The sequence below is a fragment of the Trachurus trachurus genome (genome assembly GCF_905171665.1).
Source record: "Trachurus trachurus genome assembly, chromosome: 13".
In the NCBI taxonomy this organism is placed as follows: Eukaryota; Metazoa; Chordata; class Actinopteri; order Carangiformes; family Carangidae; genus Trachurus; species Trachurus trachurus.
Genome location: NC_139892.1, coordinates 11,765,105 through 11,831,894, shown reverse-complemented (window position 1 = coordinate 11,831,894; position 66,790 = coordinate 11,765,105). Strand labels below are relative to the sequence as shown.

Genomic DNA, 66,790 nt, shown 5'->3' with positions numbered 1-66,790 from the left:
AACATGGACACTTTGTCCTGACATGAACTCTACTGTATCGGCGACTACTTCACTGCTTTTTGCTCCTGTAATAATTGTCACAGCCACTAGATGTCGCCTAGCAACAAAATGTACTAGCCTACTATAATGTAACTACAGGTAATAAGTTGCTTTTTTTTCCTCCTTGGGCGTTGTTCTCTTCTCAACAGTAAGTAAACAGCCCAATTCACAGCTACACACTAATGTAGTCATACATCTATTTGTGTTCTGCTTTTCAGACTCCTCATATAGATATTTTGTGTTTCTTCAGTCATTTAAAGTACAGTATATTGTGGGTTTTCTGTCTCATGTGCCTTTTCCCTCCTTGTGTGATCTTTGTGGGTGTTTGCTAGTCGAGGCCCATATTCATTAATCCACCTGTCATAGGAATAAGCCAAGTACATATCATGTATCTGATTCTGGTGGGTGGAGCAATCACATTTCACATTTCAGGGCAGGATCCAGCTAGTCACTGCCTTTGTGTATTGTTTGCTGCTGTTCTGTAGTTCACAATGTGTTTATTACAGTCTTTATGTTGAAAACAGATGTTGGTGAAAATGGGTAAAGTTACTGTCTACTAAAACGAGCTGTAAATCACTATAAAGCTCTGTAAAGCTCACATGAACTTTGATTGTTGTTAATAGGCTGGTGATCATTGTTGCTACCCCTCTCGCATTTATTTTGTTTAAAGTAAATTACTAACATACATGTAACATGTTCATCCCTAGATTTCGATGCAAGCAAAGACGTGTTGTCAGATTTGGTCAACAGATGCATCTCTGCAGTTTGTAAAGAGGGGAAGTTGTCATACATGTGGTAGAGACATGAAAGAGAGAGTCATGTCAGTTATTCAACAGTTCCCATTTCCATGAATTGCCTGTATTGTGACACTTTTTACCCAAACTTTCATTTTTGTGTCTAATTAGGTGTCGTGTTTCATCATATATGGTGATCATACTATTTGGTATTGCCTTGACTGAGCATTTTAGATTCCCATCCACCAGGTGGCAGTGTTGAGCTGCTGCGCTCCTGGCGAGGACCTCTTCCTGTAAAGCATCGGCTCATTGGAGCAGATACTGGAAAATGACCTGCTGCTGCGGCTGCTGCCTCATTCCTCGCTTCAAAAGATGACAGACTCAAAATGAAACTATATTCTGCAGCACACACACAAACTGTGACATGAAATGACGCAACCAGCCACCAGCCACCAGCCAAACTCTGCTGACTGAAGCAGAATAAAAATTTCTTTTTAAAAAACACTGATGTAAGGTGAATGATGGCATAGCCTCAACTGAGAAACGCGCTTACCTAATTCACAGCTCATTTCCTGGCCTGAACAACAGAATCACATCATCACATTAGCTCCGGCAGGACCAGCCTGAGTCAGACAACACACATATTTATTTTGTGTCAGACTGAAAGGAAGGAAGGAATGTGTTCCCAAAACATACGCCACAATCTGCCAGTAACGTCAGTGTTCTTGAAATAATACAAAGTGCCTCAGGGTGTTGGTTGAGCCTCAGTAGTAAATTGAGCTTCTGGGACACACTGTGAATTGACGGCACAAAGAAAGAAAAAAAAAAACAGATCGAGCCAGTAGAGTGTCATTACTAGCACCTTGCCTACCTCCGAACTAGTATCATATGATAAAATATCTGTTTTTCATTTCCAGTGTTTCTGTTGTGATATTTTCTGCTGTCTGTCTTAATCAAAAACACACACAAAAAAGAAAGAAGGGAATCTGGGCACTAATCTGTATTTGGGTTATATGGAGAGATTAAAGTTGTTTTTTATTCGGTCTTTACATATAGATGAAGTTTTTCATTTTCTTGCTTAAGGCGGTTTGGCACATGCATTGTAATTTCCACTTCTACTGAAGTGATTTCTCATGTCTGAGGTCCTGCAGAAGGAGGCTGCTTATCTGTCCATAAACAGTCCAATGATTTATCAGGGCATTTTCATTGAGTTGGTGAATTCACAAGAATGTGTTTTCTTCTCTTCTCTTTCTTTTTTTTTTTTGCAAAAGAAAATTCAAAATCAAAGAAACAGAGGCTTCAATAGCCTGCATGACTTCAGTCCCTATCATGTAAAACCTCCCTGCCTGGAAAATCTGCATGTCTGTTTGTGGGAAAGTGTCAAGAGATAACCCAGATGATGTCATTGGGGTTATTTTTTCACACTTTTGGAAATAAAAAGTAAATATTTCACATCCTGAGTCCCTGGCTTACTCGTTCAGTTTCCCATTGACCAAGCTGCAAGTTTTAAAACTTAAATCGAAATATTTTTGTATCGTTTATCCTCACATGTATCCAGCCAACATCATATAAAACCATACTTAACTCCTGGGTTGTGGCTAGCAGATTGATATCATGGGTCAGGGAGGTGAGTCTGGCTCTCAGACGGCAAAAATGCATTTCCGAAAGAGAGTGGTTGTCCGTTAAATTATTAATTTCTCTCTTATGCTATATACATGTAAGGGAGGGACAACTGGCAGCGATCAGCTCTGTATCTGTGAAGCAATGCCCACTTTTCATCTCTGTTGTGAAATTTGATTCGGCCATAATTCATGTTTACCTGTAATTTTTCACATTACAAAGGCTAAAGATGGATTTTCTACTATTTCCCGGTGACTTTGGAACAGGTTTAGAAAGAATTAGCTCAAAATTTAGTGGTTTTAAACAACCAGTTTGCTAATTTTAGCCAAAATGAGTTTACTCATAAGTTTACTGCAGTCAGTCAAAAACATTACACCATGAGCACACGTGTTTAAGAAAACAGTTGCGCAGCCTGTTTGCTAACATTAGGCACTGTAGGTTATTAGTCAAGAGGCTGGAGCAGTCACACCCATGTGAGTATGAGCTGGGATATTTTATCACCCTGGTTTCAAAATTTTTTTGTTTTTTTCCCTTTTAAAAGTAAGTCTCACCTTAAAGAACTCCCTTTAGAACCAAAGATGACATAATCAACTGTTTCTACAAGTGAAACTATTTTCATGTTCCCTTTTAAGCTCAGTTCTGCTTTTATGTAGAATGAGAAACCAGATTTTTTTTTTCCCTCGTCCAAATCTATTATCTTACAATGGGATCTTTTAATTATAGTTCTATCTAGGCTGCAATTAGAACCAACTTAATCAAAGGACCCCTTGACAGCTCATCCATTTTCTGTATGAAATCTCTGGGCCCGTTAGTACCTCATCCCAGCCTCAGTCGGTAATTTCAGTCGGTTCTCAGCGGTGCATGGATCCAGTATCCTCCAGGTGAGTCATCCTCTGGCTTAACATATGAACTTCACACCAGGCCAGAGCTGCCCTGTGCAGGGCTCGGCTCGACTGTCTGTCTGTCTGTCTGTCTGTTGCTGCAGCAGATGAAACGGTCGGGAGCTTGGATCTGTGAGCAGCCGGGCTCCAGACAATTCTCACTCTTCTGGCTTCAGATGTCTGCCCACAACGTCAAAGTGGAAAACCACAGCTATGGCATATGGCTAACATGCAAAGGGCATTATGCACACCACACAGCATGCATGGATTACAAAGAAAATGCATTCGATCTGCCTCCCTGACTCTTGCCCTGTTTCTTCCCCGAGCACTTAACCCTTATTTAACACGGCTCTGCTGTGATCATAGGGATATTGTAAAATCACCAAAGCTATTATGCTGTTTTTCACTTCTTGGATGTGGTTGCTTTCATTGTTTCATGATCCAGGACCTGCGGGCTTAATCCTGTTATTTTTACAGGGATGATCTCTATGGGGTTAAAAGGAAAAAAAAAGAAGAGGCTGTTAGAGCAAGTATCGCTGTTCCCATCTAACTCTGAGCAAGAAGGCAAGTATGTGGTTCTCCCAAATTGTCAAAGTAGTCCTTTGATATAAGTAGAGGAAAGGTCCCCTCGACAAAATCCAATGCATCCACAAAGCACACAAGCACACTTAACTTTGGCAACTGTTTGAACCCACCGCCCACTGGTCGACTGTGAGAAACACGCACACACACAAATCAGCTACCTATGGGAGGCAAAGTGAAGGGAAGTTCAGCCAAGTCTAGACAAAGTACTCCCCTGTATTATCTAACAGGCAGAAGTCCTTGTGGTGATTCAGCGACATTGTTTGACTGTCAGTACACCATCCAATTATGGCCTGGCTCCACAACAGGTCCAGAGAGAGGAAGACCCACAGGATGAAGACGTGAAACGAGAGGACTGGGATAGAACGAGACAAGCCGAGGGAGAAAAAAAAAGGAAGGACAGAGAAAGAGAGGTAAAAGGAGGGGAGACGTTATAATGAAAGATAAGTTAAAATGCACCTTTATTGATCCCCTGTAGGGAAAATTCAATTTGACACAGCGGCACAGGGGAATGTAGTTAAGATCAAAGAAAAGAAATTTCCAAAGGCAGAGAATGAAAACATCTGATGCAAAGTGTCTGTCGGAGGACTCGGGGAGGATTCAGAGCGAGCTGGTGAGAGGCGAGCAGCCGTGGCAGCCAGGCAGCTTTTCCTCTGAAGTCAGACACACACTCATAGGCATGCTAACTCTCACAGCCTTATTCACGGACAGCAAACTGCTCTTACACAACATAAAAATCCACTGCACATACACACATACACAGTATGGGATCTGTGAGTCATTTTCAGTGGAAGCTGTCCCATTGACATCAACTTTATGGCTGTGTGAGTAACAGACATTTCACTATCTGTGGTAGTAAAACAGAAAGAGAGAGCAACACTTATCCTTATGCGTGTTGTTATGAAGACGATGCCACTCTGTTCATTACCGACATCTGGAAACAGGAGGGAACAGCTGGGCTCTGTCTGTCTAAAGGAAGAAAAATAAACCCACCTTTCAGCATCGCTGTTATATACTGAGACAATAGTTTTATTTGCACAAAAAACCCAATGTCTAAAAATGACAAGTAGTGGTTTTAAGGAAGGGCTAGACTGACTCTGTGCTGCACTCGCTTATTTCTTTGGCTGGGACCATACAGTGACTTCCTGTCTGGTGCATAACTCTCCATGAAACCACAAATTGTTGTTTTTACACTCAATGTAGGTTTTACACTTTTGTTAGGATAAAAAAAAAAAAAACTAAATATAAATGTGTTAATTAGAGGTGCTGGCAGGCGGGTTTCTCTTTTTTCTTTTTCCTCTTCAGCTGTTTCCCCCTTGTTTCCAATCTTTATGCAAGAGCTCAGCCAACGGTCTCCCCTGACTGCACTTTCATATTTTAACAGACAGACATGGGAACGTTATTGATGATGCTCTCATCTAGCTTTTGGCAGGGATTGTAAAATATGAGCATTTCCCAAAAATGTCCAACTATATTCTTTGAATGATTCACGGCAGAGGAGCAAAGACAATGTAGCGTTTCATTTCACGACAGGGTGTGTTAAACTCATCAACTTGGTTTCTTCAGCTCTCTTTGGGATTGATTTGAGGCCAGCTGCTCTGGGAGCCAATGGTCTAGTTTTCACAATGAGCCTAATTTAATCCAGGTCTGGTTGATCATGTTTAATACTGAGGTAAAACACAAACCTATAGCTACTACAGCAACGTATATAATACAACATCAAAACTATACGTACACAAATTGAATTAATGGCAGTGATTTATAACTTTAATGCTTAATGTGATAAATTAAATACACAGTGCACAGATGGTGATTATGCTCAGGATAAAACTATGTGAGGCATGAAGTGGCCTCCACCCTGCGTCAAGTTATTTTAATGGATGGAATCTAACCGGAAGTATGGCAAAGTTGCGTACAAAATAAAAGCCCGGAATTCCTCATATGTAGGAAAATTAACTTCTAGAAATCTAAGAGACGCGACAATATACGATTCTTGAGGTAGCGATTATATTATGAAAATGCACGTTTTAAAAATAAAAAAAATACATGTTATTATTATTGTTATTTGGTGTTTATTAGATCTATTTTCTTAAATCATTTCTGCGCGGATGTGGTGATGTGAAGCGTGTTGTGATTCTCAACAGCTTGACCCCAGTCACCTTTTCTTGATCCCGGCGCTGCAGCCAATCAGCGGCAGTCGGGGACACATGAACGGTGATAATATCCACGGAACAGGCTGCGGGGCTGGAGGAACAAAGAAAGCCGCCCGTTGCCTCTAAACGCCTCTCTTTTCTTTTTTTTATTGTTTTAAATTTCACTTCGTCAATGCAGATTAATGTCGACTTTGTAAAGAAAAGGAGTGCTTCGCTTCTGCCTCATCTCCCTCCGCAAGAGACGCACACAAGTCCGTGTTGGGTTTGTTTTTTTTTCTAACTGGGGAAAGAGGAAACTTGGCGTCGTGAGAGGTTTTTTTTCTCTCCTGAGGTTGCCTTTTTCTCGAAAGCTTTTACCTTTGGATAAACTGTCCACGAAGGTAAGTTTTTCTACCTTTTCTTACCTTTTTAACTCTTTCGTGTGTGTGTGTATGATACGGCGTCGAGGACAACTGTGAACGCACTGTGGATGTTTTTCTACTGTCGCGTTGTCTTTTATGTATTTATTGTTTTCAAGAAGAAGCAGGTAACTCCAGCCTGAAACTTCCCCCTGCTGTTTTCAGAGGCAACCGATGCGTTGCCTTCACAGTCCGTCCGGAGAACCGAGCCTTTCCCCCCGAAACTCCTACAGAATAATGTGTCGTTTTAGTAAACAATTCCTCCTTAACAAACAGACACCGGTTGGATAACTAGACCTAAGATATATTTTAGTTCTTCGTAACCCACTTACAAATTCGGCAATATTCTATCAAAGCAAATGTGTTGTTTTTATATATTTTATAAAAAAAACAACAACAATAAAAACTTGTTGAATTGTCCGGGCACGCACTGAACTAATCAGCTCAGGCTTGTGCTGCAGCAGTACAAGGCAGAGCCGTTCACATGAGGCAACGTCTGCTGTTGCAAACCACATAGCTCTGCCTCTGTGTTTGTGTGCGTGTGTGTGTGTTTATCTTTAAAGAAACAGTTTTATGTATCTCATTCACGATTCACGATAGTTTCAGTTCTCGTTGCATTTTGCTAAATTTGCCTGTGCAAGAGCAGGATTACGTCGTGGTAATCTCGCTGCCAGTCTCAAATACTTTGTGCACCGTACCTGTGCAGTTTTGAACTACAGTGTCTGTGTGTGTGTGTGTGCGTGTTTTTTTGTTTTTTTTCCAAGGTTTGCTTTGACTAACCAAAAGCTGACATGACTCCAGGTGAGCAAACAGCAGTCTCCCAGAAGCTGCTGCAGAGGAAGAAACTCCACTATTTGACTCCATTCAGTGCCCATTTGATGCGGAGTTTGCCTGCTATTGAAAGGCTAAATGCTTCTCTGCCTGTAGCCGCACCATCTGCTTTGCCCTCCTGGGCATTGGCAGGCTACTGTCCAGATCAAGTGTGATGAGAGATTCATGTGGGTGGGCCACAGCAGATGGTGAGATGGGAGATGCAGGACTGGCTGATCATAGATAGATAGATAGATAGATAGATAGATAGATAGATAGTTGGTATAGCTCCTGCTGACAGTTGCGATGGTTGATTTTGTTTAGTAGGCCATGGTAAGCTAAAAAAGAAATTTAATTTTCACATGTAAGCACTTTCCCCTGATGACTTCAGCATCATCATCATCATAGTGCGTATTACAAATGCCTTGAGTTCATTAACTTCTTTTTACCACTGAAAGTCAATTCATATGCATTCAACATTGAGAAACAACTGACCCCTGCACTCAATTTCTCACCGTCTGGGGTGTGACCCTGTGACCACGGTGACATGGCTTGACCTCCCACGTCACCAGTGTATGTGTGGGTGGGTGGGTGGGTGACACAGAAAGCTCCAGACGTGCCCAGGTTCACAGTAACCGTGGAGTTCATGTTTATTCCTCCCAGCATCTAGCAGGAAGCAAATAAAAGGCCACTGATTATCAGAGCTTTGACGTTATCTGACCTTTCGCATTGTTTACAGTGGCCGGCGGCGGCGGCGACCCTAACCATTGATGTGTTTTTGGTTTTTGTGCACGTGCATTGTGTGAGAGGTGTGGACATAAACTGTACTTAAGCAAAATGGGTCGACTTATGTTTCGGTTTCCTGCTGTAAATCACCCACAGTGAAGTCAGGCATTGTTCTTGTTTCTGTGCTTCCTAGGAATTAAGAACCACTTGATATTCTCATTTCTCTTTTATGTTAAGAAAATTACCCTGTAGTCCAGTTTGTTTTTTTGTGTCGCGTTGTTGGTGAAATGAACAAACAAACCCACCAGTTCAGATTTAGTGTAGCATATAGTATATTTGAGTATTGTGGTTGAAGGGACATGTTTTATGTTGATTTATGTGTCAATTTTTCGCCATATCACTGTTTACCTTCAGGAAATAGCACAGGTGGACAGCAGCAGTTTGCATTTTGAAATGTGTTTGTTATATAAAAACCCTCATAAATCAGTCCGGTTGGTGATATCAGTTGATTTATGCGCTTTAGACATATATTGGTGTCTGTAAATAAAAATTTAGGACTAGCCGAGAGGTCCATCAGAGAAAACTGACAAGTTTATTATGCAAATGTAAAACGATCCACTCGGTACATTTAAAAGGATCAATAACAAGACTGTGCAAGTGTTTTTAACTGCCAAATATCAATATCCAAATCAGCCTCTGCTATATCCAGTGTCAGTCAAGCTGTAACACTCCACTCCACTCCTACCAAGCAAAGAGGAACATTAAGAAGCTCTAAGCCCATTTCCTTTAGCATCTTCTCCACTTTTCTCTTCTTGGAAATCTTATTTCTCTTAATAGAACGTGACTGCAAGTTGTCATACAGGCTCCTCAGTAGTGTAATTGTCAGTGGGGCTGATTTAACACATCTCTTCTGCCTAAGTCCCCCCCGCCGCTGCTGCTGCTGCCGCTGCCTCATGAGACTCGACACGTGAAATACGAGCGTACGAGGCAAGAACAATAATGACTTTTACATCAGGTAGAAAATGGCCCATTGTCTTGGAGATTAACATTCATCACCCACAGGCCGGGCCGGGCCGGGCCGAGCTGGCAATGAGTCGGCTGGAGCAACCTGACGGAGTAGCAGCCATGCACGTTGTGGCAAATGGATGACGACGACTATTAGGCCGAGGACTGTCGGGTAATTTGTTGAATTCATGCTGATGAATGAGGTGGGAAACAGTCGCCGTCCCTCCTGTGTCAAGTGGCAAATCAGCTCTAATGATGACAGCCGAGGGTTACACCCAGGTAACGACGGCTCGCTCTCCTCAGGCTCCTGCTGCTCCCATTAACTCAGTCCAAAAAAACATTGATCATGAAAATAAGCTCCCAGCATGCTTTTCTGCATCTGTCGCCCAGAATGTGGCTGTGAGATTGAACATTAACAACACTTGTGTGAAGTTTTTACCACCATACAAAATTAAGATAAATAAGCTGCTCTCTGTTGATCCCAGAATCTGACTTGCACTTTAATTTAAGGCGGTCCATATTTTTCTCTTTTTGTTGTTTGCAGACTCAAAGATTCGGTTGAAGAGAGTTAACCTTTTCCCCGAGGTCGTGGCATTTCAGCGAGGACAGCTTTTCACAAACAACTTGTAGCGCTGCATCTTATTCATACAGAGAAGAACACAGGCTTTGCACTGGGGTTTGATCACATAGTTCTTTTTTTTTTTTTTTTGCCTTTGTAGCTATGAAAATATGTGATTTTTTTTTGATTTGCTGCGTCAACAGCTGCGTGACACCGGGAGATGTTCTCAACTTTAATATTACCTGTCAGGTCTGCACTCAACGGTTATCTCTGGGAATGTTAGACAATTGTCCACCTTGTCCACAGTCTGCCCAGTCACACACACAGTCTAGCACACACACACACACACACTGTCAGAGCGGAGGCTGTTTCAGCACATGGGCACTGATGCTGACTCAGGAGAATGCTAATGTTGTGAAATCCCATTAAATGCAATCCGGTGCTGAGCAGGGCCACGCCTGGGTTTTTACGGGACAGCAGGACATTTTAGAAAAAAGGCCGGTGGTGCCCTTGTGTTTTTCACTCTGTAATAGACTCTAATCAGCCGAGTGGCTCACACTAAACTGAATTGCTCTTTAAAGTGCATGGCAGCTCATGTTGTTGAGCTTGACGATCGTTTGAATGATTTTTGTGTGTGTGTGTGTGTGTGTTTGAGAGCGTTTGGCAGCTGCAGTAAATCCTGCAGAGTTTTTTCACCTCATCGCGTGCGGCACTGTTGTGTGAGGAGAAACGAAGCAAAAAAAAAATTATCTGGTTGTTATCTAATTGTTCTCCTCGCTGCCTTTTGTCTTTGATGAGGTTAATTGAACAGCGGGAACTGCATGCAAAGCAGCACCACGGCCCGTCGGGTTCCTCCGCGAGGTCACGCACGGGTCATTTTCTCCTCAGGAGGGGGGATCTCGGGGTCAGACGGTATTAACGGCCCACACTGTCAGCAGTTTGTCTGATGGCTGCGCAGTGCCACCGGCTTCAGACTGTCAGTATTGATTAGTCAGGACGAGGAAACCCTTTTCTCAGCACTAGGGTCTCTGTAACACATGGTTTCCTCCTCTCCTCCTCCTGTAGGTATGAGGAGCGGTGGTTACTGCTGGATGAGTGATGGGTGCTGAAGTGATGGGTTCTTTCTCACCCTGCTCCTCATGCAGATGACTGATGTTCCCGGTAGCAGAGTAAAGAGAGAGAGAGAGTTACAGGGATGCGCCGCAAGTTACTGCCGCTGTTTATCTCTGGTATCTGAGGAGGATGTGGTGTTAAAGCGGTCCCTCCTGGAAAAAAAAAAAGCTTCCACCCACATGCTTCTATACTGGTACACCGAGTCTCTGCATTGTGTGCTGCATTTAGCAACAACCCTCTTATGAAAGGAGTCAATGAAAGGAGTGGTTTAGAGTACTGACAATGAAGCAGTGTGATGTTAATGAGAAGTGAGGGAACACAGAGTCACATTATAAGCACATAAACGACGAGACGGATTCCTCAGTATAACATGATATTATAGCAGAACGTGCAGGGACAACAGTAGAGCTGCAATTGAGATGCCTCTCTAATGTCGACCACATGCATACGTGTCTCTGCAGCAGCAACAACACACTGCAGCGCCCTTACACTTAAAAGTTGTTTTGGCTGCGAGATGAAGCCTTCGCAGATGTGCAGACAACCTTTACACGACGACACGGATCCTCCCAGCCGTGCAGATTCCTGAAGGAAACGGTCCTGAGATAAGAGACGAAAGAGAGAGAGAGAGAGAGAGTGACTCATAACAGGAGACGCAGGGACTGAGGAGATGGGTAGAAAACGGCAGGGAGTGATCAATAGCTGGTGGAAGACGAGGGGTTGCCAGTCAACGATGTCTCTCTAATAGAGTCTCCAGCTCTCAGACGTTTGGTTAATTAATGTTTTGAGTGCTTTGTGTAACTGAAGCCGTTGTCCCGAGCTATTAACGAGCACAGATAAGATGCGTAGTCATTGGGAAAACGGCACAACGCCATTGATATCTGGTGGGAAGTCAGAAAGGTCGTCATTTGCTGTAATTTCATTTATAAAGCTGAATCATCCATCATTTGCTGTTGTGGATACTTTCCCCCCTTATTTATCCAGTTTTAATTGAACTATTTGGTTTTCTGAATTGTGTCTCCGTTCCTTTTGGAAAAACTCTTTTTGGTGTTTTTTTTTTTTTTTTTTTTTTTTTGTCCCGAGGCTCTGAAGATAATCGTTTAAAAGCTTCGGCAGTATTCAGCTGCATTTAAAAAAGGAAAGGTTAAATCTGACCTGGAAGCAGGAAGTTTCCTCTTTAATGTTTAAAACCAGACATCCTCCCCCGCTATCTCTCTCACTCTCACCCTCACCCGCCCGCCTTTTTTCCTCCTCCTCCCACGGTGTGCCCACTCCTCGTCCTCGTCTGTGTTCCTGCTGCCACGACAATGTGCCATGCAAAACAGTGTACCCGAGCCGCCGGGTCACCGCGAGGCCAGAGTCCGCACACACGACTGCAGATCATCCTTTACCTCTCGTGACCTCTTTTGCAGCGGCGTGTGTGTATGTGAGTGTGTGTGTGTTGCAGTCATACATGGCTGCTGGCTGTCATTGTTGTGAATCAGGATAACAGGAGCACAGCATGCAGTCAACAAATACACTGAAGCAGCTAGGCTCAGGAGAAGCTCGCTTTGCCTTTTGTAATACAGTAAATCATTGTTTCAGCCTCTTTTGGCTTGTATGTGATTAACTCTGTCATCGAATTCAGCGAAAAGGAACTCGTAATGTGAAAAATATTGTGGAACAGGCATAAACGCCCCGTCTGAAATTTGCTGTAGATAATAAATGCACAAAGAGTTCTTTGTCTTGCGTGCACAGAGCCTCCTGTAAACAGCCTCTGCACAGGATTAGCAGGAAGTAAAAACTGAGCAAATCCTACACTTTTTTTGTTTTTTTAAGTGGGAAACCCAGAGTGTTGAACCATCCTGATCCACACGTCTTCTAACACACACTGACGCACACACACACGCCCCAACCTCTGGTTTTCCATCGTCCCATGAGCTCAGCCGTTGTTGAGCTACGCTACACTGACATGAATAATTGAGTTGTCCTATGTACTCCAGCGAAATCCTATTGCTCCACTGACGTTCAGCGGCTTTGTTGCCCGCTGGGTTCCCGCTGTAAGATGTCAGGATCTTTGTTCACAGCGGTGGGATGTGGGATCCATCTAAAAGACCCTCACCAGCTTTCCTGTTTCTCTGTTTCTCTGTTCCTTCCCTCCCCGAGGAGTTCAAGGTCTGTCAGAGTCAGAGAGGTGGTGCGCATGTGACGTAAAAACATATACCACAATAATAATGTCTTTATTAGTTCAAGTGATGACTGGCAGGTTTATTGCGCTGAGATTGAGATAAGTTGCTGTACCTTAGCCAACCACCGCCCATGGCTCTGGGTTCTCCTGAGGTCACGACGAAGTGTCTCCGCCGTGTTTGGATGGAAGAGGTGAGATCAAAGCCACGCCAAAACAGAACCGACACTTTTCACAACACTGCACCCCGCCCTACTTCCTCTATCTCCTCTCTAAATCTTGTTTAGCTTTTTCCTTTTTAAGTGGAACCCAGTCGAGCGTTTGAGCAACGGCAACCCATTAATTACCCGAGTTCATTCACACCATGTTTGACTGTAGCTAATGAGTCATTTTCTCAGGGGTAGACGAGGCCACGAGCTCCGCCGTGGCACGTTGAGATAATTCAGCCCGCTAAAGTGACATGACACTTTTGATCAGCGAACATGCCTCGCAGTTAAGCTCCATGTCATCAGAACCGTCCTGTGGCCTACATGCAGAGGGTGTCAAGTCAGTTTTCAGCATATCCAGTTGCTGTTGAAGGAATAAATCAAGGAATGACGCATTTTCTGTCCTTTAAATGGCAGTTTTTGTTTATTTTTTGGAGGATGCAGTGAGCCGGTGATTTGGTTCTTCAAATGAAAAAAAGTTGGACTCTTAATTGGCACGGCGTCCCGGAGTTCTGGGAAGAAGAAGAAGAAGACTAACTGGAAGTCTTTTAATTTGCATCACCATAATAACCCTAATGCACTGATTTTGCATGGAAATGTGACCAGCGCTAAAGATAGGCATCGGCAGCAGCAGGGGAAGAGAGACGGATCAAGAACAAACTGACGCCACCCACCAGCTCTGTGGGATCGCACCGGGACGTTATTGACAGTTTTTATGGAAATGGCTGCTCGTCTCCCTCATCGCAGCCTTGTTTACAAGCTGTCAGCTGAAGTCTTTATTCTTCAAAATTAATGACCGCTGCTACTGCTGCCGCCACTTCAGCACATGCGCACACATATAGCGATTGGTCGCTTGAGAATGTCTTTGGATTGAAACCGGGTCGGAGGAAGAGAAAGGTAGATGAGGCAGAAAGGATCGAGGGCCGTAGTCTCCCAGGGGCCTCCTCCTGATAAATGGCTTGCCCCTTCTTCCCTCTAACCATCATTAAAAATGTCAAATCACTAAGAGCTGCAGTTGTTCATAATCCTCCCTTCCTCCATCACTGATGCTACATTTTCTGCCAGCTCAGCTCAGCCAGCCTCTTTTCTCCGTCTTGTTGAGCATGTTAAACTGCGCTCCCAAGTGCTTGCGAGCTAAATGAGCATCGTACCTCGGGTGCTGCGAGGCGATTGTCCTTTTTTTTTTTGTTATCAGCCGGTGATAAAAATGGAGGAGGACAAAGGAGAGCTGTATCGGCGGCACAGCAGACGCCAATAAACAACTGTGCACTGGTCCAAAGATGCTCGTGGAGTCGGGGTTGAGGCCCCTGAATCAGAGCAGTGTGTTCCTAGCGGGGAAAGAGAGCGCTAGGATTGAATAATGCTCCATACAATGTGTTGTCCACATCGCAGGGCAGCACTGGTTATAGCTGTTCCCACAGAGGGTGGAGGCTGATCACTGGAGAGCGATACTGTTCAACACCTCACCAACCGTCAGATACCACTCTTCCTGTTTTCAGTGCTAGTTCGGAGCCAGAGTCTGACTTGACACCCGTTATTTGCCCGTTCTTCAAAACTGGTTCCAGACAAGCACCAACTCAGATTACGCAGGGGGCGGGGTTACCTGACCAACAGGACCAGCACTTCATTTGTTTATTTGCAAGGGACTCTGAATGTTAATGAACATACAGTAAAATTGTTATAAATTCCAGATTTAGCCTAGCTCAGCAGCTAATTTCCATCTGAATATCACTTTCAATACAAATACAGTACAAACAGCAGTTTGTAATCTGATACAAAGTGCTATTATTAAAGTGCCTATTGTGAATAAAAAACTTCCCTTTATGGTTTTTACTGAACCATGTTTTTTTTTTATAAGTATATTTTTTGGCGTTTTTGCCTTTATTTGATAGCTCAGTGAGATGGACAGGAAAGGGGGAGGCAGAGAGAGGGGGAATGACATGCAGGAAAGGTCTGCCCGACGCGGGATTCGAACCGGGGACGCCTGCGTTGAGGACTGTAGCCTCTACATGGGGCGGCCGCTTTAACCACTGCGCCACGCACCGCCCCCTGCACCATGTTTTAAGCCAGGGGTTCCCAAACTTTTCCATGGTAAGGCCCGCCGAATAGCATTAGCTTCTGGCCGGGGACCCCCTTTATAAACCCACTGAGTTTTGAACAGTTAGCAGTCAGCATTTGTTCTCGTCTTCCCGCCAATTTGCTGAGGACCCCCTAGTACCGGTGGCCACCCTCACTTTGAAAACCACTGTTTTAAGCTGTCTCTTAGATGAAATGTGTGTTGTGCTCTCTCTTATTTCCATATTATATCCTTTCACTTTTATCCATATACATCAACGTTATCAATAACTTATTGTGTTTAACTGCCCTGTAATCGATGCAGGCACATTTGAAGCCAAGTAGCTGAGCTACAGGCTGTGGGTTAAATGTCTCTCAGCATTCGCTGCAAATACGATGAAGATGGCTTCCTTTTCTTTTTTGGGGGGGCTGGGTTCTGGCCGAGAATTAACGCCAATGATATGGGTCCAGGCTTCAACACCATGGGTCGGACTGGGTTTTAATTTTCAGGCCCGATGAGAATTCTAAGACAGGAGCAGCGTGGCTCTGACTCGGCTCCTTGCCAGTGGAAAACAAACTGGTTCTTTGGAGGCACGTGAGTTGAACCAGTCTCACACGGGCACCAGCACCAAACCAGCACCAGGTTCTTTTTAGTGGAAAAGGGGCATCAGTCACAGGTTGTGACGTACAGGCTGCATAGTGCTGACTTAACATGACGCATGCCGGGCCTCGAACAATGAATCCCAGTTAGAAGCGCTTCCTGACTTTGGGCACGTTGTCACATGACCCATAAACCTCACAGGAGCGAGGTGGCTGCAGTTTCATCTGGATCAGGCGCTCCTCCCCTGCAGCTGGGGATCACCTCTGTGTTGACGAAGCCTTTGCCCTAATTAGCTTAAAGCTTCAATGACACGCATGTACAGTATATTTTTCTTAAGAACTTCAGATCCGTTATCTGCTGCGGTCGTCTCAACCAGAGCGGATGCAATTTATTTTAATCTCCTCCTCCCTCTGGCAGCTCGTTTCTAACATATGGGCGCCAACACCATGGTCTTTAATTTACATTAAAGTATCTGTGAAAACAGTTTAGTCCAGGAGTTTGTCATAAAAGGCTCACTACACTAAAGCTGTAACTAACTCTGAGCTGAGATTTGCCCACTGAGTTTTGTGTTAAACGTTCTTCATGTGGGTTCTTCAAAGATAAAAAACTGTGTGATGTAATTACCTGTCTGCCTGGTTTATTTGTGGCCCATCAGATCACAGGTGAAAAACTTTAATATAACAAAACCACAGTAAATGGAAAAAGCTTTATTTCTTTTTCCTCCAAATACTCTTAAATGCTCAGATTCAGGTTGCTCAGCAACACAGTTGACTCACAGCGTGGCTCTTACTATGAACCCTGAGAATAAACCATCCTATTTACTAATCATCCTACATTAATATGGAGGAGGCTGCTCCTCCCAAAACAGATGTAGGCCACAGCAATACCTCATACTCACTCCAGCTTTAAGCCAATAAGCATTTCTGTTTTTCTCCTTTAAAAGGTAGACTCAGGTTATGAGTGGGGTGTTGCTTTTAATGGCATAATACAGTGATATAATGCACTCGCTGCCGAGAATAAGGAATGCTACAAATATATACAACCCTACATACCATATTCTGCAAAGATCTCTTAAATATTCAAACACTTGTGACAGATATGTATTGGGTGCGGAACATTTTATTGTTTAATACTAAATAACTTTTATTATTCCAGATGGCCTCAGTGCAGCAGAGCAGTAAACTCTTGGAAAAATGTAAATAAAATAAATAAAAACAACTACAAAAGGTTGAATGAATAATGGCACACTTTGTTTTCAGTCCCACAGAGCTGTGTGGAGAAAACTAATAGAAACAAGAGCGATAAACTTTATTTTTCTCCAGTGGCTCAACCAATGACAGGACGTCGTTTCTATATTAAAGGGATAGTTCAACATTTTGGCAAATTGCCCCATTGCCATAATCCCTATAGTTTTAGAAGTAGGTTCATTACCTTTAATTGTCGGTGCAAGCTATTTTTAGAACGCCGGAGCAGAGCCGCGAGCTGCCCAGAGTTACGCTACGGAGGCCAATGGGATTTGTTAGTTTCCCTCATCAAAGTCATCAAATACACAATCCAACAACTCAAAACACTCTGGTGGAAAAGTTGTGACCTGCAAATGCAGACTGCTTGCCGAAAAACTGACCCCGGTCCACCAGAACGTTTTGGAGTTGTTGAATTGTGTATTTGATGACTTTGATGAGGGGAAACCAAGAAATTCCATTAGCCTCCGAAGCGTAGCTCTGAGCAGCTCGCAGCTCTGCTCCACCATTCTAAAAATAGCTTGCACTGACAATTAAAGGTAAAGGCAATGGGCCAGTTTGCCAAAATGTTGAACTATCCCTTTAAACTCAGACAGTTTGCAGACCACCTGCAAAGTTTAAAGGCACAGATTATTTATTTTGCACAATGACACTGATATGTCTGAGAAATTAGCCACTCAATTTCAATCAATCAGTTGGGCCCCTTATAGATTATATACAGTATGTGTTGTTTAATGTAAAGGAACTTCTGTGGCTGCTTCCTCCTGTGGTCATCTGTTTGTCCGTCCTCCCGATCACCTTGACTTTAGTTTCCACGGCGTCTCAGTGCAGCAACTCGCCGCCTGTCACTGTGTGTGTGTGTGTGTGTGTGTGTGGGCAGAGTGGGAGGAAACGGGTGGCGACGGTCAGGCACTGCAGCAAAAGGCTCCTGTGTCCGACATGTAAGCCATCCTGCTGGCTCGTTAGACCACACACTATCACGGCCTAGATCAGCTGGTGCTTGCGCGTGTGTATGTGTGTGTGCGGCGCGCAAGTGTATGTATGTTTTTTTTCTAAAGAGCTGATTATTTGGTGGAAACACGTCCTGCTGCTCCCACGTCTAATTCAGTGGCTTGTTTAGTAAAAGCAGCTTCACTTGCATCTTATTTCAAAAAGCTCCTATTCTCCTCGTGGTAAAAATCTATAGTTTGTTACCACGGTAACACACTCCTCTGGGACACGCCTTTTATATGCTTGCATTAGCTTTCAAGATCAGCTTTGGGTTTTTTCCCCTCACTGATCCACTTTATGTTTTGAAGTTTTCATTAGCAGATCAATTGATGAATTGTAACTTGTTCTTCTTTTTATTACAAGGTGAAGTTTCCTAATGAACTCGATCCCTCTGGGGGAGTTTGTTCTCTTAAGAGAAGAGGAGCTGCTGCTTCGCTTCATTTAATCAGCGTGAGAATCCACAAGGCCCCATTGATTCATGCTGATTCATTTTACAACTCTGGTTCTGTCCAAACCCGCCCTTCACCAGTCCAGCTCTGCGCTCATTGCCAAACATTCCCCCATTGCTCATTTGAATGCATAATTATCAAGTCTTAGTAAATGCTGTATTGCCAAAGTGTGTGTGTGTAAAAAGGAGTGAAAGGAGGAACTTGAGGGTGGTGGTTCATATTAATCAGAGATGATGTCTCACTGACTACATTTACAGCTCAGCAAAAACAGTTAACTAATTCCTTTTTTAATCACTTGATGTGATAAAAGAAATGTGTTTTTTACACTCTCTGTCGGGGGGTTTAGGAGTAATTTAATCTCTTACATGTGTGTAACGCGGACTAATTGCTGCCGTGTCTTCAGGATCTTCACTTAATCAGGGAGGCAAGCTGCATTTTGTGGGTTTTACTAAAACAGATGGAGGTTGACGTGAGTAAAAGTAGAGCCTGGACCAGGGGGAGTAATGAAGCTGCAGTACGGCTGACCCCCATCTGTCATCCAGCTCCCATTAGGAGCCAGTAATTGATTAACATTTGCACCTTTTACTTTGAAGCCTTCATATTGCTGTGACTAAGCACCCGACTGTGCTGCCTTTTCTTCCCTTTTTTAAGAAAATGATCCGGTGCATGTACACCAGGGCCATGTGTGGTTTGAAACAGGAAGCAGACTGGAAACTCTACAGGTGGTTGGCTGCAGATGATGCTACGAGTGAAGAACAGCACCTCACCCGATTTATGATTTTAATCAATGTTTTTTTCAATTCGTAAAAACCCCGAAAGACTCATTTACAAAGGTTTAAGGCTCAGTAGCTCGACTGTCTTCAACATGTGGATGAACTCCGGCTTTGTACGGCACCACTGCATCTGTAATGTCTTTTCACCAGGACCTCTTCTTCTCATATTGAACACTATATGGGGGGAAATAACTATTATTGTAATGTTAGCTGGTAGCCAGGAGTAGCTTCATGTCTGCTGCTGCACCACAGCTGCTGTCTCTGTTTGAGATACAGGAGTAAATGATCTATTCTGTGCTGCTGCTGCTGCTTTTAGTCAGCCACACTTTTTTGATCGCGATCGGACACTAAAAACCAGATGAACCGCTTCCAGACAACGCTGATGTCTTCGCTTTTATTGGCGCATGTTGCCATGTTGATGTTTCAGCTGTGTCTGAGGAGAGAAATTTTCAGGGAAGCAGTTGTGTCAATAAACTTTAGTCGCCGTCACCGAGGTTTGAATTTCTACGTCGTTTCTAGAGGTCTAAAAAACTAAAATGTAGCCAATGAAAGACCAAGTTGAAAATGTGTGTTTGTGTGTGTGTTTATACTGTTATGTGAGTGATCGTTGTTCCAGTCATGGAGCTCAAATATTTGTCGCATGTGTGTTTACCCTCGGCACGATCGTCCGACTTCGGCTGCCAATAACGGGCACGGGACCCTGGTGGCATTTTTAATGTTTGAAGAGTGGCCGTCGCCTTAAAATTTGATGAACATTAAGATTGCAGAGTCTCATGAATATTCAGGAGAGCAGAGGTCTCCCCTCTCCTCCCAGCTTCTTCCTCTAGTTCCTCCTTATCTCATCTCCCTTTGTCACCATCTCCTCCATTTTATTTTTATTTTTTGGAGGTTCTTCATCTTGGCCTGAATTTGAACTGGACCCAAACAAACAGAGGGCTCCTCAGGAGAACGCTGCAGCGCCACTTTGCATGTATAATGCAAAACATTATGTCACAGCGTTGCCTCTAATTGTGCTGTTGGAGCTCATTAACCATCCCTGGCAGTTACTGTATATCAGTTAGATTATCAGCAGCACCTCTTCCTCGGCTGCTGGAAACAGAGAGGTGTGTAGCGACCCGTGAGGCGAATGACGTGTGTGTACGTGTGTGTGTGTGTGTGTGTGTGTGATCTGGTTTAATAATACAACGCTCTTCTCATGTGTCTCCGCCTCGGCCTGATCAAACCTCCGCTGCCTCTCTCAACAGGAAGTGACCAGGGCTTTGACGCGTGGCGACCCGTCGACCTGGCAGCGATGCTCTTTTCTCCAGACGCCTGCACTCAGATGGATTAAGAGGTGAGTTCACGCACCCAGCTGCGCCCGTCCGCCTTCATTACACACTCCAGCAGGGATGCTCTCCAGCTACGTCCAGGCTTCCTGAGCTCGTCAAAGCTGTGCATTTTGGGAAATGATATCAATGGTGATGGAAGCAAAAGAAAGTGAAGCCCCTCCTCCTCCTCCATCATTGATGTGAGGACAGACCGACTGATTTCTGATGATGTACCTCACAGGCTAAAACCCCTGTGCTGCGGAAACCCGATCGGACCGGTTTCCTGTTACCTGTAGGCGCGGGGAAACCGATCCGAGCCGGCCGCTTAATATTTCAACAGGTGCTAAAAAATAAAGCAGCTGGTATGTAGTGCAGGTTGAGGGAGTTTCAACCACCTTGAAAACTGCTGTCCAACAACCTGACCCGGGTGCAGGCCGCCACTCCACGTGTGAGAAATAAAGCTAAAGACTCAAATCATCAAAACCTAGAAACTAAATAATAATAAAAAAAAGTTGCAGAAAATATATCATAACTTTAAAACAAATGCCGTCATTAGTTCTGACTCTGGTCTCTGGCACCAGGATGATTAAAGCGTTTTTAGTTGGAGGCTAATTATCATTGTAAATAATGCAAATCACCTCAAAGCACCACACAACAAAACCACCAGACCAAAGTTGCCACGGCTTCATTTGAACCACACAGAGGTGACCGACGAGTCCCACGGCTGCAAACTGTTTGTTAGACCCAGATGAAGGTTTTTTTATTGAATTATTTTCTATAACAAGGTGATCTCAACCCAACACGTACCCAGGCGGAAACTTTGTGCTGAGAGAATAACAAAACACAACCGCCGTGACACGGAAGAGCGACTACACACACACACTACGTGTCACATGCGGCAAATCAATTCGACACAACAGCCCCTGTGTTTGACAAAAGGGAAAAGAATAAACGCGGCTCGTTGTGATGCAATCCAACGCAACAGTCCGTTGTTGTTTTTTTTTCCAAGATAAATATTATATCGCCTAGATCAGAAAGAAAGACATGTTTTTCCTTATGGAAGCATCGGATGTCCTCTAAGAAAGGAGCTCCTCTGTGGGGGTTGTTGGGCCTGTGGCACAGTGGACAACAGGCAGGGAACAGTCATTCATTATATATGACTAACATGTGCACATACATGGTCAGCTTTGGATTTCTATTTGTTTTTCAACCGTTTCTGTGGCTCTGTGGTAAAAATCCGAGGCTGTAATCCATGTCAGGTTGGTTTTATTACGTTTATTTTATCATAAACATGAATGCAGCCCAGCCTCAAGTGAATATATATATAATACTGTATATATAGTGTTAAAGTGTAGGAGGGAATAAATGCATAAGTAAAGTCGCAGCGTCAACAGAAACGGAGCCTCTTTTTTTTTATCCAGGAGATTTTCCCTGTGCGGTGATTTGCTTTTTGTGTCGTCGTTCCTGGAGCCGAGGCCAACTCGGCTGTGCAGCAGCAACAACAGGTCTTGTCTGTGCGAGCTCGCTCTGTGAATGTGGCAGCAGCAGCAATACTACTGGAATTTCCCCCGCTACCGAGACGGGCTGGGCGGGCGGTTCAGTCAAGGTGAACTCGCTGACCCCCGTTACCCCGGCCGTCTCCTTTAATTGACTGCAGCAACACAGCGGAGGCAGCGGATCTCGGAAAACATCACGGTAACCAGAGGAGTTACAGTTACAACAGCAGCGGTGGTGGTGGTGGTGGTGGAGTTTGTTGGATGTTTGCTGTCAGACAATGGCCAGGCTTTTTTGTGGCTTTGTACAGCTCAGCTTGGAGTGTGTATGTGTGTGTGTGTGTGCCTATTTTCTAATCACATCAATGTGGTCGGGGTCGTGTTTATGAAAGCAAAACAGAGATGCAGGTTTGGTGCTGAAGAGACAAGCAGCTCGGCCCGCTGTCAGCCCACAGCCACGTCCAGACAGTCGAGGTCATGACTGTGTGCTCTGATGGCAGTGACCAGAAGATCTGATTAATTAAATAGTCCATAAAGCCTTGTATGTGAGTGAAACTGGTCATTTTCTTCATTTAGGAGTTGTGTTTGAGGAGTAAATTAATAGTTTGGCCCATAAAACAATGGCGTTCATCAAAATCAAATTTTTGTCATGACATTTTTGTTTAGATGTAATGAGACTGAATATGGGCCTCACATTTGATCATAATATCTCCTATTTAATTGAAAAAAAAAAACGATGTTGTCAGATCATGTTTCTGTTTGGGGCTGCACAATATGCAGAGATGGGCGTTTTCAGTGTTAATGGCCATTTTTGCTTTTTGTTTCACATAACAAAAATCACATCAGTTTCATATTTTCTGAGTCTTTCACCAAACAGTCAGTCTGTTTACATCTTGTTGGCCTGGGCGTCTCTCTAGAAACAGAACACAACTTCTGTGTTTGATTGCAGCTCCTGTAGTTCTGCATGCTGGTGGCCATACTGGGATTTCAATTACTTTGCCATTCATTGTGCAGCTTCAGTTTCTGCTGTTGCTCTCCAATGCACTCAACCTGTCTGGTTAAGGGTCAGCAGACAGGCTGCAGGGGAATCCCAGCATGCATTGGGATTACTGGACAAGTGGCCAAAGAAACGTGAGGCTGTAAAACACCTCGAGGTCTCCAGAATTCAATTCAGCTGCTCGTCATTGGACTGTGGGAGGAAACCTGAGAAAATCCATAGAAACACTCGATACTGATGTGGAAGCGTTGAATTTTTAATAAGTGAATATTGTCAAGTGCTAATTTTTGTTCTGTTTGTAAACAGTTGATGGGGTTTTTTATTATTTATCTATGCACAAGCATTTACAGAGAAAAAAAATATTGCTTGCTTTTCAGACTGATAGCACTTCACTATGAAAAGATTTCTGTCTCTTCTCCAACACTTGACAGACGTTACTGTGGAGGCAGGTTTACCGTGTGTGTGTGTGTGTGTGTGTGTGTGTGTGTGTGTGTGTGTGTGTGTGTGTGTGTGTGTGTGTGTGTGTGTGTGTGTGTGTGTGTGTGTGTGTGTGTGTGTGTGTGTGTGTGTGTGTGTGTGTGTGTGTGTGTGTGTGTGTGTGTGTGTGTGTGTGTGTGTGTGTGTGTGTGTGTGTGTGTGTGTGTGTGTGTGGACAAGAGAAAGACACGGACTCTCATAGAGGGTTTCTCTCCGACACATGGTTGCCAACGGATCCTACTCCTGGGTAAACGGAGACATGGAGACGGCAAACTGCTCCTCTTCCTCGGCTGCTGGGTGTGTCTTTGTCTCAGCAGCAGGAAGTCATTTTGACAAATCGCTCTGTTATTGACCGGCTACCTCGGACCGACCGGACTCTTTGATCTGCGCACTGTAAAGTCATCCATCTGCTTCATGGGAGACGAAAGGAGGACAGGTTTAATGTTTTCTGATCACAGTGGAGTTCATGCGTTTCATACTGAGGTCTAACAGCCCGGTGCAGGATCATGTTTTATTCTTTATTTATTATTTAGTTAAAGGGATAGTTCAACATTTTGGCAAATTGGCCCATTGCCATAATTCCTATAGTTTTAACAGTAGGTTTGTTGCCTGTAATTGTTGGTGCAAGCTATTTTTAGAACGGTGGAGCAGAGCCGCGAGCTGCTCAGAGCTACACTACGGAGGCTAATGGGATTTCTTGGTTTCCTTCATCAAATACACAATCCAACAACTCCGAAATGCTCTGGTGGACAAGTTGTGACCTGCACATTCACCAAGCTATGGGAGATGATAACGGAACATTATGAGACAGAGTTGTTTTAGAAGCAAATGCAGAGACTGCTTGCCAGAAAATTACCCCAGACGGGAACGCGCATCAGCTGTTTTGCATGAATTTACCTCTGTCTCGCAACGTTCTGTTATTATCTCATAATGTGGTGAATGTGCAGGTCACAACTTGTTCACCAGAGCGTTTTGGAGTTGTTGGATTGTGTATTTGATGAGTTTGATGACGGAAACCAAGAAATCCCATTAGCTTCCGTAGCGTAACTTTGAGCAGCTCACGGCTCTGCTCCGCCGTTCTCCGCATTGTCTTTACTTCTCTGCATTCGGACTCATCTTCATCACCATGCCGCTGTTCTCAGGCCGCATTCTCTAACCTGGGTGCGTCTTTGCTGTCGTCTTACACTCTAGAGTTCTTGGTGTTCTCACAGTGATTTGTATCTATAAACGATAGTGAAAGTGCAATGTAACCACCCACACAAACAAACACACATACACATATATACATGTGCATCGACTGCACTCTGGGCCCACTCTCTTGTCTGATGCTGGAGGTCATTCAGCTCGTTGCTGCGCTGCTATCGATACACCAGGCCACGTCAAAACAAGGTAGACCCGAGGCAAACAACAGCAGCAGCAGCAGCAGCCACAGCCTGCAGGGGTGGATGGATGTTGTTGAATCTATTATGGATGTCGTGAGTGTGCGTTTTTCTCTTTCTCTTTTTTTGTTGTTGTTGCTGCTTTTTGAGTTAATTTGAGAAAAGTCATACCGAGTTTAACGTCGAGTGAATCCGGCGTGCAGCACTTCTGAGGCTGCAGAGCGCGAGGAGAGAGGAATGCTGTTGTGTGTGACTGTGTGTACTCTGAGGAGGAGGGAGGTAACAAGTGAGAGGAGGGCTTTCTTGTCTCCCAGGGGAGAAAGATGAGAGGGAGAGACGCACGGATACATAGGTAGAGAGCGGGGGATGGTGCCACAGTCAAAGAGATGGAGGAAGGGAAGGAGAGAATGGGTCTGGGTGGGGTACCTTGTCATAACCGAGCTCATCGCGTTGACATCTTATTCTCACACTGCCACGTCGCCCTGCGCAGAAACGGCTGCAGCTCAAGCAGCTGAACTTTGCTGAACATTATCTGGCAACCCAACACTATTACATGTTCTCAATCGAACACATGCAAAAGAGTGCATTCAGTGCTGTTTTTTTTTATTGCCCATTGATGCCTGGAGCAACTACAGCTGGGTGTTACCGCTTGAGTCATGATCAGGTTTAGATGCATTTCAATTAAAACACTAATTATGTTTGGATAGGAAACTGCTCCTCTGAACTGCTGCATTGTTAGAATATAAATATTAACATTACAAAGTAACCCCAGAGCAGTTACATGAATGCTCGTCTATATTTAATGCCACCAATAGTCCAGATGCACGTCAGGTAGGATAAGTAACGTCGTGCATCAATACGAGCCGAGGCAGAATTTTGTCGTATCAACCGCAGAACAGAGGGGAGGAAGGCAGGAAGGGTCAAGTGGAAAAATAGGTGGAACCTGAGCTCCTGGTAAATTTAGAAATCACTCCGTCTGCACTTTCACGCGCGGCTCTGGTCTGTTGTCACAATAAACATCCACACAGGTAGTTTAGGAGGAACCTACAGGCTGCAAACCTCACGGCAGAGATCAAAAATGAGAAATGAACTCACGCCACGTTGCATCTGAACACGGTTTACTCTCAGGACAATCGATGGGACGTATTCGAGCAACACAAGGTTGGTGTTTGTCGTGTGAAATGCACGTTTATATGTATTTTTCATGCTGAGGCTTCCTGTAAAGCATTAAACCAACCTGCCAACAGTACCACTGCATATGTAGTAAAATATAAAAACTTAACATATTTCATAATTTTTATGAATGAAATCATAATAACATTTGCAACAGTAGTTTTTTCCCCCCTCATCTTAAGTGTCTGTTTTTGTAGTGCTAACTCGCTACATGCTAACAAGGAAGCTATTTCAGAAGCAGAGCATCTGGGAGGGTGCAGACGCCAGGTCAAAGGTCAACACCAGTATTTTTGACATGATGAATGATGAACATTTTGACTGACAGGAAAATAGAACGATGAAGATTTCTTTCCAGTATAGAATATATTTTATAATAATTACAATTTCTCATCTTCCTTCCAGTCTGTTGAAACCCACTGATGTAGATCATCCAGACTAAGACTGTGCAGCTCCTTAATTTGAACTTAATCCTTAATACCTCAGTCAAAAAGAAAAAAAAACCATCACATGGTGGATTTTGGAGTATTTTTACGGTGTCTTTAGCTCGGCCAGGCCCGACATCCACGCTCCGGCTCAGCAGAGAAGATTAGAAATGAGCTCAAGAGTGACTGAGTGACTGAGTGTCCACATTTCTTCCCACCGTTTTCCAGCAGCACTTCAGTCATTCAGTGTCTGTGGAGGAGTGGGTGGTTTCTGCTCAGCTCGGGGAAAGACTCGGAGCGTGCTCCACACTAAGCCCTCCCCCTTTTCCCTTCCTCTCCTTCCCTCCCTCCCTCCCTCTCTTTCCTCCCCTCTCTTCCCTCCTCCTCCCTCCAGCAGCTGTTTTCCAGTCTTAGCTGGGAACCGGAGCCAAGCTTTTTTCTTTTTTCTTCCTCTTTCCCCATCCTCGCGTCACAGGCAGGAACTCACCGACTTACCGACACACACAAATACACACTGTCCTTTTCTCTTTTTTTTCTTATTTCTGTCTCTGCCCGGTCCCACACTCGTCCGGCTGTTGACTGTGTACTAACCTCATTTTTGGACTACACACTGAGGAGCAAGTCTTCCCACTCTCCCACTCGTTCCGCTGTTATTGTGCGTTCACATTGCCGTGCGAGAGCCGCCCGCTGACCGTTTTCGCAGAAATGCTTTCATGGTAAGACGTCTCTCCGTCCTCACAGGCCACTTCTGTCTCTTGACCTCTTGTTTGTGTGTCTTCTCCTTCTTCTCCTTCTCTCCTTGTCTCTGACATTTTCTCCGCTTCTTTGTCGAGGCTGCTGCCCCGTCTTATCCCACTGTTTCTAAAACTCTGTGAGGCTGCAGCGTTCTCAGGGTGTTTGCACGTCCCAGGGAAAAAAAAAAAAAGAAAAAAGTCTGAATGAAACCAAAACATCAAAGCTGATTCATTTGAATTTCAATACGTGTTGTGCTCAGTGTTTTTTTGTGTATTTTTTCAGAAAGTTTTGCTTTTTGATCCAAGTGTAGTTGTGTTTATTTTTAGTTGTAGATGAGCCTCTTCACTGGCTGTAAACAACTTCTACTAAACTAGTGGCATTTTCCATGTTTGTTTCTGCACGGACCGTTGAGCCGGCCGGCCGCATCCAGCTTTAGACCTTCAGTGTAGAGTTTCACACACGTGAGTGTCTGAGAGGTGGGAGAGTGACACATGATTGAAGACTCTCTGTCTTGTGTTACATGAAGCCAGCCGCAGTTCCCCGACTCATAATTACACTTCTGTTAACCTGGACGTCTGTGCAGAACTGTGACCCGGTGGCCTGGTCTGGCCCTGCAGCAGAAATGTTTGGCCTCTTAACTGAGGTTGAAGTTCGTGTTAAAAGTTTTGCATAGCTTCTGAAGGCAACGGTGAGCTTGCGAGGCATGTGTTAATCACAATATGAGATAATGTGATGTCTAATCAGTCAATAATCGGCATGAAAACACATCTGGAAGATCAGAAATAATCAAATATTTTCCAAATGTAACGACAGAATGAACAATTTCACTTTGAGTCGACTATCGTCCACTAACCGGAAGGTCGGTGGTTCGATTCCAGGCTCCTCTAGTGTCGACATGTCGAAGTGTCCTTGGGCAAGACACTGAATCCACACTTGCCCCCCGATGTGTCATCGGGTGTATGAATGTGAATGCTTAGTTCCCTGCACTATGCTCAGTGCTGTATGAATGTGTGTGAAAGGGTGAATGCGACCATTACATTGTAAAGCGCTCTATAAGTGCAAGTCCATTTACCATTTATAGAATAAGCAGTTTGCAGGCATTTAAGAGTTATGTTTTATTTAAGAACTATTAAATGAGCTGTCTATTGTTTTTTATTCACTGTGGAAAAACATGCAACCCTGAACATGGACAACATGCAGGTGAAACTGTGCTGAGTCACACCCACCAAGTTTCCATGAAATTTAGCCTGTTTGTAAGTTTCCGCTGCGACACGAGTGACGGTTATTATACGCTACGTCGCTGTAATCAGATTTTATCCAATCCTCGAATGTCCTGTCGTCGTGTCTCGCTGCATCTAACGGGTCTAAAATCTACAATCTGAGACGGACTTTGTGATATTACACACAAACACACACACGCAAAGAAAAAAGTCTTTTTTTTTCGAGCTGAGACATGTCACCAGCTTGCGTCATCCTCAGCTGCCCTGGCATTTTGAAAAACAGACAAAACAATAAACAAGCAGTGGCCGCCGTGATCGCCAGTGGAGCAGGAGGAGGAGGTGGAGGAGCCGGTGGTGACCAGGGAGGAAGTAAAAGTCAGGGTGTTTTTTAGCCGTGGCTTGATTTCCTGTCACTTTCTTGTTTGTTTTTTTAGTTCAGATTTTCTTACCGTGTGAGTTGCAGCTGTAAATCAGCCTCCAGGTTTCTCTCTCTCTCTGTCTCTCACTGTTTTGGGTTGACGTCTAATGATTTTACAGGATTTCCTCCCACAACTGTCAACTTTTTTTTTTTTGTCTGGGGCGGGTGGCACAAAGTCATACAAAACTACAAACGGACAGAAGCTGGCTGATAAATGCTTTGTGTCACCTCGCATGGGTGAGATGAGATGGAAAAAAACTTAGTTGATAGTCTGTTTTTGTCGTCCTTAAAAAAAAAAAGAACATTGAATTCAAAAACCCAGCATGACAGAAAAACAAACATATGAGAGTGAGCGTGTGTCCCCAGAATATAAACTAGAGGTTTGTCTGGTTTTTTTTAAGAAACCGGAGCTGTAGGTTTTTTTTATCTTTGTTTTGCTCTTTATTGAATTTGCAGAAAAGTCGGAGTTTAAACCACTATTAATGTTTTATACTCTGGATTTCACTCTGGTGCCCTCTTTAGTTTACATCCGTCCTTTTATTCATTATTTATCATGCATGCATGTCACCTGTTGTTCAACAAACCCACTCTGCTTCTCCCTCATTCATCTTCTCCTGTTGAACAGTTGAATAATTCAGTGTTTTTATTTACAATTTGAGGGAAAATGTAACTGGAATCTGAAAACTGAAAACACACACACGCACAGTGGGTGAGAGGGAAGTGTAAAGGTCACACACTTGATTGTTGGTTTTGCCGACATGTGTTACCATCTGTAAACAGTTTATTCATCCCTCCTGTAATGGATCCTGAGCTTTCCTGCCAGTTTGTTGTCGTAGTCCCAGTGGGACGACGTGTACCAGCTCACATCCATGTCGCCATCGCCCCCAGCTGATTGGCCTTTTTTTTCTCTTTTCTTTTTTTTTTTTTTTTCCCCCGATGCCGGTGTGCAGATAAGAGTGAGTGTGTGCATGTGTTTTTGAGTGGGTGATACTTCAAAGTCACCACATTACCAGTCTGCATTTGTGTGCCCTTAAGCCATCTATGTGCATGTTTGGGTGGGGGTTGCTTGCTTGTGTTAATACTGGCTGTGCCGTGCATGTTTGATATGCTAACAATGGCTGTCACGCTACCAGCGGCCTTCTTCATGTCACTGCCTCCCTCCCTCCATCGCTGCAGATAAGAGGTTCGATGCCGTGGATTCTGGTCCAGAGAAGTTGCATCTTAAAAACGGTTCCGGTTCCTCTTCCACGTCACGTCACAGCGCGTTGCATCCGTCCTAAGCTCGGAGCTTAGGGAAATCAATGGGCTCATCTTTTATAAAGAAGTGGCACAGATAAACTGAAGTCGAACACGAGGGAGATGGCTCTGGCTGCTCTTCTCATCTTTTTTTTTTTTTTTTTTGTTCTTGCACTTTTCTTCCCGAGCTCCATCCACCACGACCCGTCTCTCACCTGCCCTATCGCTGCCTCTCTCCTCCGTAATCACTTCTCTGGGCTCTGCTCTCTCCTTCATGTTCCCTCTTTGCCTCTCCCAGCCTCTCATCTCTCCGCTGACACTCCACACGGCTCTGAACTTCTCCCCGGCCTCCCTTCTCCTTTTTCTTCTGCACCCCGCACTCACCTTTTTTTTTTAATATAAAGCCAGCTCCTCCAGCGTGTCCTTATCCGTCGGCTCCAGGCGCCATGCAACCATCGTGGGGTGAGGTCGTTTCATTTTCTCTGCACAGTGCATCCATATCGCAGGTGCTACATGTGATATCGTACATGTCGGCCACCTGCATGTGGTAATTGAAGACAGCGGGGAGATTTATAGATGTCCACATCCATCCGCTGCTCAGGTTGCATTCGTTCACTTTCTACTGGTTCTGCTGATTGTGAGCGTGAACTCGGCATCATGTCTTCGTCTTTTTGCCACATCATGACCCCGACTCCTGATCCCTCGCCCCCAGATGTCTCTCACTTTCTCAGCACTCATTTAAAATAAATGACTCCTGGTCATGTTTTAACCTTCTTAAAGCTTATTGCATGACTTTCTTCTTCAGTCAGCGCTCCAGTTATATAAGAAATGAATACGCTGAGTTGAGTCAGTATTTAAAGTTCTCAGCTTACTACGTCTTCAGCCAAGGTTGGTCGATATCCAGAATGTAATTTTTCAATACAATGCATCGATAATTCGGTGTGTCGTCATGTAATCGGGGCAATTTTATGTTGTGTTTAAGGTATAACTCATGCTTTTATTTAGTTAATTCTAGGTTTGTCACATGCAAAACGAAGGTCAGACTTGGCAGCAGTTGTGAAAACTTTAAAAAATCTGATGTTATGGAAACTATAGATAATCGGCCCAGGCCTAGTTGTGTTTAATGGTTATTTTAATCAATGGATTAACTTTTTGGTGCCACTTATTTCTAGTGTTGGGCATGTTACTTTGAAAAAGTAATTAGTTATTTTTTGGGAAAGTAACTATAACTGAGTTACTACATGATAAAACTATTTTGTTACTTTTTTATTAAATGCTCAAATACAAATTACTTGGATTTCCCTCTCTAACCCCGAATTAATCTAACTACTGTACTAAACAACTCACTCAGTACTCCCTCGGTACTCCTCCACACAGGCAGGTATCACTCCGCCTATCGGAAGCTGCCTGTGTGGAGGAGTTCTACTGAGTGAGTACTAGTGAGTTGGTTAGTTCCAGATAAACGTCTTTTCCCGACCAGTTGATGAACTGTAAAAAAATTTGTATAACGTCCTACACTTAAACGGGTGTATTGTTTTCTGATGGGACTTCTTGAGTCAAGTAATGACACATTTTGTTGTCAGTAACTTTTTTGATTACTCATTACTGAAAAAGTAGTGCCGTTATTTTGGATTTAGATCATTAGTTGTGTTCATCCAAGAGTCCAGTTCTTACTTTAATTGTGTCACATCAACTCAAGCCACCCAAAATGGATAAATTAAGTTTCTTTAATAAACAGATCATACTCACTTCAGCTGCAGCATTGATCACTGAGTGTCTTCAGGAGTTGTTGGACTCGGAGTGGCCGATGACAGCGTTGAAATTGTCTCTGTCTGTCTCACTTGACCACTCGCCCCCCTGGACTGCCATGTTTTTATTCTTGTCTGCAGATGTTGTCTATAAAAGGCCTCGGCCTGTAACAATGAGCTGCGTGTGTGTGGAGCAACTCGTTCAGCACTTGCTAGTCGAGCACTGGAGATTTTTTTTTTTCTTTTTTAAGTTTGATATTCAACAGCTGGAAGCAGTTTTTCGATGTCATCATCTCGGTGTGGATGGCATCAAATCTCCCCTGAGGGTTCCTCTCAGAGAGGCTGACAGGACCTCCTCTCCTCTCCCTGCCTCCGACTTCCTCTCCAAAACACCCTCTGGCTGGAAACACCAGTTGTTGCTGCAGCCTGAATCCAGAAAAATCGAGTTTTTTTTTGTTTGTTTTTTCACTTGCATGAAGCTTTTCCATTTGTCAAGACAAGCTAAAGTTACTTTTTTTTGAGTCACTTCTACTAATTTATTCCTGCAATATTGAAGCTCTGCAGAGAATAAAGCGGAGGAACATCTGATTCTCCGCTTCCCGGCAACACTATGACAAGTCTATTACACATACTTAAAAAAACTCACACCTAATAATAGACTTGGACTCAAACGCAGACAAGACCCCTGTATACTCAAAGTGCTGTGAGATACACAACACCACATTGACTGACTACAGATTTAGACGTGTGTCATCCATTTATGTCAGTGTGTGTACTCGAGATTAATTGGTGGCTGTGAATCTGCATGGAGATAAAAAAACAAAACAAAAAAAACACAACTGATTATCCTCGTTTCCTGGTCTCTCTCTACTTCCTCTTAATTGCTCGGCCCAGTGTTTCCCCACTGATGTTTAACGCTCCAGGAGTCGCCAGTGAAATCTCTTTGTACTTCAGCAGCGATGGGGGAGGTCACATATGTCACGCATGCAGCAGTGTGAGATGCGCGCAAATAAAATGTCAGCTGAGTGGTCGACTCGACGGCTGATTACAACGCCGCCGTCGCTGACTGAATCACGCTGTGTGATAAATGGTCCCTTCATTCGTCTTGGAAACGGCTCCACGCATCACGATGGGGCTGAATTAATGTCGGAGCGGAGAGCGTGTTACTCCCGATTGTGCTCGTGCAATAGTGGCGTTGTGCAATATGAGTGACTTGCAGCAGGTGTGCACGTTGAAAGCTGCAATTCAGGACGTAGAGGACTTATTATGCTCAATTAATGGGCTTTTAATATAATATTGGACTATTGAAAGTTTGGATCGATAAAAGATTCCATACTTATCACGTACCAGCTTTCTGTACACTCTTTCTCTTTCCCGCTTCGCTCCGATTCAGCGCTCTCTCTCCCCCCTCCCACCACGCCGACTCTGCTGTGATTGGTCAACGTATCGAGGGGCTGCTGCATAGTGACACGCCCCCTGTAACATTAACCACAGGGCACTGAGGCCAGGGCATGGATGTATACATATTATAGGGCGAGTTGCCATTTGGGTATGTCCACCGAAGTTGTGACGTAGAAACATAAGACTTTTGGAAAAAACTCTCCAAGAGCTCCTGAAACACAAACAAGTATCCAACTGTTTAAACATTCTGAAAAGCTGGAAAAGCATAATAGGTCAGCCGTAAAAAGAATTGGAAGATGATCTCCAAAAGGCAGGAAGTTTAACATGAAACACGCAATATTTTTTTTTTGCAATATCAGTGTATTTTTTGTTTTCTACAGTTTTAGAGTGAAAAGGGGAAACAAAGCAGGAGCCTGCAAAAGAATGGGAAACCCAGGAGACTTGAGCTCTCAGATAACTTTGACCAAGTTATCAGACAAGATATTTACTATGTACACACTGTGATAGTTTCCAAAGGGGGGGCTACTAGCTACTAACTATGCAGGGGGCCTCATTTTGAAAATGTAAAAGATGAAAATTATATTGTTGATTGATCATTTCATCTTCCACTTGCTGAACTGTTCATATCAACAGAAATGTTGACCAGGGGTGCCCAAACTATTGCATACCATTGTATTTGCAAAGTTATTGAGATGCAGGAAACATTGTGCGGCGTTGTTGTTGTTGTTGTTGTTGTTGTTTTTGTTGTCGTGTCTGCACTGGAGCCTTGTCGAGTTAAAGCCTCTTCCATTTGTTGCTTTTCAAAGGGTTAAAACGAACAAATCTCGTTTCAATCCCTTCATCTGTTACAATCCATCACACACACTCATACACAGCATGTGTGCGTGTGTTTGTGTGTGTGTGGTGTGATTCAAGCCTCCCCTGGTTGATCTGTACCAGTTCCCTTCTGTACTTTCCCTGGAAGAGTCATGTGGAGTCCTTTTCTAGGAACTGGAGGGGTGAGGGGGGTGAGACAAACATTGGAGGGGGGGGGGGGGGGGAAAGGACTGATGTCAGTTCAGCAGATTTGGAGCGGCTTTTCTCGAGCCGGTCGTTCAGGGAAAACGGTGCATCAGGCCTGGACGTGGCCGAGTGTGGAGGCTCAGCATGCACAAGTCACAGTTTCACAGTTTCTCATTAGGACCTATGAAAAATATGACTTGCATCACATTTGTTTGCTCGCTGAAGAATGGATTGGCCAAGAAGAGAGAGAGAGAGAGCACACACACACTGAAGTCAGCAGCATGTTTCAGCAAATCCTCCCTGTGTCGGTGTGTGTGTGTGTGTGTGTGCCAGCTCTCATGGCTGGATTTTGCTGCAAGCTCTTTTTTTATTCCCCCATCCAAATTACTGTCAAGGTATCAAGCGACAAACAAGCAGATACATTAAGACAGGCACAAAAAACAACTGTGTGTTTATCCACTCTTTAAATTGGCAACTTCAGACCAGAGGAGTGAGGAGAAGTTCATCCTTCATTTCTCCTTCCTTGTCATGTCCCCTCCTCCTCCTCCTCCTCCTCCTCCTCCTCCTCCTCTGCAGCGTCTGGCCTGAAGCCAGTGCTGTCGATGCCATATTCCCACTTCTGCTCCTGCCCGTCTCTGTCTCTCTCTCTCTCTCTCTCTGTGCACTGACGCACACACACACACACACACACACACACACACACACACACACCTGAAACAACAAGTGTTTTATTTATCGAGCTTAATGATCTTCAAGTGTTTTTAGCCGAGCAGCTGCAACTCTCTGCAACCATTTCACTGTTTCTGAAGGTGAAATAAAAAGTGCCAGGAAAAATCGATTCATTAACCAGTCGTTGCAGCTTTAAAGCTCGGTGTGAAGTTGGAGCGTGAATATTGAAATTTGGGATTGGAGTGGGGGGGGGGGGGGGCATCTCCCATTTCAAAAAATGCTGGAAGTCCAGTGGCTCACCTGATGGAGCATTTACCATGAAGGCTTAGTCCTAACCGGTTTGAATGTGGCCTGCAGTCATCCCCCACCTCTCTCTCCCTCTCTCCCTCTCACTCTTGGCAAAAATGCAAAAAAAAAAAACTTTCCAAAATAAAATGCTTGAAGTCTGTTTGAACTTGAAACCGGCATCATTTCACCTTCACACTGTGGCGCTGTATGAAAACATCCATCAGTCGCTGTGTCCTGTCAGTTTGGTAATTACAGATTAACCGAGAACCAAGAGACCGTTTCAAGATTCATGTAGCTTCATTTGTCACATACATAGAAATATATAAAGTAAAACATGACGTGAAGTGGAAAAGATGAATAAATATGATTTCCCATGATGCATCAGACAGACACATGTTTTTCTCTTTGTGTTTCCTCAGGAGTGTGGTTCCTCCGGGCTGAAGAGACGTGTGTCCCAGCAGCGCGTTTCCACCCAGGACCCCGCTGTCGTCGCTGCTGCGCCCATGAGGTAACGTCAGGACCTTCCGCCCCCTCATTACCACCCTCGGTCCATCCATCTCCCCCCTCCTCTGCCCCTTCCTGCCCCGGACGCCCCCAGCCATGGGCCAGAAGATCTCAGCTAGTATTAAGTCGGTGGACGTCCGAGGGGAGCCCTCGTATCATCCGGTGCGGCGCGAGCTGCGGGGCCCGGACTTCTGCCGGCCCCCCAGGTTGGACTTGCTGCTGGACATGCCGGCGGCCAGTCCGGACGCTCAGCTTCGCCACGCCTGGAACGCCGACGACCGCTCCCTCAACGTCTTCGTGAAGGAGGACGACAAGCTGACGTTCCACCGACACCCCGTAGCACAGAGCACAGATTGTATCCGAGGCAGGGTGGGCTACACCCGGGGGCTCCACGTCTGGAGGATCCACTGGCCCGCCAGGCAGAGGGGCACTCACGCCGTGGTGGGCGTGGCCACCGCCGAAGCACCTTTACACTCGGTGGGCTACATGGCCCTGGTGGGCTCGGACTCTGAGTCCTGGGGCTGGGACCTGGGTCGGAACAGACTCTACCACGACGGGAAGAACCGACCCGCGTCCTCGTCGGCGCCCACGTACCCCTGTTTCCTGGAGCCGGACGAGTCGTTCGTGCTCCCGGACTCTCTGACGGTTATTCTAGACATGGACGAAGGGACGCTGAGCTTCATGGTGGACGGACAGTATCTGGGAGTGGCTTTCAGAGGGCTCAAGGGCAAGAGACTGTATCCCATCGTCAGTGCTGTGTGGGGACACTGCGAGGTTTCTATTCGCTACGTCAACGGACTCGATCGTAAGTGACACACAAACTGACACACACATTGACACATGATACATGATGATTTTAAGGGATAGTTGCCAACATTTTGGCAAATTGGCCCATTGTCATAATCCCTATAGTTTTAGCAGTAGGTTTGTTACCTTTAATTGTCGATGCAAGCTATTTTTAGAACGGCGGAGCAGAGCCGCGAGCTGCTCAGAGCTACGCTACGGAGGCTAATGGGATTTCTTGGTTTCACTCATCAAATACACAATCCAACAACTCCAAAACACTCTGGTGGACAAGTTGTGACCTGCACATTCACCACGCTATGAGATAATAACGGAACGATAAGAGACAGAGTTGTTTTAGAGGTAAATGCACATCTGCTTGCTGAAAAACCGCCCTCAACGGGAATGCGCATCAGCGGTTTTATCTCATAGCATGGTGAATGTGCAGGTCACAACCACCAGAGCGTTTTGGAGTTGTTGGATTGTGTATTTGATGAGTTTGATGAGGAAACCAAGAAATCCCATGAGCCTCCGTAGCGTAGGTCTGAGCAGCTCTGCTCCGCCGTTCTAAAAATAGCTTGCACCAACAATTAAAGGTAACGAACCTACTGCTATGACTATAGGGATTATGGCAATGGGCAAATTTGCCAAAATGTTGAACTATCCCTTTAACGTTTTAATGAGACTTCACAGGGTTTGTAAGTTGACAACTGGCTCTAAAATGTAAAATTATTAGGGAGAAATGTGAATGTTTCTCCAGATGTTGCCATCAACACCTGCAACTTCCTTCTGCCGTTTGTTTGCCAACATAAAGCTGCATTGTTCATCCAAAAGAATCAGTTGTTTCAGGTACAGGAAGTGGTGAAATGTCATTGTTGAGTGTAGAAGTTTTTGCCCACATAACGTATTTGATGTCAAAATTTATCTGCGTGACCTTTCCAGTCTCGTTCGTGCCAGTTTACCGTTCTTCCTTATCAGAACAGTAAACATTAGGGATGGAACAGTTCGGCATTTAAGAGTTTTTCTAATTAGCACTGTTATTTTTCTTTCTTTACTTTTTTTGTTTTTTTAAAGCCACAATACAGGTGTCGACATGAAGTGGCAGCACAAAGCAGACACACACTGCTCTGTCTTTTTTTATTCACAAGAGGAGTTTGTTCACAACATCTGCGAGACGAGATGTCCTCACAGTATCGACGTGTCCTCCTTGAAAGAAAATGTTCCCAGGACACCGAGGTGTCATCGTGCCAGTTCGGCAGCGCGAGGATATTAATGCTCGTTTGGTTTTTCCGTCGTGCAAGTCGATCTGCATCCATGTGCTCTCCTCCGTAGTAAAGAGCGCCACAAATAGCTCCGCCACGGCAGATTATTTCTGGGCAGGAGGTGATGTCTCTGATGTCTCTTGAACTGTCCACTGTGACGACCGTGCAGAGTGAAACCACAAACAGTGTCTGTAGTGGGTTTGAAAAGAAAAGGAAAGAAACACGTAATTCTAAGGCACCTGCTCTTTAGTTCTCATAATCTCTTAATTTTCCTCAGGGTGAGGCAGGGATTTAAGACCTGGATGTGTGCAGATAGTCCTGAAAATCAGGGTTTGTGTATCTGCCCTCCAGGTCCTGCCACTGTTAAGTGTGTCTCAATATGTCTTTGCTGTAAAATAAGGAGATTTTTCAGTTTCATTCTCAGTCAGTGTTTGAATATAAACGATTTGACTGATTTCCAGACACTGACGGCGTCTCTTGGCTCTGCACACGTTTGCAGGATTGAAGGTTTAAGGCAACACTGAGAGGACTTTCCTCCCAGAGTTGTCCTTTTTTCTTTCTTTCTTTCTTCAGACAGCTTTGGAGGATTGATATTCAGTGCCAGTTTCTGTCTTTGCTGATCTATAAAAAGCCCACAATGAGAGGGGACGGCTGCTTTGTTTACCGATAGGAAGCAGCTTAAGCTCGCTCTCTGCTTCGAGCCGGCTTCCCTCTATCTCTTTACAGCATTCTCTGCAGTCTCCAGACAGTTGTACTTTAACATACCCGGGGAGCAAAAACAAGAAAACAGGGTCCAACTCTTCTGATGTAACTGGGAATATCTGTTTACGGCTCTCCTGCAGACACCAGAGCCATCGGCCCGTCGCTGCCAGCTCGGCCCCTCCGCATGTTTGCTTCTGCCCCCTGTCGCGCTTTTCTGCCAAATGTCGTCATTCCAACTAGTTGAGTCATTTCAATGGTGACAACTGCACCTCGCATTGTTGCTGCAGCCTTCGGTCCTCCCCGACGCATTAGTCTGCATGTTGCACAAAGACACAAAGCAAAGCCGGGGGCGTCGCTGACGGCGAGGCATGGACGCCGTGTCCGTGGCTCTGAGCTGCGTTCGTGTGTGTGTGTGTGTGTGTGTGTGTGTGTTGGTGGACAGCAGCCAATGGAAGAGGAAGTCTGGAGGATGTCCCAGTGTGCCTCTGAGCTCAGTGTCTGGCCTTGCATTGTGGGAAACGTCAGGTTAGGTGTTTAAGTGTGTGGTTGTGTGTGTGTGTTTAAAAAAAAAAGCTGACGTTGAATATCACATCATTGTTCTTCCACTTATGTGACCCAGATACTAGTCATGGCGCTCACATGTCGGACCTCTCACATGTCGGACCAATGTAGCAGCACAATGATCTACTGTGCTGAACAGGAAAACATACACACACACACACACACAGGCACACAGTCTTATCCAACATTGTGTCACATGCAGGTCAAACCCACAGCGTTTTCCTCCCTAACATTTTAAACTGAACATGACGGGACACGGTCATAAGAACTACACAACAACACCGACTGACGCTAACGGGCAGGGTGTGTTCTCTTAAAGTGACAGTACAGAATTAACCAGGGAAAAATGAATGAAACGTGCATGCATGCTGTATAAACTCGCATTTGATATTAAAAAAACAACCTTTTACATTAATAGAATATCAAATGTAGACCTATCATAAGGATATTGTATGAGCAGAAGCAGATACAACAAGCTAATCCTCGTCAGTCCTCATCCATTCATCAGTGTCACGGAGGTTATAATTAAATTAAACCACATGACGCTCCACTGCAAATACTTCAAGTGGAACACATGTCCCTGAACTATATATAAGACACTGCTGATCTATAAATTATATTCTCATTGCCATTGTAATTTGAACATGTGTAATAATAAATACAGTGGCAAGGACAACTGGAAAATCAGAACTCGATAGTGGAGCTGACGACACCTTTGATCTTAGATCTGTGAAGATCGTCACAACCTGTGTAAGTAATAAGTGATAAAGTGACTTATTTTGATGCGAGTTATTACATAATTTAATAATAACATCATTTTTATTGGATGTATGTCCATAAACACTAAGTTATCTCAGCCGTCTACAGGCCGGCCCCTAACATCATAACATCCCAGCATGTAACTGGTGTGAAGGAGTCGACTCACGATCAGATCAGCTCTCGCTCTCCCGTAGAACTGACGGTGACGTGAATCGTTTGATCTCTCCAAATGTTTTTTTTGCTTTGACTAATGAAGCTTAGAGACGACAAAACAGTTTGCTATAAAGGAAACGGCTAATGGTGCCAACTCATCGCATCATTCACTGTAGATTCCCTCTCTTTGTTGACATTAAGGATGAAACACAACTGATAACAAACCAACATGAACCATTATTCACTCTGACGTAGTGAAGAAAACGAACGTCATGTTAACAGATATTCAAAGTGTCTTGTCTGCTGATGGCAGCTTTACGCCACTTCTCCATACGACGAGGAGCGGAGGCATCAATATGTATGTTCAGAGATGGTGGCGCTCCCCTATTCCCATGCCTCGCTTTCATGCCTCCTCAAAAGAAGTGTGTGTGTGTTCACTTTCTAGGTCTGTGGTCTTTTTTCCTCCTTCTTTCTCTCACTGCCAACTTTTTTATCCTCACTCAGAAACAAGAAGAGATAAATATCCTTAAATATATCTTTCTCTCTTTTTTTCAGTCTGTATTGTCCCTTAATACCACAGTGCATTAATGCAACTTCCCGCAGCTCCTTCGGTCCCAGAGACTCTTGAAAGCCCCGACCCCACCGAGACAGGAGTCTTTGTCAGTTTTCATACCTCCGACTCTTCTCCTCTTTACCACAACAAACCTAACGGCTCAGCAGCAACAAGCTCAGACAAACTCATTCACACCCAGACGAGACGGACCAGAGAGGAGGAACTGTTTCTTCCCTCCTCCCCCCTCCCTTTTTTTTTATTGCAAATGAACCCTATTTGACTCCGGCTCTCCTTTGTGTTTTATCTCCTTCCTTCTGTTCTCCTTTCTTCTGTCTTCCTCCACCTAATCTTTTCTTTCAGTGTTTACACATCCAGTTGTGGTGGCAGTTGCTGTGGAGACGGTTAAGCTGACTGACTTTTTTTTTGTCGTTGTCGTTTTTAGTGGGTGGTTAATTGTTGACCAAGCAGCTCGCCACTCTCTCTCACTAGTGGTGTCGGCCGAGGGCTTGCCCTATGCAAACGCTGCGTGGCCTCTCTGCCTGTTGGAGCTGCTGGTGGTGTTACACAGCACTGATACAAGCTGTGATTTCAGGGGTTGAGGAGTTTGAAGTGATGCACGGCTCCAGAGAAAGATACCGTGGATTTAGGAATCATCCAGTTCATGCAGTATCGGCTCGTTAGGAAGAGCATGATGCGCGTTGTTAATCATAGAATGCTCTTACTTTTGAAATACTGTGAAGGCGATGCGAGATGCAGATCGTGGAAAACCATAATTAACCCTCTCACGATTGGCTGACTGATGATCGTGTGATTGCACTCTGTGTTTATGTGGGAGGCCGTAGGAAGAAAGCTCCTCTTCTCGGCTTGTTTTTCAGCGTTTTACTGTTTTACATTGTGCTGTTGTTGGATAATTAGTGATTGTAAGTGAACGTGGTTAAGAGCGTGAGGAAAGCTCAGAACAATTTGTGAGGCAGAGAGCTGGTGTTGTGCCGAGTGTGAGCATGATGCAACTGTTTGATCTCAGGTGAAAAGTCTCATAATGTCAAAGAAATCCCATGTTTGATATCTTTCTCACCAGATACTTAGAGTTGAGTTTAATCATCCTGCTCATATTGTAACCCAAATCAACTGGGACTGAAAATATGCAAAATTGTGATTAGTTTGGATCTGCTTGTGACCAAAAAAGTGCAGCTCCTGTGGTTTGGATGATGCACTTGGCCTCATTTTGATCATATTTCAATAACTGCTCAACCCTAATAACATTTGATTATTATTATTATTATTATTGTCACCTTAACAAAGCAACAGGTGAATGGTTTCATACGGACGACTTTTAAAATCACATTCAAGCTGACAATTTTAAAACCCAGACAGATCAGTTAATTTGTAATTTTATACCCACTCAGGGATTTTGTGGGTAAAAATGTGAAGATGCACCTGTGGTCTGTGACTCTGCACTCATTTGTCTCATATTCAGTGATGTGTTGTTGTGTTTTTGTTTGTGTGAACCGATGCATCTGTTTCCCGTCACGTTGTGTTGCACTAACTCTAACCCTGTTACCCCGTGGCTTTGGTTTTTAAAGGGCGGTGATAAAAGCACAGAGCCAGCTGACCAGCGGCTCTGATTGATTGAATGAATGCAGCCGTGGCGCATTGTTGGCCTGATTGTACCCTTTTTTCCTACTTATTATTTATTCTTTTATTCAGTTATTATCTTGAATTTATTCCGCGTGCCCTGTTATTGTGTAAACAAAGCCGCCGCCGGCGTGTTTTGCACTTAAGTCACGTTCACTAATCCTACAGTTTCCTCCTATCGAACAACACATCAGTGTTTTACTGTCCAGCCGCTCAGTAAAACAACACAACAGGAAAAAGTATAATTTGGTTCAGAGAAACAAGACCAAAGCTCCCGGGGGGGAAAGTCTGAATTTTAAATATTATTTGTGTTTTTGTGAGCAAAGTGGAATTTAAAGTAAATGAGACTTGGTGAATTTAATGTATGATAAATATGGAGGCTAGTTTCAGTCAAAATAAATATTCTCATCCTTCAAAAACTTGCTTAACCTCAGGCAAGAAATCTCTCCATGGATAAGTGTGTCATCCTCACACGGTTGTGTGTACGTGTAGGAGTGTATGTATGTGTGTAGTAGTAGCTGAGTGCTGTGCTGTTTATCATTGCCTGCTATAACAGTGAGAGAGCGCCGAGAGACCAAATTGCTGGCGGTCTGGAGGTAATAGGAAGTCAGATATTGTCAGTGGAAGGAATTCAGATCAGCATCCGACTGGTTCACCGAGCAATTTACCTTCCGCCCTGAGTGGACCGCTCAATTTGGACACCTGCGTCTTCCAATTAGGTGCGTCTTCCCCCTCCCCCCTCCTCCCTCCTCCTCCCACTCACCTTTGCCGTTCTGCTCCAATTTGATTTTTTCTCCCAACCTCATTCATCATTGACCTAATTCAGTCTTTCCAGGGACGCACTCCCTCTCCTCTCTTTATTTCCCCCCTCTGACCTGTCGGTGAGCAGCATTACGGCGCCAGGGGCGACAGTGTGTCATGTGAAATCTAGGCCAGACGCTCCCCAGCAGTTTTATGCTAATCTCTGAGGTAAGCGTGGCCCGGGGTCTGTGCCCTCTTCCTGTTACCTGGGCGCATGTCGTGTGAAGGGGGCGGGGCTGAACGCTGAGGAAATTGGATCACATGCCCGAGCAGGACATAACTGGGTCCTACTAAGTATTCAGCACTAGGGATGTCACCATTATAGATTTTCTTGGTACGATTATTGTGAGAGAAATAATCATGATTATCACGATTAGTATGATTATTATATTCAACACTATGAATGTGTAAAATTAAATATAGTCAAAATATAATTGCATTACCAATTATATAAACAAATTATTTAAAGTATCTATTAATATAGGACCAATTATTCATCCTTCAGAGGAAATGTTTGAAGTATTCAAATGTTTGAAGTTTTTTTTAATCCTTTTTTTATTACAAACGAGGCACTTTTAAATTTTACATTTAAATTGCTACCAGTTCAGTGTTACGTTAGGTAAATTGACATTAACATAATTTAACCCAGTTACTGTGTATTTACCTTTACTCTGGGGTACAAAGCAAGGTGGTTATCCCGCAGGTGACGATTCATATCATTCATAGTTGTGCTGATCTGCCCACATGGTTCCCACATAATCTTTTTTGGAAAGTGACAGTATTTAGGAACCTTTACGATTAAATAATTGTGGCGTTTAATACCGCGATTAATTGTGAAAACAAGTATTCGTGACATCCCTATTCAGCACACACACACACACACACATAAATTAAACTGGCTGCAGGCGTGAGAGTAGAGGAAGCTGTAGGAAGTCTATAAGCATCTCACCTGAGTGAGGCCAGACTGACTGACGCGCCACCTCCTCCCTCCACTTGGTTCTCAATAAAGTGTCAGGTAGGTGTGTGTGTGTGTGCATGTCGTCAGTCGTCCTGAACCTCTCACACACACTTCATCTCCTCTTTAGTGCGTCGTATATCTGTCAGAAACCAGTGTCAGGCCGTTAGAAAGAAGACAGGACGGCTTCAGAGGAGAAGGAGAGAGAGAAAGAGAGAGAGAGAGAGAGAGAGAGAGCAGATGAATCTGCTGGAGATGGAGAGATGAAGTCGATGAGTAAAGAGCTCCACTGTTCACATCCACAACTGAAATACATCCAGATAATGAGCCTGGATTAATAATTAAAGCTGCCTGTTCATCAGGGGTTTTAATATGTGAGAGATGATGTGCATGCAGGCAGCACACATATACAGACTTTGGCTATGTCAACTTTGAGACCACATATACTGCAATGTAAATGTTATGGAAATGATATATGTCAAGTTTGCATCGGAGCAGAAAAGCCTCAGAGGAATATCTGCCATTGGAAATGATCCATAGTCATTGGAAATATGATCTATACCGTTGATATGAGCCAGTGCATCACAGGTAAAGGTGCTAACTTTGAAGATGTATTTAACATAGTTGTCATGCTGACGTTCGATTCCGACCTTTAGCCCCTTTCTTTCATGTTTACCTCTCACCCCCTGAACTTCCTGTTCACTGTGCCTGTCAAAATAAAAGCAAAAAGTGCTCATCTGAGCAGCAGCAATGTTGGCACTCTGACCCGCCACACACTGCCCGTCCAAAAAGAAAATCACACACTCTAATATTTCGTTGCTCCACCTTTAACTTTCATTACAGCACACATTTGCTGTGGCATCGTTTCGATAAGCTTCTGCAATATTTCGGTCCAAAGTTGGATTTATTTTTCAAAGATTCTCAGTGGGGTTAAGTCTTGGACTCTGTGGGCACATTGAACCACATTTCTTCCTTGAAGCTGATAGTTCTCCATTATCCTTCTAGTTTTTAATAATGCGTTGGACAGTTCTTAACCCAATTCTTAGATGTTTTATTTGCTTGATCTCTATAATTTGACCCTTCTGAAACAGATGAACATCTTCTCCAGTCCACGACCACAGGATGTGTCTTTTGACACACGAGAAACGAGAAGCTACTGACTGCATCAGTTAGGGTTAGATAACTTGTTGCCAGCTGAAACATCATCATCCATGCAGTAATTATCCAGTGGGAGGCTCTGACCTATTAGCTAGTAGCTTAGTTGAATCCAAGTGGTGACTTTTTTCTTTTTCTTTTTTTTGGACGGGCAGCGTATAATGAATGGTGTGCGCCTCATGTCGCCCGGGGCAACCCTTACTGTACCATGGAGACTAGCTTGTGTCAGCAGGGTGGGTGGTGGGTGGTGGGGGGGCACTATGGCTGGTGGTTGTCAGGAAGTTTGTTACATCATCACGCCGTCACTTGGCTGCTCTCCGGGGAGGGAGCGCTGCATCAGAGCCGCCATCATTCACCACTTTGCACCTTTACGTTTAGACGTTTAGTCACTCTTTTTTTCTTTTTTTCCGGTGCTGATGATGGAGGAAGAAAACAAGACTTGTACAGTTGAAGGTTGAATAAAATGTACAGTAAATATCAGTAAATTCTCTCCTTTTGGAAAGCTGATACATGATTAATGAGTGCTGTCTCTAATTAGGTTTGTTGTTGTTGTTGTTGTTTGTTGTTGTGGAGCTCTGATCTGTGCTGAAATTTCACGGTGTGTTTGTTGTGTTTGTTGTGTTTGTTTTTCTTTACAGCCGACGACATCATTTAACCGTCTCCGTACTTTAATAGCTACACACACAAAGGCATCAACTGGAGAGATGCATGCAATGTGTGCATCTGCGACTACACACACACACACACACACACACACACTCTCCCGGCAGAGTGACATGGGCTGGTTACTATGGAAACTACCTATATGCGGGGGTTGTGTGCTGATGAGCAAGTGATATGAGGGTTAGACTGATTGATAGGCGCTGTCAGGCCCGAACGGAAAGGACATCCATCCCCGGAGGTTCCTCGAGAGCGAGCGTATGTGTGTGTCTATCTAGTGTGTGTGTGTGTGTGTGTGTGTGTGTGTGTGTGTGTGTGTGTGTGTGTGAGATCTCCATGTCCTCTGTTTATGAGAGCAGAGTTCACACAGTCAGTGGATGAAGTACCAGCTGCATTAGACTGTACTTTCTGACCTTGGAAGCTGATTTGCTAAAGAGTGGAGTGAAGCCGCCTCTGAGCTGGTTCAACACGTACTCCCTGATTCGGGCACTTCACCAACGTTGATGCGAGTACAAATGAATCCACGCTCTGCCACATGTCCCCGCGGTGCTCTTACAAAGGCTTTTCATTAAGCACATGGGGAGTCAAATAAATCCACATCGCAGGCAGCAGCGCTCCGTTCTCTGAAACCTCCGTCAGCTGCTGCTGCTCACCGGTGGGTTTCATTATTTCCCCTCGCCGCCGTTTCAAAAGGTCACTTTCCAGACCACAGCCGAGGAATTCAAGGGGGGGGGGGGATCACCCATTAATTGCAAATAACACCACAAAGGGGGGAGAGAGAAAACAAAATATCCCTAAATAGATAAATCACGATAAAGTTCATCATCATTTATCCAGGCAGAGACATTTGGGTAAAGATTTCTGCTTTAAATGATCATCCCTGCATAAGTAGAGTCGATGTTTATCAGACGAGCTCCTGTTTCCTTTTTTAGTCGTGTTTGTGTGTCCGATGCTCGGTGGTCGTGTCGCCACAGCCAGGGGCCGCGCTCGGTGCCCTGAGGAACGCCTGAGGTGTCTCGTGGGTCTGAACGCACCCCCAGACCAGACGTCACGTATTTTATAACCTATTTGTTTGTGGGCCTGTGGTGGACTTTTAATAGACTGTGTGCAGAGAAACGGTCCAGTCAGTCACACAGGAGACTTGTGTGTGTGAAGTATAAATGTGAGTGTGTGTGTTTGTGTGTTTTGGCCTTCATCTGTTGTAGAAAATGTGTTTTTTTTTTTATTGTGCGAAACATGAATCGAATCAACATTAAAAAGTCATGCAACGTTAAGATGAGATTAAAAAGACTCAGCAGCACATGAGACACACTGAACACAGATGCAAAATCTCGCTCCGGCCTTGACGCCGTGATTTATTGATACGGCCGTTTCAAGGCATTTTGCCCTGAAGAAAACTTTGTTAAAACATTGGTCTTATCAATAAATTACAGCATCAAGGCCGCTGCTACTGCTGCTGTGGTTTCAACTGGACTCATGTTGTCAGACTCACTCACGGAGAAGACAACAAATTCTTCTTTTATTTATTTATATATACAGTATATATTTTTTGTCTTTTATTTTTTTCCTTCAGCCTGTTGGTTGGTGTGTTGATTACTTGTTTGCATGCGCTGATGCGGCGGCTCATGTCCTTCACACAGCGTGGCCGTGGGACTCTGAGCAGCAGGAACTCTGCTCCAGCAGATGGTGCTTCCAGGTGGAGCAGCTTGACATCCCATAACGGGGCAGCAGTTAAGAGTCTGTCTGTCTGACATTGCATAGACAGCACTTACCTCTGAAATTGGGTGCGAGGGAAGTTGTCACGTCCTGCTGCCTGGCACACACACTGACAGCGCTGATGATGTGTGTGTGTGTGTGTAGTGTGAATATTTGAATATTGCTGGCTGCTGCTGCTGCAGCTGCTTCTCTTCCCACGTGCCATTAACATGCAGGTGAACGCAGTGGAAGTTGCAGAAGCACTGAATGAAATCCAGGCTGGAAAAGGAGGAAATTGAACAGTTTGAATTCTTCTCTGGTTTATGAGGTCACCGACACAACGAAGTGCAGTTCATCATGTTTGTGTGATCATGGGTGAGGATGTTGGTGTGCTGCTGTGAGGTTGTGTTGTTGATGAAGGAGTTTATATCAGCGTGAACAGTTGTGACTGACTTAATGGTATTTTCTATATAGATATATTTATCTATACATCTCCTCCAGTGTGTGAATTGATCTATTGAACTGCTGCTTGTGTTGCAGCTCCATCCACTCAGTCATATTGAGATTATTATCTATGGAGAGAGATGCACATCTGTCCATACATCTGTCTGCTGACGCTGTGCACCGAGCATGTTTCTGTCCCTGCAGAGACAGAGGCGTGTTGTTTTCAGGCTGTTTGTGCGTCTTGTTCCCATGGAGATGACAATGTCTGCAGCATCACGCCTTTTTCCAGGGGTCAGTTGTCAGAGGTCAACAATGTGACGACCTCACAAAACAATTTTTTTGCCTTGTGAGCGCATCTTCTCTGTACAGATCCAGTAATCGATCCGATGTTGGGGGAGGAAACGTTTATCAAGACTTCACAGTACATATGACAGCAGTTGATATGATATAATATTATTAATGTGTTGTATTATTCTGGCTGGTGCATCTGTTTTACATTTTATTTTGTTCTCTCTTGGGTTTTTTATGACATAACACCAGACGTCACAGGATTTTATTGTTTCTTTTGTTTTTTCACTGTTAGCTGCTTTCTCTTTTTCTTTAATGTGTCTTATTTTATTCCTATCTCTGTAAGCACCTAGTAACTTTGATAAGAAAGGCGTTATTTAAATAAATATTATAATTATAATGTAGGCACCAGATTGTGACAACAAAGAAGCACACGATAAAAGATGATTTCTGTGTTTGTGCAGCATCAATTTTGATCCATTTTAAACTGTCATCTAACAGGAGTGCAGCGCTAACTCATAGGAAAGGTTTCAAGTGTTTATGAAAGACAACAAGTCTGAGTCGAGTCAGAATGAGAGGATTATTCAGTCTCTCGTCAGCGTGGATACAGTCTGGTCTCAGGAGAAGGGAATGTGGTTTGATACCACATCATCTTGGACTTATAGAGACTTCATTTTTTACACCAAAAAAGTCAAACAAACAAATTCAGGTCCAGAGGTTGTGTGGTCACATGTTTTTTTTGTTTTTTTTCCGACCTCATACTCACCTTGTCTTCTCTCCCTCTGTGTCGCCCCCTCACAGCCGAGCCGCTGCCGCTCATGGACCTGTGCAGAAGAGTCGCTCGACTGGCGCTGGGCAGAGAGCGCATCCATCACATCGACACACTGCCGCTGCCACAGACTCTCAAGAACTACCTCCAGTACCAGTGACCACACACACACACACACACTTAGACACACACACATATGGGAGGAAGCTGCAGCCTACTTATTGTAACCAGCCTCCAAACTGAACTCCATCATAACCATCAGACATCTGCTGAGGACGTTGGACTACGACAATGAAAGGTGGTGAAGACGGCGCCAAGATGGTTTTGGTTTTTTTTTCCATTGTTGTTTTTGTTTTTTTTGTTTACATCAGTTGGGCGTTTGTTTGTTTTTTTTTTTTTTTTTAATCTCTTGGTTTTCAGTTTTTTGTTTTTGGTTGTTGTTTTTTTCTTTTTAGTTGCTGACTGCTGTTTCTCTCCTGACCAGAAGACATGAAATGAAAAGAGTTAGAGATTAAAAGAGAATATTGCAATCCAGTTTCCTGCTAATCATATATATGTCTGTATAGGTCCATGTCTTCTGTGAGAAATGCCTTCAGTGCTGTGGTTTTTTTAAGGCGACAGTTTACCCAACACGTTCTGTGAAGCTTCCTCGGAAACATGTTGGTATGTATATTTATATTTCCAGCAACACAGCAGGCTCTGTGGAGACACAACACAACAATCCCTTCAAGCTACAGGAGAGAGAGAGAGAGAGCATGAGAGAGAAAAAGAGAGAGAGAGAGACGGAGTCCACACAGATCTATTTTTGTTGGTGTGTACACAGTATAGCGCTCATGGATTACATGTATACAGTGTATGTATGACTGAATAGAAACAAAGCCCACAGTGTTCGCAGTAAGAAGAAGCGACGCTGACAAATGGGCACCCCCCTCCCGAATCTACGGACTCAACACAATTCAAGTCTGTTTTGAGCGTTTTGAATCCCTCCTCTCTCCTGCCAGCTCTCTTTCTTTCTTTCTTTCGATCTCTCTCTTTCTCTCCATCTCTTTCTGTGTCTCCATCACTCACTCTCCATCTTGTTCGGTGAACCCGAAGGACCTCGTCCCGCCGTTGTCGGCTCTTTAGCTCCTGTAACGCTGATGGAGATTGATCTGAAGGTGAAGCTTTGTCTTCGACTGCTAATGTGCCTGCTCAGAGACAGCACACACATACAAACAAAGCACAGGACCCCCCACCCCCCAACCACCCTCCTCTTTTTACCCCCAATTAAAACAAAAAGAAACTTTTAAAAGCTGCTTTTTATTTTTATTTTCTGCCGTTTTCACCCTCATGTGGGGGTTTTTATCCTGGATTTACATTTGAAATTTGTTGTCTTAAAATGAGATTCTTGTTTTTTGTTTTGTTTTTTAATGTTCTTTTTTTTCCTGTGGGACTGGACGTCTCGCCCCGATGGTGGGAGGATGTGCTGCCATTAGACTCTTTTAAATGTGAATAAGAATAAACTCAGCTAAACTCACACTGCCTCTCCTCTGTCATCCTTTTTAATGTCATCAAACCTACAGGATTGTAGATGTGCTGTGTTCATTGATCACTTGCTAAACCTCCTCCCTGAACAGGGATTGTCCATCTTAGCCAACTGCAGTTTGGTATATAAACAGTTTGGAAGGTGTCTTTAATACCTTGTCAAAAACGCAAAAGTGCAAGGATTTAGTTAAAGGGACAACGAGGAGTTTGTATTTGGTTATAAAAAAGTCTCCTATTAATGTGGATTAATCTACGTTACCAACAATTGTTAATGGGCCCATTTTCGATGAATATATTGTTTTGTCTTTATCGTTATTTTGTTATTATTTAGTGGTCGACTCGCCCAGTATTTCCTAGTTTTGGTTTTGCGGATGCTGCCCGGCGGGTCATGGGAATAACGTTGCTGAATCGCCGTTTATGGTCGGAACTACAACAGTATGCCTCCGACTTTCATTCTTGATCAATGAAAACATTCTTGGCAAATGTTTTCGCTTTTGTCCGTCTTGCGCCGGTCCAAGAATTTCACCGTGCGCGTGGAGGCTCATGGGAAATGTAGTGTGAAAACACTTTGCTTTCCAAAACTCCTTGTTGTCCCTTTAATCAATAATTTTGTCTGTTCAAACCGAAGCTAGAAACATTAGCATACCCAGCTAACTAGCTTACCGTCCTCGATAGAAGTTAATCATTTTAAAAAGCTTGTCTTTGTCACTTTACTGGTAATTTGTGTTACTGCAATGCTCGAAAAATCGTAGCACCAGAGTGTGTATCTGGAATCCAATGGTGTCTTCAATGAGAACTTGGTGGTCGTATTTTCTGAAATCCCAGTCATCTTCAGAAATACCCACTGAAGTTGTAATTCTAACTCGGAAATTTGGAGGAACTTCGGTAAACCCAAGCTGTCAATCCGAGATGGTGAATAAAAGTTGTACGTCACACTGTTTGTTAACCACTAAGTCTTGTTTTTCTAGCCTTACCGACACAATTGTGCAACGTCTTCCTGTAGATGTTCTGTTGCTCATTCCCAGCTGAGCTCTGACCTCAGATTTGAGGTAAATCAAAACCAACACAAGCCTCCTGTGTTTGTTTATAGAGTTGGCTGGCAAACTTTTTTTTAAAGTTCAGTTGTTTTTAATCATTTTACATGCTCCCACGTTTGTGATTTCAATGTTTTTAATACACAGGACAACTCCCATGTGTTGTAATATAGCCAAATTACTGCAGGTATGGTTTTAAGATGTGACAAAGTGATAGAAGGTGATTTCAGTTTCCATGTAAATGATGATACACCAGTAACGCACTGTCCACCTGCGCTGTTAATGTCATTCAGCGTACGTGTCTCCTTGACCTGGTCTTCACAGTGGGCATTTCCCCGCCGATGGTAAATGTGTTTACTTTGAAGCATACTGTGCTCCACATCTGCTGCTTTATTTTCAGACGCTCATCGTGATGTAGCTCAGGCCTGTTATAATAACGCTTGCCAGGCTGCTTTGAATATTTCAGAGCCTCTTAGGTGCGGATCACAGTCACCTCTATTCAACCTATGCTGGGGGAAACAAACAACAACAAGCTAGATCCTGCTGCGCCCCAGAGCTAGAGTCTAATCTCCAGTTGTTCTCTCTTTCTGACTTAAGAGAAAAAAAGTTGTCTGTTGAAAAACTTTTGTTTTTGTAAAGGAAACAATTTATTTAACGAACTCCAATCTGGATTCCATAAAAAAAAAACCCGGAGACAACTGTAATCAAATCATGGTGCAGACTGCATTTTGGTGGTTCTTTTTTTAAACGCTGCTTCATCATAGGTCATAAGGTTTTACTAGATATTATGAAAAAGTGGGTTTGGGACATTATGGTTCTGCTACTCTTTAATGAGTCAGTCTGATTCTGCTCCTATAACCTCAGATCAGTTGTATTCTCTCTAGCTTCTAGAGAATATTATTCATTTCCATGCCGACGATATCCAGTTGTATGCATGTTGTGTAACCTGGTGAATTTTACAATATAATGCAAGAAGTGACTGTATAGCTCATGATTTCCTGCTGTCATGATAAATCTGAAGCTGGATGGTTTTCCACAGCAGTTCAGTTGCTTGGCTTCAACCTAGAGATTGCATTTAAAGACGGATGTAGCCTCCATGACATCGCCCACAGGTTTCTGAAGAGCAAAAACCTTGGTCAAGAAGCTCAGAGGGAGCTGCGGTGCTGTCGCCATCTAGGCAGTGCCCAATTTCCAGCTAGTCCCCAAAAAAACCCTCAAAATTAGTTATGAAGAAGGAAATTGGCTATTTACGTCTAAAATCGTTTTTGGTTCCAAAAATCTAAACATGTTAATTTCTGCTTTGATGTCATGGGAGTTTATGGGGATTGACTCACATTTGGAGCCACCCTCATGTGGCCATTTGGGGAACTGAAAGTACTTGCACTGTTCATTTATTCAAATTCCCAATCAAATCTTTTAGAAACATCAAAAATTAGCTGAACACATTTTTTTTGTCTTTATCTTATAACTTGAAAAACATAAAGTACTGTGACGGATAGACCCAGTGCTGCTGTCAAGGCCTCCAGTCCAGATGCTGGTTGTACTGTCGTGTCATGGCAAAGCAGCTCCGGTCTGGACTCCCTATCCCAGGACAGGCTTTGAACACAGAACAAAGCCTGTTGTGTGATCAAAGTTCAGCTCAGCGTGGCTTTCCCTGGCACTGCCAACAGAAAACCCATTAATGTTGTGCAGCCCGGCCTGTGTTGATAATATCATAATCGCACAGAGAGGCATAGCTCCTGCTGCTTTTAGCCACGTCTGAGAGGAGGAGGAGGAGGAGGAGGAGGGGGGTGGGGAGGTGACCTGCACTAACGCAGCAGAATTGATGGACATGAGACTTTATAATGCTTTAATCATGATGATGGTAATGTGTCTGTTGACTTTAATAATGATATCTGGCTCAAAAACCGTGCGTTGGCGCACGTGTAGCCACCAGCAATTTGACATCAAAACAAAACCCAGAAATGCAAGTCACTCCAGAGAGACCCTGCAATTGATCCCCAGCTGTAGCTCTTGTGTCTGCAGCACGGCTCAGAGTGCAGTTCTCTTCAATAATGCAGGGTCCCGCCCTTTAAATGATTATTGAACAAGCCTGAAAGTTAAGGCTAATGACTTTGTGTGATCTGGTTAAAAGTGACTTGGCTTTGCTGGATCCATATTTAGCTTCCTGTTGACAGTGAAGCTTCACTTCAATTTCTCTGGCTGTCTTTCCCTCTGCCTCCTCCACATACTGTCAACTTCCTCTCTCCCGTCTCCATTTTACTCTGCTTTGCTCAGGCTATTTAAATCCGCCCATCTCTGTTTTCCATCACGGAGCTTTGCTGTAGCTTTGGCCTCACCTGCTTTAGTTGAAGGTAAGTCCAGTTATATGAGAACTGCTGGTGAGAGGGCAACGGCATGTATCCTTCTTCCCTTCCCTTCCCTTCCCTATGCATATATGTTATACATATGCATATATGGAGAGCAGCAGCAGCAGGAAGGGGTAGACTACTGAAGAGGAGATGGATGGTTGGAGCCCGGTTGTCTGCCACAGAGACGAGCAGAGATCCATAATTTATGGAGGAAAAATCCTTCGCCCGCTTTGCTTGGTAAGTCATGTAAAAGCTAACATTTAATATTTCTCCTCACTCGTGGGTCTCTCCTCGAGATCACACGCAGCGATATCTTCAGAGGACAAATTCCTCAAAGTGGTGGATGGGTTCTTTGACCTACTTTTTTGTCCTTTTTTTTTAAGGGGGCGATTCATTGCATTCATGATCAAGCAATCAAATCCAATCCAGCAACAGCAAGATCAAAGAAGCATTGTCCCTCCATGTTTTCTCCACTTTCTTGGGCGCTAGGTTTACGATTCATCTTAAAAGTTAACAGTTTAGGAAATAAAATGTTTGTTTTTTTCTCTCAGCTCAATGTCAAAGTCTTGACAAAGTGAAAATTGGTAGGAATTAAAGCCGCTGTGTGTAGACTGACTCTGGTGCTGTTTGCTGATGGTCGCCCATCATCAAACAGACACAGTGACAGACAGCGATCCCAATCTGCCCACTCCCACAGATCTGTCCTGCACAGAACTGGCAACGCATGCTGCACCGGAGTTCACTGGGACTGTTGAGCACAGAAATTTACACCATCACCACCTGCTTCTAACTTCTTATCCTTTTCATTTGCTCTTGCATTGCAGAGCTGATGGTACCTGGGCTGGGTCGTGGAAGTCGTGGCTGCAGAGTCAAACAAAGACCCTGGTGCACGTGTGAGGAATTTTCATGATGTTTCATTATTAAACAATGACAATCCAACAGGCACTTCACTTTAAAGCACAGTTTACTCAGCAGTGTGCCCTCCCAGCTCTGACTTAACAGGGTTTGTGTTGGCTTTAGAAGGACCTATTATCAGGTTTTGCTGTTGCTTTATAGGAATTATTTGCTTTGGCAGCTGTTTACTTAGCAGTCTAGAAGAAGCACTGGGAGTTCAGCAGCAAGTTTTATCCCTTTACTCACTCAACTCTGTCCTAATTGATAGAAAGTAAAGCCAGTGTTGTCTTTGTCACATTTTTCATGCTAACCAGCTAGCCCTGGATCTTCCTGTCATCTTCTGACAGCAACTAATTTGCAGGTTTCCATCTATCCATCAAAAACACAACTGGGACTGGTTGGGCAAATAAAACTTGAGCCTCTCCTCGCACAGCATTCCTCCAATTAAATATAGTGATGGATTTCCATTGTTTGTTTGCCTTAAAAAAAATCTGAAATCAATAGCTATGACCGCGCTGTAACACTCCTTAGAATTGAGGACACATCAATATACAATAACACAGTGCACAACATACAAGTAGGCTATGTAAACATGCCGGATTGTAGCTCAAATGTTAATTTCCATCCGTAGTCCCATTTACATAAAAAACAGTTTAAAACAATAGTACAATACATAATAGAAAAGAAAAAAAAAACATTTATTTTAATAGATTTATTTCCCCAGTCAGTGGGGGAATTTTCCCATTTGTTTTTGTTAAGATACGACTGAGAAAACCCCTCAAAACAACCAAATTGGCCTCAGATGTGATGTAAAGAGTAACTTTTTGTTCATTTGATGAAACTACTGAGGCAGTGAGGAGTGCAGATTCGACAGTGTGCAGTGGGAGCAGTGACAGCACTCTGTCAACCCAGCTATCAGCCCACAGCTCAAAACACTCTTTTAAAAGATACCTGAACAGAGTGTTCTCTGGGCTGGAACAGCGCGCTGATATCTGGAGGAGAAAGTAGAGAAGAGGAACAAAAGATTGCCATAAAAAGGGAAGGGAAAGGAGAGGAGAGGAGAGGAAAAGGAAAGGTGAGGGAAGGGAGGGGCGAGGGGATTAGTGAGGGAGAGCGAGCCAAGCTGAGGGAAGATGGGTACTGTAGAGTGACAGAGAGTGACAATGGGGAAGGGGGAAAAAAAATAAAGATGGAAAGGGAAATTCAAGAAGGTGATGGTGGAACAAGTGAAAAAAGGAGGGCTATTTTGAGCAGCGCTATGTTCTCTTTTCTCCCTTTTTCAACATCTAAGCAGCTTCTTTTTCCTTTTTCTTTTTTTTTTCTTTACCACTGACTATATGGAGGCACAGAAATAAAAAGACACAGAGGCGAGGAGCTGCACTTGGCTCTTGTGTTTGGTAAACAGCAGCTTAATGAGCACATAAATGGTCAGAAGAACATTGAATTCTAATTCCGGCGGCACTGGTGGTTCAGTGTTACCTGGGCGCCGCCGTACGAGTCTTATGTGAAGATGTGCATGAGTCATACTCTTATCTCACTGTCACATACACAGTCACAGCAGGAGAACTCAGTGTGAGGCCCAATAATAACAGTGTGGTGCCTTTTCTTATCCATACTTCATCTTTCCTCCGTCTTTCTCCTTCAATTCCATCTTTCTCTCTCTCTCTCTCTCTGTATGTTCAACTTTTATTTTCTTTTATTGTTATTTATGTCTATTTTTTCTGTATGGAAACAAAAACAACAAAATTTGCAGGTGGTAGGTGTAATTTCTTCTTCTTTTTCCCATTTTCTTACTCTTTCTCATAGCTCTTCAATGGAAAAGGTGTAAGTGAGAACGAGCTGCTAAGAAGTTCCTGTCCAGTGTGCTTGTTAATATTTTCCCAGGGTTCCTGTTGGACCTCCTGCCTGCTATCTCAACCTTTTCAAATGTCACCCGCTGCCTGTTAGGCAAAAACAAACCACCTTACTGCAAGGGTGCATCTAAAATTAGTGATAACTTGTCCGCAGGCACACACACACACACACACACACACACACACACACACACACACACACACACACACACACACACACACACACACACACACATACGTACCTAGTTTAATTACTGGCCACAGCCTACAGGCAGTACAGCTGTGTCTCATGTGGGTGAATATGTTGAATACTATATTGGTCTCATGTGTGTGTCTGTGTGTGTGTTTGTGTACATATTGGCAGTTTGATCAAACCGGTGCCTGAGAAGATCATTTCATAATCTCGTCAGGGCAAAACACACACACACACACACACACACACACTGTTGTCGACTCCACTGTCACTGACTCTGGGCCTAAAGTCTTGTTTAAATCCCGTCTATCTGCACACACACATACGCACACACATAATACATCTCTGTGTGTGACGTCAGTGTCCGTGCCCACCGGCCACTTCTGTTTCCTCAGCGCTGCGTCCACTGCAATTTATGTAAATACACAGGCAGCCAATAACAGGAAGCTTTTAGGGTTCATGACCTTTAATGCTGCTTTCCTGCTTGTTTTATTTCAACATAAGGTGTTTGCTCTTTGACAGATAAGACTCTTACTCACCGGATCCCTCGGGGGTGAAGGCTGGACGACGGTCACGTTTTGGTCACATGTGGGTGTTGTGTGAGTTTGTCATGTTAGTTTTAAGTTGATCATAGACAATCACATGTGGATGGGAGCTCAGATCACATCGCATCATCACATCTGTCTGCACATCAGCATCTGACCCCACATGTGGCCTTGACTACAGCTTGAGAAACCAGTGTGGATGGATTCAATGGTTGCTACGTTACTGCTGCCACCTTCTGGTCGTCTCCAGTTACTACGACACTGCATGTGGCTTCATTTAAATAATATGTGGGAGAGAAAGTTAACAGGGTATTTAGTATTTACTGTCACTGTAAGGAGAATCACAAAATGATGGTTTTCAAAATTAAACATCAGTATCAGTGCATTCAGAAAGAGTTCAGAGTTCAGACCTCATTTTCCTTATAAATCTAAACCCACTATTCCCAGTAAGACAAAACTAAAACATATTTTGCAGTTTTGTCAATACTTCTTTAATGGGAGAAGTGTGGAACAAAAAATAATATTAATCATATGTTCCCAGACACATATGTTTTCATTAAATATTTTGTTTTGTCCGTAGAACTGTCCAAAACTTGAAATGTTCGATTTACAGATACACCTTTTCATCACATTGAACAAGAGCAGAGGTCTTCAACAGGGGGTCCGTGACCCCTAGGGGGTCCGTGGAGATGCTGCAGGGGGGTCGTGAAATTTTTGGTTGATTAGACAATGTTTTATATCTTTTAGTTTCCACATTTATGTTTCAGATAAAAATGTCAACTGGAATAGCTTGTCTGCATGATTATCATACAGTTGACACACAAAGTTGATATTGGCATTGGCGGGTCTGTTTATAAATGGCAGAGGGACAGCCCCCTACTCACTGTACCTTGTACACGTTTACAAAAAACATGAATATACTGTATATGAATAGCTTAGTATTGAATGCACAATAACAAGCTATGTTTATACATGATACTGGGCCCAGTTTAATATAATACAGTTTGGGGGTCCTTGGCCTGAACCAGAAGATTGTTGATTGTCTTGATGAATGCATTGGGGAAATTATTACTGATTAATTTCTGTTGATTGAGTAATTGATTTACCAACTGATAGGCTGTCTGCTGAAGACGTTTTTGTTTCCAAGCCCAACCCTGATGACATCAGCGCTGCATCATCAGAGTCATTACCTCTGACGTGACAAAACAGGAGGATTAAACTCTGTTAAATGTTAAAACTGCTTGAGTTCCCCTTTCATTTCTTAAATCCAGTTGTAAACATTCACTCACACTAGAGCTACTCCTCTCTCTGCGATCGGCTTCATCCTTCAGAGCCGCATAACTCATTTTCTAAACACCACTCTTCTGGTGGCCTCATAATTAGAGTGGAGTGGATTAGTGCGTCCTTGACACTCAAGTGGTGTGTGGTGCTGCTGCTGCCCGCTGGAGTGTGAGAACTTTTTATAGCATAAAGCAGACGTGTAATCCCAACCCACTGAGCGGGTTTGTTTACGAGGTGATTAAGAAAAGGCTTTAGTGCACTCGAAAGCTTTGAATATACATGAAAGTTCTGCTGAGGAGACAAAAGTTCATCTTAATTCAAGGTTCACCTACGTGAACGGTGACCATATCACACACTTCATCAGTTTGCTCAGTTGCCATGGGAATTTAGTCTCTGCACCTTTGCTGTTTGTTAATGATATATTTAATCAATATTTCTATGTTAACAATTTATCAAATGATGATATCATGTGAAATGTGTCACTTCGATCTATGACCCAACACATGACAAGATGTTTACATTGTTGTCAACTTTCCTGTTCATATCATTGATTCATCCAAGCTGCAATTATCTAAAAACACAGGCTAAGATGTCAGGGAAGGTATATTAATGGTAATACATATTTACAATCATAATCTACTTGAAAAGCCTTCAAATTTCTCTGTTACTTTACAATGTTGTTGAGGAGGTTTGAGAAGATTATAGTTAGATAGATCATAGTGGCCACAAACTATAAAGCAGCTTAATGGTGGAGAGGTTTTCTTACTTCTTAGGCAATGCAAAGGTACAGACCCTGTAGGTGAGCTGGAATAGTTTCTCCAATAAAAAGTGACATTTGGGAGGTTTATACAGAGCTGTTGGGTGTTTACTTGGAAACATATCCTCTGTTCTTACTCAGAAAGTGTTGGCTTATGTGTCAGGTCAAATAATTTCCATTACCTCTTGTTTTCCTGGTCAGCTGACAGCAACCCTATTTGGTGATTTATTTATTTTTAAACCACTCCTTGTGCCTCATGCAGTGCTGCTTCCAATCATCAGAGGGTGCTGCCTCCTGTGGATGTCTGTGCCAGCGAAGGATTTCTGCCAATCAGAACCTTCTCGAAAAAGAATCACATGTAAGTCCACTGAAGGAGCTCGGCGGGGGCAGAGACCCAGCAGAGTCACTGAATGGAGGTGGAAAAGTATGTGGTGTTATTTGTGCTATAATCCTGAGCAACACATTCAAAGTATATAAAGTCTCTTTTTGCAAACACGACTATATCTGTGAAGAAATTATGATGTGATGCACAAGGGTTTGGATATACAGTATTTTAGGAGGACAGAACTGTTCCTACCAATATTTGAGTGAACTTGTGTGCAATAGGTTTTGAGCGAAGTCATGGTAGATGATACTGATCTGATGTGTCCTCATAGATTCTGCATCTCCATTTGATTGGCTGGCCTTTGGCCTACCTGGAGGCTCACAACATGTTTAAAGTATCAGGCTTTCTGCCAGTGGGGAGGAGAGAGCATCCGTTGGAGGTAGTTGTGGTAAACTAACCTCTAGCCACTGCGATTTGAAATGTTATTAAGATGTACTGATGCATCAGGGATTAGCTGCAGCTCTAGTTAATCCACTGATTACCAACCTGTTGATGCTGGATGAAAAAAATACACAAATATTGATTGATTTTTCTCAACAAATCATCTCCTGATGTTCCCTTTTTAAAATTGTGTGTTTTTTGGGTATTTATACCATTTTTTTTTTTTTTTTTTTTGATATTTATACCAAAAAACAAGCAAACAAACCCAAAAATGAGAAGTAACCCCCAACAATCATTCTGTCATCATTTGTTTTGGAGGGGTTGTTATGTTGCTACCAACATTGCCAAGACCAAGCAGGCCTTTGTAACACAGGGCTGGCTCCACACTGTAACCTCAGAGGCTGAAAAATAAAGTCTACCAACTACTAGCTGCACTTCCTCAAATGGCTGTTTGAGGCTGGCTCGTTGACTAAATAAACATATTTACAGCCTCTTACAAAAAAATGGTTTTGGTTTCTATTGCTACAATGATATTGCAGAAAGTCTTAAAATCTGCAAAATGATGGTGGTCGTGTCTTGGGATTCTTGTAGGCTATATGCTGGCCCGGAAGGCGACCAAGTTCAGTTAAATATAGTTAAACATTTTGGCAAATTCGCCCATTGCATTTGCCTTAAAAAAAACTCAGGAGCCACGCCCATCCTCAGACTCTCCTGCTTGAACCACAGCTGCGTAAATAGACCAAAAACATAATGTTTCAGTTTCCATTTACTGTCAAATGTTGTTTTCCCGCTCCCAGTAGCTTACACACCTCCCAGCAGACTGGAGGCTAGGTGACGATGAGACAGGCTAGTTAGCTTGCTAGCATGCTAAATAAAGTCATAGTAACAACAACCTGGCAGAGATAAAACATTGACTGCTGGAGACATCTATCGGCGAGTAAATGAATAAAGTTTGATATACTCAATATGTTTTTTCAAGACTAGTAAATGCCACTGCTAGAGTATCTTACGTGTCTCTACAGGAAACATTAAATCACAGAGCTTAAAACTTTTTAAAGACTAGTACTATTAATTTCAGCACTACAACAGTAGTTTATGCTCAAGGGAAGGCCTATTCTAGTTTGTAGACACTCTGCCATGTACCATAAACTTATCAGTCAATACTTATCAATCAATATTGTTTGTGATCAGTAGATTGCATTGCTTAAAATTGAAATGGAAATATACTAGATTGGAAACAAGAGGATTTTGAGTGCCCACATTAAATTAATTGTATGCATGCTAATGAAATGTAGCCTACTAACAAACCATATCCGTACTAAAACCAAATAGGAACCAGAACTGCAGCTCGGGCTCATTCTGAGAAACATGTTGTTAAGAAAAAAGAAAAACCCTGAAGCCCTCAGTGGCCCCGTCTTTTATTCAGTTCAGTTCATCCATATTGCTGCTTGTTGGCAGCCTGACCACAGGCTGAAGGTCGTCCTCATCTCTGCACCATGTGGGCTGCCTTTGTGTGGAGTGTATTAAACACACATTTACACCCTTACACTCATGTGAAAGGCACCACATCTGTTAAAGAGAACAAATTCCTTTTTATTTTTAGTTAAATGTTAATAACCAGTTCTGGACCACTGAAACAGTGAAGGTCAAGCTTTGCAGTGGAAACAAAATTTCAGTCAATTCTCACACACAAAGCCATGCTACTTTTGTCTTTGGACTCTCCAGTGTGCACAGGCCTTGTGGTTGAACTTTTCAAAATCCATGCGTACACCAGCCACCACTGTGTAACCGTCTTTAAAATACCACCGCTGCTACAGTAGCATATTGTTGTGTAAAAACAGCTGCACTCCTACGTCTGGTTCACCGCCTTCGTTTTCACTTCCCTGCTCACGTCTCATGCTCGCAAGTTCACAAATAAATCACTGTGATGTAGATTCCCAGACTTGCCTCTGTTGTATTTTCATCGCTGTTTTTAGTTTTTCAGAGTTACAATTAAGGTTTTGATATGTATGCATTCTCACTGCCTCAGAGTGTAAAGAAACATGACAAATGAACATAGGGATACACTGTTTACATTTGAGCCCATGCATTATTTATATGCAGCCATAAGGACAAAGGTGATGTACATATACTGGCCATACTGCTTGTTAGCTGAGAATGAAGATGACAGTCTGGGGCTTCCCCCGGCTCTGCTCTCAACCCTGGAAACTATAGCTTTCATGACCATTTTATTTCTATTCTAATGAGTTGGTGTGTTCCTGCCACTTTATCCAAGCTGTGAGTCTCTTGTGTCATCATTTACACTGATCCGAGAACAGCTAGTAGAGCTTTAATAACACTTTTGAATAAGAGGGGGGGGGGGGGGGGGGGGGGCTAATCCCTTATTAGCTCAAGGCTGAAATCACAAATGAGATTATTAATACCTCAGCAGGTTGTGACAGAATGTGTGAAAAGCACAGGACAGAAGACATAGGAGCTGTAAAACTAACAGGATTTAAAAGCCGTGGTGTGTGGATGTGAAGTGCGAGCGAGAGCCACTAGATGGAGATATTCTCCTGCTAATAGACAGCAATCCTCACAATGCAGCCTCAGCAAAGAGACAGTTGATGTCATGTTTTACTATTCCACAAATTACCAGAATGCAAAATGAATAAAAATACATGTCACATTTATTTAAATGTGTTTCTAGCAGCAGCAGCAGACTTCTACACCCACAGTCCAAGGTAGCTACTGCAGGTCTTTCATCCCATCATTCATCAGACTTTTTAACAGCACCTCATCACTGTTATGTCACTGTCACTTTGTTTTATAATACCTTTACCTTTCTGGTGCAATAATCTTAGTCATCTACAAGTCTAGTTTCATATTTATGTTGCATTCTGATGATTTTGTGCACTTATAGTCCTTATTTTTCTTAGTTTATTCTTATCTTATCTTTACTTACTTACTTTTCCCCATTACGCCGGATGGCGCATAGGGCAGCAACAAAGTCCCTCCACTTCTGTCTGTCTTTGGCCATCTTCTCGATGGTTCCCCAGCTCTGGTGGAGCTGTTGTAGTTCCTTCTCTATAGTCCTAAGCCATGTCATTTTAGGCCTCCCTTCTTTTGCCTGCTAGGGTCCAATGTAGAGCGACTCTTGGGATAGCGTTGGTGTCCATCCTGAGGACATGGCCAATCCAGGACCATCTTTGCCTATAGTGATTATATTGTACATGTGATCTTGTTGGGTAACTTTGAGAAGTTTATTGTTTGAGATGGTCTTGGGCCAGAATATATGTAGGATTTTGCGCAGACATGATGTGTGAAAAGTGGTGGTCTGTGGTCTTCCAGCATTCCGCACCGTAGTGTCGACAGTACGCAGCTTTGGTATATCCTTAGTTTTGTTTTTGTTTTGTATTGGCTTGATTTCCAGATTTGCTTAAGTTTTATGAAGGCTGTACGTGCTGTGTTGATCCGGTTTTTAATATCCTGGCTTGTTCCTCCATCGTGATGGATGATACTTCCAAGGTAAGTGAAGTGATCTGTATTTTCCAAGATCTGCTCCTCCATTTGTATGTGTTGGTGTATTAATGTTGATAGCCATGATTTTAGTTTTATTGATGTTTATGATTAATCCAACCTGTTGACCATAATGTTGCAGTCTGTCTGTCTTTTCCTGCAGATGCGTGTGCGTATGTGATAGAAGGGCTAGATCATCCGCAAAGTCAAGGTCTTCAATGTTAGAGTGGAGGGTCCATCGAATCCCTCTTATCTTATCTTATCTGATCTTATCTTATCTTATCTTATCTTATCTTATCTTATCTTATCTTATCTTATCTTATTCTAATGTAGCTATTACTGACAAAACAACCAAAGGACACAGAGTTTGATTGATCCAGTTATCATTTAAAGATGTGGTCACCTTAGCCAAAGAATAAATTAAAATGAACAGATTGGCCTATTTCAAAACTGCAATTTAAAATCATATTAATCAGCATTTGCAAGTCTGCACTTGAGCCATCGTTTACTTTTTCATCACGTGTCCCACATATAAACTGAATACAAATTCTAAGAGAGGGTTTTTGAGCCTGTTACGTGTTCATGCTGGGATAGTGAGAAAAATAAAGTACAGTATGACTTTCAATACCAGGGTTTTAGGCCGGTGCATATTTTTTTTAGGGTTTTGCTAGTGCACTTTATGGAAGTTGCCTCCTCAGGTCGACTCTCAGCTCCGGTCTTGAGTTGTTGCCGGTAGGATCAGCTGATGTTGAGCTCTTTCTAGCAGCTCCTTGATAAAACCAATGGTCTCTCTGACTGGGCTTTGTAACTGAGGACATTGCAGTTACGCATAGAACAGTAATTCCCTATAGGTAAACCCTGAATTCAACTGTAACCATTTCCTGCCCAACCCCAAAGATCACAGTTAGCCTGACCCAAAACTGAGCTTAAGCAAAGCTTGAATCACAAGTTTCAAATCTCTAAAGATGTGCCAGTGCAAACACTTTGTTACCGTGCCAAGAAAACCTTGATTAAAAGTAAAGTTTGAAAAATGAAGATTTGTGCCGTTACACAGATGGACCAGAAGAAGGTTTTCCGGTCTCTGTCTGTAAATAAAATGAAATCTGCCTCAGGCTTTGGCCACACGATCACTGTGAAATCTCTTCTCTTGATGTGGTTTAAAACTGAATGAACTGTACCTTTAAAATATTGTTTTTGATGATTATGAGTTTGTTTTAACTGTATTTTCTTTAATAACTTCTCATCTATATTTACTTGTTGCCATGGTGAACCTCAGCTCTACCAGCTGTTGTATATAACTGGCGTGTTATTATTATTTGCAGATGATTGTGAGCAGCTTTGAGTGTCGCTGAGCAGCAGTTCACATTCCCAATGATCCGTTTCCAAACTGCTCGGAAGAGGAAGCCCTGAAACCAAACAAGAGCGTGCACACAGTGGGTCCTCTTCAACAGTTGGACGGCGAAGCAGCAATCACACCGACAACGGAGCAGACTTGTCCTTGATGCTAAGATTAGATGAAGCACTCGATCAACACAGAACAGGCAGCACATACAACAACCTCCAGTTTTCCCTGTCAGTCACAGAGGAGGAAAGGCTGCTCAACAGATTTCCATTGTTCTGAGCAGCATCTAATCCAATCTGATATAATCCAATAAAATCCAATCTAAAGATGCATTTCCACCAAATGTACCAGGAACTTTTAGCAACTAGTACTTTTAGTACCTGCTACTTTTCCTCACACAACCTTATGCATGATTATTGAAATCAGGCCAGTGATGTTGGTCATGACTTTAGTTGTTGTGCCCCTCAATTTTTTCTTTTTGCCCCTTCTTTTGTAGATCAAGACCAAATTAAAGCCGCAAGCGGCGATGGCGGGCCCTCGCTCGCCCATGCCACCGCGGGGCCTGAGGCACGCCGGGGCCGTGGCGCGCAGCAGAAACGGAGAAAAAACCCGGAAGGAGGCCAAAAACGCAATGTTTCGTTCGTCCACCAGGGGGCAGTCACCGCATGTGGTGTGGTGCGTTCAGGGGCCGCCCCTCATCACTCGTGTGAAGTTTGGAGTGAATCGGACAAAGCATGAGGGAGTTATGAGCAGTTAAAGGTTCGTCCACCAGGGGGCAGTAATGAGATGCGTGCAGGTGTGTTCAGGGTCAGCCCCTCATCACACATGTGAAGTTTCGTGGAAATCGGACAAAGCATGAGGGAGTTATGAGCAGTTAAAGGTCCGTCCACTAGGGGGCAGTAATGGGATGCGTGCAGGTGTGTTCAGGGTCAGCCCCTCATCACACATGTGAAGTTTCGTGGAAATCGGACAAAGTTGATGCAAAAAATGGCACTTCCGGTTTCCACTAGGGGGCCACATGAGCGACACCCCTATCAGATGGAAGAGGTCTCCACCCTGGACCTGTGTATCAAATTTCATGATGATACGAGTTCATTAAAGCCATCAAAAAGCCAAACGTATTTTCATGGCGAGGAATTGATGGTAGCCACGCCCCCACAGGGACGCCATTACTCGTAGCTTCACAGTCTTCATAATGTAGCTTCACCAACTGGTTCTGCATGTTTTAGAAGTGGAATGAAGTTGATGGGGTCAACTATGTATTTTTAATGAATTTTTGCGTACTTCCTGTTACCACCGGGGGGCGCTATGAGCCAGGCAGGAAGTTGATACATCAAAACGTTCAGGGCGGAGCCAACGTCATGTCCTTTGAATTTCAAGTGGCTACGACGAAGTATGTGCGCGTGAAAGGCAAACGTAATTTAAATTGGGAAGATACACATTCGCCGCGGCGGCACATGGACGCGGTTGCTCGTAGGGTCAAAGCGTTGATGATGTAGCTTCACCATCCGGGTCTGCATGTATTAGAAGTGGAACGAAGTCGATTTGGTCAACTATGTATTTTTAATGAATTTTAGTTCACTTCCTGTTACCACCGGGGGGCGCTATGAGCGACGTAGGCAAATAATATGTCGGATCGTTCAGGGTCTCTCCATAGATTTTTGCACCAAGTTTGAAGCGTCTACGATCAAGTATGTGGGCATGAGAGCCGTTCGTATTTACATGGCGAGCATCGAAACAGTCGCCAAACTTGGGGGCACGCCAGAGGCCAACCCCTTTGAGCTACAGACCTGCGGAGCACAAGCTAAGCTCAGCTAGGTCTGACGATGTTCTCTACCCAATTTGGAGCCGATCGGGCGTAACCCCTAGGAGGAGTTAATTTTAGGCGGGAAAAATCTACACCAAAATGGCCGACTTCCTGTTGGGTTGAGGTCATGAGGTCAAGAGGCTTTTTTGCATATTTGGGTATAATACATATGTGTACCAAATTTTGTGAGCGTAGGACAAAGTTG

The 66,790-nt window shown here is 43.7% G+C and overlaps 1 protein-coding gene across 3 annotated transcripts; it reads left to right on the top strand.

The window, feature by feature from the left end:
• Positions 1-6,070: 6,070 nt before the first annotated feature.
• LOC310996168 (SPRY domain-containing SOCS box protein 4-like) lies at positions 6,071-50,211 on the top strand. 3 transcript variants are annotated; one of them, XM_083985529.1, is made up of 4 exons: positions 6,071-6,389; positions 20,341-20,429; positions 35,481-36,370; positions 48,773-50,211. In XM_083985529.1, the coding sequence occupies exons 3-4, from the start codon at positions 35,662-35,664 to the stop codon at positions 48,898-48,900; spliced, it is 837 nt and encodes a 278-aa protein (XP_083841655.1). In that variant the 5' UTR covers positions 6,071-6,389; positions 20,341-20,429; positions 35,481-35,661; the 3' UTR covers positions 48,901-50,211. The 3 variants fall into 3 exon arrangements, with proteins under 3 accessions (XP_083841655.1, XP_083841656.1, XP_083841657.1); XM_083985530.1 differs by lacking the exons at positions 6,071-6,389; positions 20,341-20,429 and adding an exon at positions 26,864-27,060; XM_083985531.1 differs by lacking the exons at positions 6,071-6,389; positions 20,341-20,429 and adding an exon at positions 28,616-28,674.
• Positions 50,212-66,790: the final 16,579 nt, after the last annotated feature.

Bases quoted from the DNA above. Each gene is read 5' to 3' on its own strand.
- LOC310996168 (XM_083985529.1), top strand. From the start codon at position 35,662: ATGGGCCAGAAGATCTCAGCTAGTATTAAGTCGGTGGACGTCCGAGGG. The intron at 36,371-48,772 runs GTAAGTGACACA...GCCCCCTCACAG, and splicing joins CTACGTCAACGGACTCGATC to CCGAGCCGCTGCCGCTCATG.